Source organism: Lathyrus oleraceus, chromosome 1 (genome assembly GCF_024323335.1).
Source record: "Lathyrus oleraceus cultivar Zhongwan6 chromosome 1, CAAS_Psat_ZW6_1.0, whole genome shotgun sequence".
NCBI classification, from domain to species: Eukaryota; Viridiplantae; Streptophyta; class Magnoliopsida; order Fabales; family Fabaceae; genus Lathyrus; species Lathyrus oleraceus.
In genome coordinates this window covers 348,889,682-348,961,770 of record NC_066579.1, presented here as the reverse complement: position 1 = coordinate 348,961,770, position 72,089 = coordinate 348,889,682, and the positions used below count along the sequence as shown (strand labels likewise).

General features: G+C 39.6%; 1 pseudogene; it reads right to left on the bottom strand.

Moving 5' to 3' along the window:
* Positions 1 to 61,309: 61,309 nt before the first annotated feature.
* LOC127116273 (uncharacterized) lies at positions 61,310 to 61,408 on the bottom strand (annotated as a pseudogene).
* Positions 61,409 to 72,089: the final 10,681 nt, after the last annotated feature.

The window sequence follows — 72,089 nt, the reverse complement described above, 5'->3', positions numbered from 1 at the left end:
TTTCAAAATTAAAATAATACTTGAATTAAAATAAACAATTAATGGTCAAACTTCAAATCCATTTCAAATCAACTTTGAAAAGTCCAAATGGATCGTCCTAAGTTCAACAAGGTCAAACAAAGTTTGACAAAAAAATTCAGCATTTTTAGAAACCAGAAACTATTTTTAATCAATTAAAAATGCATAAAAAATAAAATAATTGAATTAAAATCTCAAATAAATCTCAAATCAATTAATAAATTGATGAGAATATTTTTCATAGATCCATCATCATTCAAAGAGGTTGAGAAAATATTTTTATATTTTTTGGATATCAAAAACTATTTAAAAAGAATTAAAAATAACCAGAAAAGAGAAAATTCATAAAAAATATCAAATGATAAAATAAAAAATATTAAAAATCATTTTTAGAAACTAGAAATTAAAAGATAAATAATGCAATTGGTCTCATATTTTTTGGAATAAAAATGAGTGAGATGTGATTTTTTGAAATGAAATGGAATAAAAGAAATAAAATGAAAATAAAAAACAGAAATAAAAAATAGGAAAAACGTGAGGCGTTGGATATAAGCTCATTAATTGAGATGGCGCATCAAACGGTTCCCAGGCGCGCATCCATCAAACACGCTAGTCAATGCAAAGCAGGTAGCCATTAAAAAAGTCATAACAAGAGATGGTCCATATTAGATCTGAAAACGAGATCTAAGGGTTGTGGTTGGATCTGGGGCTGGGACGGTGGTGTACACCACTGTCTTCTCCGGCGAACTCATCAGCGCCAGTGAGAGTTGCAGACATGGCAACCTCAACCAAATGCCACGATCTACACAACAATGGAAAGCTAGGGTGATGTACATCACCCTTGTGCCATCTATTTTCGCTCTAGACCTCCATAGAAAGAGAAGCCAGAGGTTGAAAATTATGGTGTTCATCTTGAACTTAATGGTTTTTTGAAATTCAAAGCATAAATCGATTGCCTCTGATGAGAGGACTTGAGCCAACCCAATAAATGCAAGAAAACAATAATCAAGGTGTTTCGAAGAAGAAAAGTTTGGATATCCACCTCTGAAATGTGGATCTAGAAGGCACGAATTCTCTTAGCTATTGCTTGTAGTGTGATCTAGGGATGAAGATGAAGCAAGGTCAAGGAATTATGAGTCTGAGAATCAACCAATGAAGTTGAAATTCAGATCTGAAAATTTGAAAAGAAAGTGAGAATTCCTTTAAGTGAGCCTATGGGGGGAGTTGTGCATCATAACAGGCGCCTTCAGGTTGCTCCATTGTGAAGCCTAGCACTCCTATTTATAGCAATTGGCAAGGCAATGCATGAGCAAAATGTGTGCATGAATGAAGAGGGCCTCCATGCATGGGCCTGTACAGGCGCATGGAGGGCCCAATTCTCATTGCAAATGAATGCTGGTATCACATTTAGGTGAAATGGACGTGCAGAAATGATGTCATGAGGTTGTGCAATGTGTTTTCAACTTGTTTCCAAAAATGCACTAAAATGTTATCCTCTTCAAAAATGCCACCTCCAAAAAAAGAACACGGCCTTATGGGTAATGGTTGGAAAGCTCTTGACATGAGGATCGATTTTTATGTTGAACAAAACTTCATTTGTAGTTGGGTTATTGATGAAAACTGATCATAAAGTGCAAGGTACAAAACATGTGTATGTGAAAATTTCCAAAATGGGCAAACTTCAAGCCCTTATGTTTCAATGACGAAAGCTCCAAATGATAAAACCTTCAACACCAAAGTTGTATATATTTTCAAGACAATCAATTTATACTCAAATTTTGAATCATTTGGATTTTTGATGAGAAAGTTATGGGCACTTGAAGTTGGACTTTTTCACATTTCAATGCCTTTGGTCCAAAGTGACCTATAATGTTTTGCATTATCACATGTATTTCTTTTAGGATTATGAAAATTTGTCCAAAATAAAAAATGAAGTAGACATCTTAAAATTTCCAATGAATTTGATCCCACCTCAAAATCATGAAAAATGAATGAGTTATGTTCTTGGGAAGTTGACCCAAAATTAGGGTTTCAGTCAAAATGACCTATAATGTTTTGAAATGGATGATGATCTTCCAAGCTTGAAATCAATTGTTTATGAACATTAAAGTTGTTCATATGGTTCTTAAGAACATTTTTTCTCTTGGGGTCATCTCCGTTTGACAAACATATCAAAAGTTAGGTCTGAGTGTACTTCAAAATAGTCAGATGAATTGACTGATCAACTTCTCAAGTCTATGTCTCAAATCTTGATGAATTGATGATTGAGGATACTCAAATAAGCTCAAATATGCATGAAATGATGAATGGAAGAACTTACCTTGATTTTATTTGATCATGGGTTGAGGTTGCTTCATGAGCAAGGCACAGTTGATGAATAGTTGAATTAGGGTTTCCTTGGGAAACAATCCTCAAGCCCTTTGGTTTGCTTTGATCAAATTGACAAAATGAGATACTTGGGAGGCATATATGATGATTGAGAGCTTTGGGAACCATTGTCATGCTTGCTTTCACCTTCACCTGGCCATATCAATGAGCATAGGGTCTCCTAGGAGCCTCAGATCTTATGATTGCTCAAGCTACAAAACAAACAAAGTTAGTGACATATTTTTGTGATTTTGGTTAGTAAACAAAGTAAGAAAAGCAATAATATACAATTCAAGCATGCTTGGTGATCTCAAACCAACTCACAAGTGTTCCCACCCAAAGGTTAGGATCCCAAATGCTATGATCCTTGAGGCAAGATGCAAATGCAATGATGTGATGCCATGAGGGATCTTAGGGTCAAAATTGGGGTCTTACAGATGCCCCTATTTAAGGTCATTCTAGCCAGAGAAGTGAAGGTTTAAATCTTCGTCTCGACGAGGTAGAATGGGCTTAAATAATAACAGAGAGACGAATTTTGGTCCCTAAGAGACCTCATGATGCAAATGTATGTATGCAAAAAGGTAATACTCTGTGGGGATATGTGTCCACAAAGGAAAAGAAATCAGGAGAAACTGAAAAATCCATATGGGTAGTACACTCATAAATGGGACAGAGACTCTGGGGAGTAAAGGGAATAAAATGCGTGAGCACGTCACAACTTAAAACTTCTTGAGAGACACGAGAGGGATCCCATGAAAATAAATCAATGGGAAGACTCGAGCTGACGCAAAGCTGCATGTATTGGGGAATATGCCAATACAGCAAAACTATCCACAAAGGATACTTCGGATAGAAATCCGGACTCAGGCTGGGAAAATCCACCAAGGGGCTCCGATGGGGAATGTCCAAAGAGGACTCGGCTGAGGAAACAAATGAGGTATTACCGGTTACTGGGTAATAAGCTCAAAGCGACATGTGATCAAAACACCGGTATAGGGGTGATAAAAGCAACATGCTCGGGGAGAATGAATATCTAAGACCGGTATAAGGGTGAGAGATATCAATCATCCAAAACATCTGAGGAAGACCTAAAAAGGTATATTTCAACTCAGAAAAATCTGACTCCACAGGGGACAAAAGTCATAATAGGGAGCAGAAAGGAAAGAACATCAGGGATACCGGTTACTGGGCATATAATAGGTGACCAACCAAGCGTGAATCGGGGAATATTCCAAAAACACTCATCATCCAAAAGGAGGGCTGAAAAAGCAAACTCGATTACAGGATGGACATTCGATTCCAAAAGGAAATTCGAGTCTTACTCGACTGGGGAAGAACAAAAGACTTCGACCAAAGAGTGCATGAGATATATTATCTATTACCGTCAGAACGTAGATAACATACTCGCATGGAAGATTATCCACAACCGGTTACTGGGTTAATAAAGGATGAATCGACTGAAAAGAAAGGACATCGGGATACCGAATACTGGGTATAAAATGATGACCAATCAGGAGAGAAACAATCACTACCACAAAAAGGGTAAATGGAAGATGACTCACCGGGGATACATTGCTTTATCAGAGCAAATATCCAAGAGATATATCACCGGTTACTGGGGATATATTCAAAAGGATGAAGGAATATCAATATCGAATATTGGATAAAGATAACCAACGAAGATGGGATTACATCTATCGGTTACTGGGTAGAAAACCACAGAAGAGTAACCGCCAAGGGTTAACTCTGCAAGGGGATAAAACGGGGTTTACAACTACCGGTATAAGGGTAGAAAACCACAAAGATAGGACTTATAACTACCGGTTACTGGGTAGAAGGCCATAGAAAATTCCGCTGAGGAAAAAATGGTCAATTACTGGTTACTGAGCAATCAGTCATCTAAACCGCGAGGAAGTGCAAAGGGAAATAACATGAGAAGTCAATCTAGGAACGAACTAGAGAGACACAATGAAACAAGACTCAACCCTATGAGGATATAACTCAAGGGAGAAAAACTCCATCCCAATACATGTTTTAGGAGGAAACTGAAATAACAATCATCCATGAGGACATAACTCAGTGGGGAATGTGGAAGAAAGGATAGATACTTTTTGCCTATGGGGCTGACTCTATATGGAGAGATCAGACACAAACATTTGCTTTGGGGAAATATATATCACCAAATAGCAGGAGATAACAAACAAAGATATAGGGAAAAGAAATGCAACATGAACATTTGAATGTTATAATTATGCATGTATATGCATGGTTTATGTATGATTAATGTTGACAAACAGACATATCTAACACAAACAGGTCCAAGAATCAATGGACAGACATCCGGTACTACTTCTCAAAAGGGAAAGCCAGGCCCACTGGAGAACATCCAATCTGATGGGGGCAACAAATACCAGGAAACAATGATCTCTGCAGGGGAAGGAGAACCAATCACTCCGCTGGGAAGGAATCAACACATCTTCCTCAGAGGTTCCAACGCTAATCTGAAATCAGGCAAAGTCTCGGCTGAGGAATCTAAACACGGATAAAATTTGTCGTAGAAGCAACTCTACAAGGGGGAAGTTATCCAGGGGAAGGATGAAACTCTGTGGGGAATAACCATCAAACAGCCGTTCCACATCCAACACATTTCCTCAAACTGCAGGAGAAACTATCTCTGCCGATGAGAAAAGAAACACCACTCCGTTGGGGATAGAAAATAAACATTTTCAACACCCGCTCTGCTCAAGAGGAAAATAACAAACAGGCTCTGACCGGAAAACTCCACTAGAGAAACACTGCTGACGACCGTGCTGAGGAGTAAAAGTGGGATCAACCCTGCTGAGGATGATCGAGGAGCAAACCTGCTAGAGATTAAAGTAGACAAGTCCACAGGGGAAAAGCTACAAACCAAACATGTTGAGAATTCCGCTCATGTCGGGGATTTCCTGCCTATTCTGCGGGAGAGATCCAATCTGAATGAGGGAAGACCAACTTCCTCGAAAAGATAGCATGCCAAGTATACCAACTCATAAGGGATTTTAAGTCTATCCGCTCAACGGATGACAACCATATAATTGATAACGTAGATGCTAAAAACAACCTCACTGGGGAGCTAGCAAACTGAGGCCAACTTCCAGATTCTCTGGGGATTTGGTGGGGCTTAACTTTCTTCTGCGCTTGCGGAGGAGACAACCTGAAAGATAACGAAGAGGACACAAGTATGCCAGGAATATAAACAAATGTCTTACCCTTTCGGAGATCGTACTATCCTTGGGAGAGCACTAAAGATGTCCCAATTATCCTTTTTGTCATTGTGAATGTTCACTTTGTTTAAAAACAATTTATGAAAATTTTATTTATTTAAAACAATGATATTTATCAATTAAAATGTGCAAATATTTGTTGAACAGAAACAAATAAGAGTGCAAAGAATTAGATAAAGGCTCAAATTTATTTGATAGAATGGTAGTCTGCAAATGGCATGACTCCATGGATCTTTACAAATTTCAAATTGGTGATATATATTGGAAAAGGGCTACATTGAACATAATGACCATTTCTCCACCAACTCTGAATCCGATGTATTTGAAGCTTCAGTTGACGATGACTAAGCGAAATTCTTTGACAAAAGACGGCTGTAGGACACAGTCTTGTCGGAATGCAATTACTTGCCAAATCCCTAAATTTTGCCTAGATTGCCCCGGGGTGAGGTACTCAATCTAGCAGGATACATATTCATTTTTTATGTCTCTAACTTTTGCCTGGATCGCCCTTTCGGGTTTTCAATCCACCGAGACGCTCATTTTTGCCTAAGCCGCCCTTTCGGGTTTTCAACTTAGCGAGCTATTCTGTTTTTATTTTAGGCGAAGTATTTCTTGACTGCATCTGAATTCACAGGACGAGTGAAATCCTCCCCATCCATAGTTGTAAGTATCAAAGCACCGCCTGAAAAGGCTCTCTTAACAACATATGGACCTTCATAGTTTGGAGTCCACTTGCCCCAGGAATCGGGCGCGAAAGACAAGACTTTCTTGAGCACAAGGTCACCTTCTCGGAACACACGAGGCTTGACCTTCTTATCAAAGGCTTTCTTCATCCTTTGCTGATATAACTGGCCATGACACATGGAAGTCAATCTCTTCTCTTCAATCAAATTCAGTTGGTCATAACGACTCTGAACCCATTCAGCCTCAGTCAACTTGGCTTCCATCAAGACTCTCATTGATGGGATCTCAACCTCTACTGGGAGCACGGCCTCCATGCCATATACAAGGGAGAAAGGGGTTGCTCCTGTTGAAGTGCGGACAGGTGTACGATATCCATGTAAAGCAAATGGCAGCATCTCATGCCAATCTTTGTACGTAACAACCACCTTCTGGATAATCTTCTTAATGTTCTTATTAGCAGCTTCAACACCCCCCATTCATCTTGGGTCGATAAGGAGAAGAATTATGATGCGTAATCTTGAACTCGCTATACAGCTCTTTGATCATCTTGTTGTTCAAGTTAGATCCATTATCAGTAATGATCTTGTCTGGCACACCATAACGGCATATGAGTTGACTCTTGATAAACTTCACAACCACCTATTTGGTCACGTTTTCAAATGACGCTGCTTCAACCCACTTGGTGAAGTAATCAATTGCTACGAGAATAAACCTATGACCGTTGGACGCTTTCGGCTCTATCATGCCAATCATGTCAATTCCCCACATGGAGAAAGGCCATGGTGATGAAATTACATTCAGAAGTGTCGGGGGAATATGAATCTTATCAGCATAAATCTGAAACTTATGGCATTTTTTCACATATTTGCAGCAGTCAGACTCCATTGTCAGCCAATAGTAGCCTGCTCTCAACATCTTCCTTGCCATGACATGTCCATTGGAATGAGTACCAAATGAAACTTCATGGACTTCAGTCATCAACAGGTCTGCTTCGTGTCTATCCACGCATCTGAGCAGAACCATGTCAAAATTCCTCTTATAAAGTACATCGCCATTGAGGTAGAAACTGCCAGATAATCTCTTAAAAGTCTTTCTATCCTTCACAGATGCCCCAGGCGGGTAAATCTGACTCTGAAGAAAACATTTGATGTCATAATACCATGGCTTATCATCCTTCACTTCTTCTACTACAAATACATGAGCTGGTCTATCCAAGCGCATCCCAATGATAGAGGGGACTTCATTCCAGAGTCTCACCATAATCATAGAAGCAAGCGTAGCAAGAGCATCTGCCATTCGATTCTCATCTCGAGGAATATGATGGAAGTCAACCTCAGTAAAGAACGTTAAATCCTCCTCGCATTGTCTCTATATGGGATGAGGCCAGGCTGATTCGTCTCCCATTCACCCTTAATCTGATTAACAACAAGGGCCGAATCACCATAAACATCAAGGTGCTTGATTCTAAGATCAATACACTCTTCCAATCCCATGATACATGCCTCATATTCCGCCATATTATTCGTGGATTTGAAAGTTAGCCTTGCTGTAAAAGGAAAATATGTGCCCTGAGGAGTAATAATCACTGCCTCAATACCATTTCCATATTGATTAACAGCGCCATCAAACACCATGCTCCATCAGGAACCAGGCTCTGGCCTTTCATCGAGCGTAGGCTCATCGCAATCTTTCATTTTCAAATACAGAATCTCCTCGTTTGGGAAGTCGTACTGAACTGACTGATAATCCTCAATTAGTTGATGTGCCAAGTGGTCAGCCAAGGTACTACCTTTAATAGCTTTCTAAGCTCGATACTCAATATCATACTCAAACAACAACATCTGCCAACGGGAAATCCTCCCAATTAAAGCAGGCTTCTCAAAGATATACTTGATTGGATCCATTTTGGATATCAACCAAGTTGTATGATTTAACATATACTGCCGTAAGCGCTTAGCAGCCCAAGCCAAAGCACAACATGTTTTCTCAAGCATCGAGTATCGAGACTCACAATCAGTGAACTTCTTACTCAGATAGTAGATGGCATATTCTTTCTTCCCTGATTCGTCTTCCTGATTAAGGACCCAACCCATTGAGTCTTCACGAACTGTCAGATACATAATTAAGGGTCTCCCTTCCACAGGCGGAGACAGAATCAGAGGCTCGGATAGATACTCTTTAATACTGTCAAAGGCCTTCTGGCAATCCTCGGTCCAATCATGATGCTGATCTTTCCGGAGGAGCTTAAATGTCGGTGCACATGTGGCAGTCATGTGGGATATAAATCAGGAAATATAATTCAAGCGACCAAGAAAACCTCGGACTTGCTTCTATGTTTTGGGGGCAGGCATCTCTTGTATTGCTTTGACCTTGGCAGGATCAACTTCAATACCTCTCTCACTGACAATAAATCCCAATAACTTGCCGGAACGAACTCCAAATGTAAACTTGTTAGGATTCAGACGAAGCTTGTACTTCCTCAATCGCTGAAAAAGCTTCAACAAGTGCTCAACATGTTCAACATCCATTCTTGACTTTGCAATTATATCATCAACATACACCTCAATCTCCTTGTGCATCATATCATGAAACAAGGTAGTCATAGCTCGTTGATACGTGGCTTCGGCGTTCTTCAAACCGAAGGGCATCACTCGATAACATAATGTTCCCCAAGGTGTGATGAATGTTGTCTTCTCCATATCCTCGGGTGCCATTTTAATCTGATTATATCTGGAAAATTCGTCCATAAACGAGAAGACATTGAATTTAGCTGTATTATCTACCAACATATCAATATGTGGTAGAGGAAAATCATCTTTTGGACTAGCTTTATTCAAGTCTCTATAGTCCACACACATTCGGACTTTTCCATCTTTTTTAGGCACAGGCACAATATTGCCCACCCATTGAGGATATGTAGAAGTCACCAGAAACCCTGCATCAATTTGCTTCTGAACTTCTTCTTTAATCTTCACTGCCATATCAGGATGAGTTCTTTTGAGCTTCTTCTTCACAGGCACACACTCAGGCTTCAATGGCAGGAAATGTTGCACGATATCAGTATCCAGACCAAGCATGTCTTCATATGACCAGGCAAAGACGTCGACGTATTCTCGTAGCAACTCAATCAACCCCTTCTTCACAGATTCTTCAAGGAGTGCCCCAATCTTCACTTCTCGCAAACAAACCTCAGACCCCAAGTTGATTGTTTCCAAATTCTTAAGATGTGGTTGAATGATCTTCTCTTCGTGCTCAAGTAGACGGGTGATCTCGTCAGGAATCTCTTCAACATCGTCTTCTTCGGCCTCAAATACAGGGAACTCAAAGTTGGGAGATGGTGTTGGATCATTATGTTCAATGGGTTTGATCAACCTGCATAATGATTTTGGATATAAAAGAGATTTTAGAATTCAAACAAGGCAAATCATTATGAAGATGAAAAGATTGATTTTATTCTATTTTTACGGTTTTATGTGATCACCAATTTCATGCAAAAAGCAAAAAGTGAAAATAATTGCAAAAACAAACATTTAACATGAATTTACTTAATGAAAATATCATTGTATTTATGAGCCAACAATGTCATCACTCCTCCTTTTGGCATGGGAGAAGGGTTTTTAAAGAAACAGTGAACATTACATTGACTTATGGACAACTGTTGGAACATCAACAACTACCCAGTTATTGCAGATCCCTCCAGGGATGACAAAGTTTCCAGAATCCTCCTCTGCATCCTCTTCCATAATAGCAGCAGCTTCCTCTTCTTGGATGGTGTGGATGAACCCACCACTCTGAAACAGCCCACGCTTGTTGAAAGTGCCCGAAGAATACCCTATGCCAGCCTGGGATTTATTGTCTTCTATCTTGATCATTTGGTCCCAAACCAGTAGTTGTGCCATGCTCAATGGCCAACTTCGCATCATTGTAGGACGCAAATGAAGAAGTTCTTTTCTTAGAAGGCTCGACAATAGATAAATCTTTGAACGGCGTCCCAACTTCATCATCAGCGTCTATATAAGAAAAGGAAGACAGATGGCTAACCAGGAGAGCCTTCTCTCCCCCTACCACCACCAGCTTTTTGTTCTTGACAAATTTCAATTTCTGGTGTAGGGTGGATGTCACGGCGCTTGCCTCGTGAATCCATGGTCGGCCCAACAGACAGCTATATGATGGGTGGATATCCATGACCTGAAAAGTGATCTGGAAATCACTTGGTCCAATCTTGACTAGGAGTTCAACCTCACCAATCACTATTTTGTGGGATCCATCAAAAGCTTTTACCACCACTCCACTATGCCTCATGGGAGGCCCCTGGTATGACAATCTAGCCATAGTGGATTTTGGTAACACATTTAGTGATGATCCAGTGTCTACCAGCATATTAGACATGGCATCATCCTTGTAGCTCATAAATATGTGAAGTGCCAAATTGTGGTCTCTTCCCTCCTCGGGGAGATCAGCATCACAAAAACTCAGACTGTTACAAGCAGTAATATTTGCAACAATATTAATAAATTGTTCTATTGTGACCTCATGGTCTACGTACGCCATATCCAACACCTTCAGCAGAGCTTCACGGTGTGGTTCTGAGTTCATTAACAAAGATAGCACAGAGATCTTTGATGGCGTTTGTAGAAGCTGATCTACAACGTTGTACTCACTCCTCTTGATGAGCCTCAGCATCTCATCACAGTCTCCTTTCATTGTGGCATTCTGGCCAGCCGAGACAGAAGTTCTTACAGCGGTGGCAGGTTTATTAGCAACAAATGCCGGATTTGGAGCAACAACAGAATTTCCAACCGGACGAACAGCATAATCAGCAACATTAGCCCTTCTGATGTCAGCTTGGGGTTTCGGCGAAGCCGAGAAAACATTACCACTATGGGTCAGGACGCTGACATCAGCGATATTAACAACAGAGGTAGAGGGCAGGGGCACTTCCTTCCCATCTTCCAATGCCACAACATTGTAACGATAGGGAACAGCCTTATCAGAAGAATATGTCACAAGGCCAGCTGGTTTAGTTATGAGAGAGGGAGAAGCCTTCTGTTTGCTGCCATCATATCGGATAACAACAAGCTCTTGGATCCTAAACACTGGTGATATCACATTAACTTCATCATCACCATCGCGATTCTGAAGTATCTCTATTACACCTTCATCCAGCATTTCTTGAATGTCTTTACGGACTTGACGACATCCCCTCTGATTGACAGTGCAGACACGGCATCTGTCATGGTCGTGCTTATAGTGACTGTATTCACACAACAGTCTATGCATCTCGACCAATGATTGTCGAATATGGCTAACATATTTGACCTTATATTTACCAGGGCAGCCCTGGACCATGTTGACAGCAAATTTCCCATGCTCGGGCAATGGGTTCTTCTTGACATTGGGACCTACGTCCTCGAAACACAATATACCGCTCCTCACAAGGTCTTGAACCTTGGTGTTCAGCGGGTAACAGTTTTCCCCGTCATGTCCGGGGGCACCGGAATGATAAACACAATGTAGCTCGGGCTTATACCACCACTGAGGGTTGGTAGGTATAGCTGATGGGTCGCGTGGAGTGATCAGTTTCCTCTCTATCAAAGAGGGATATAGATCTGCGTAGGTCATGGGAATATGATCGAAAGTGACCCTTTTCCTCTCATAGCTGGTACTGGTCTGATTATTGTTTCAAGGCTGGTAGGCCTGCTGTTGAGGACGGTGATATTGTTGTTGATATTGTTGGTGTTGCTGTTGCTGGTTATTATTATGTTGATAGTGTTGGTTTTCTCTGAAAACAGGTGATATGTGAGCCACCTGATGCTGATTACCGGCGGGACGCACGGTCTTCCTCCTCACAGAGGGTCTTCAGGGTTTGACATGGGAGGTCACAACATGCGCCTCACCATATTTCTTCTTTCCAAACTCCCTATATCGTTTGGTAGAAGAGCCTTCTTCTCTAGTCAGGCGCCCTTCCCTGACTCATTCCTCCAAACGCATCCCCATATTCACCATTTCGGTGAAGTCAGAAGGAGCGCTGGAAATCATCCGCTCATAATAAAATGAGCTCAAGGTCTTCAAGAAAATCTTGGTCATTTCTTTTTCTTCCAACGGAGGCACAATATGTGCAGCTAGTTCTCGCCACCTCTGGGCGTACTCCTTAAAAGTTTCCTTGTCCTTCTGGGACATGGCTCTCAATTGATCCCTATCGGGAGCCATATCCACATTATACTTGTATTTCTTGATGAAAGCTTCGCCAAGGTCATTGAAGGATCGGATGTTCGCACTGTCAAAACCCGTGTACCATCTCAGGGCGGCACTGGACAGGCTGTCCTGGAAATAATGAATGAGGAGCTGATCATTGTCGGTCTGAGTCGACATCTTCCTCGCATACATAACCAAGTGGCTGAGAGGGCAAGTATTTCCCTTGTACTTTTCAAAGTCAGGTACTTTGAACTTTACAGGGATTTTGACATTGGGAACTAGGAAGAGTTCAGTAGCAGACATGCCAAAGAGGTCCTTTCCTCTAAGAGTTTTGAGTTCCTTGCGGAGCTCAAGAAATTGATCATTCATTGCATCCATCTTTTCGTACACGTCTGGGCCCTCATACGGCTCATAGTGGTAGATGGTGTCGTCTACTCTTGGCATAGTATGCACGACCTAAGATGGAATGGCGAGGACCGGGATAGATGCCGGAAGAGAAGCAAACGTGGGGGCGAGACCCTCAGGAGCAAAATTCGCGGGCATCCCCCAGGGAAACCCGGCTGGTATAACAGTTGGCGCAAAGTGGGCGCTAGCAATAGGCACTGTTGAAGAGGAAATCTCAGAGATGACTGTCCTTTGGGGAGGAGTTGAAGGTGTTGGAGATGACTAGCTTTGAGCGGCCATGAAAGACTCCATCAGGGCAGTCAATCTGGCACTTATTCCTTCAGCTCTCTGTTCTCTTGCTCTAAGTGATCCATCAGTTTTGAAGTGTTGGCTCTGGTGTAGTACCGGTGAGTCAGCTTGTCTTCAAAATAAATGAAGAACACAGAGTTAGACCTTTGAACAAGAAGCCTGGAGCAAAACCTGCTTATGCACATGATACATGCAATGCTTGTGTATGATATATTTTATTTATCAGAGGAACTTTAGAGTCCTATTTACAAATATTGAAAATATTAATTATTTGGACATATATGGAAATATCACATCAATAATATCTGGAAAATATTTTTTTACACCAAAGAAGTACAGTCTTGCTAACCAAATACAATACAAGAGAGAAGGAAAATGAACATCCTATGGAACCCTAGAAACAATCGTCTAAAGCTCTGGAGACCGGAAGATAAGCTGCACGAAGCCTCTTCACCTCTCACTCATAGGCTGCCTCCATATCTGCCTTCTCTTTGGCGAGTCGATCGTACTTCCTCTTCCAGAACTTGGAAGATTGAGGAAGAAGAGAAGTCACCACATCATCAGGCTCATCGATAACCTGATGCTCAAGAAACTCTATCAAATAATCCTTATCTCTAAACTGTTGAAGTAGCTCCTCTCGTTCACGGATCCAAGCACGCGAACGACCTTCGTCTCTCAACTCCTCTACTCCTTGGTCAGGGAGGGTTGAAGGCCCATCCATAACCAAAGGTGTAGGTCTTGGATACTCATAAGGCATAAGGTACTCAAAAGCTCTCCTCCTCACCCACAAGGTATAGGGTTCCAAAGCAATACAGTTCTTCAAACCAAGCTCTTTCCTTCCCTTCCTATGGATCTTGCACCAAGCGCGAACCATCCTGCCCTTCAAGCCTTAGGGATCTTTACCCTCTTGAAAGAATACACCCTCTAACAGAATGTTATTAGGTTTATCCTTTAGGGGGAACCCAAGCTGACGACGTGCCAAAATAGGGTTGTAGTTAATCCCACCACATGTACCAAGAAGAGGTACATTGGAGAATTCACCACAAGAATCGATAATTTGCACACCATCATACACGCGGTTGTACCAAGAGATATCGTCATTAGTGAGAGACATAAGCCTCGTGGACCACCGTAGACATCCTTTGTTCTCCTTGAAGGCGACCGTATGCGGCAAGTGCGAAATAAATCACTTGTACAACAGAGGCAAACAACACACAATGGTACCACCACTCTTTGCATTCCTCATATGCAAAGAGAAATAAGTGTCACCCAACAGAGTCGGAACGAGATTAAGAGTAGAGAAAATCCTAATAGCGTTCACATCCACAAACTTGTCGATGTTGGCAAATAACACTAGCCCATAGATGAGAAGTACAAATATGGCCTCAAAGGCGTCCTCACTCATGGTCTTCCCATACATAGTAGCTTGAGTAATGAGGAAATCAGAAGGGAGACCTTGAATTCCACCTTTGGTAGTCATATGAGCACCAACCAGAGATTCATCTATATGCAACATATTAGCAATCTCTTAAGTAGGAACCCTCTCTAAGCCACTGAACGGAAACTGATCTAGGATAGGTATACCCACAAGATAGGCATACTCCTCAAGCGTGGGCAAAAGCTGGAAATCCTGGAATGTGAAGCAACGGTACAAGGGATCATAGAAATGCACCAATACACTCATCAAACCTTCATCCACATGAGTAGCCAGAATAGATAGAAGCTTCCCATGACGAGCCTTGAACTCCAAGGGATCTAATACATAGGATGTCAAACTCCTTAAATCTTTCAAGTCGGGTTGTCTGAAACTGTATTTCTTTGTATTCCTTCTTTGTCTATCCATGTCTGAAAATTTGCAAATAGGCCTCTTAAGTTCCTTGAAAATTTTCTCATTATTGATGATATGGATGCAAATGGGTGCATGAATGCATGGATGCAACAATCACACTCAAGGATCAAGCAAAGCACACCACACAAAGGTCATGGGATGGATCAAGTTATCCTTAATATCAATCATCCATTTTGGTGGATTATGGTTTACACCTTATCAACACCCAAGTTCCATTGATATTAAGGATACACAAGAACGGATCAACCATGAATCAAAGGTTGTTGCAAGTCACGAGCATGGTGTCTCGGTTAAAAACCACCCAAAGGGAGTGTACTAGGGTTTAAACATGCCAGACATGTTCTACAAGAGGTTCCCATAATCATCATCCCATCTTTCGGATATTATCGGATAAACGACTACTCGTATTCCAAAAATATTCTCAAGAGAGACTCTTATGAATGTAGTATCGCGTAACAATCGTATCAAATCTTACACTTGAACGACCTTTGCACTACGTCCTAAAAGTAGGCCAAGATGGGCTTGGTAAACTAAGGTCCTTGGCTTCTAAGGTCTATATTGGAAAGAGTAATGCCTAACCACGACTACTCGTGTGACATTATTGATCCCAACATAACCTCCACCAAGTGAATGGGCTTGCAAGTCAACTTGCTAACGAATAACTCCACCCAAGTCAACAAGACTATGCCATTCTCCTATCCTAAGTGCACTCGAGTTCGGGTATAGAACTCATCTCACTAAGATCACCAAGCATACAAGGAATTAATATATCTAGCAATTCAATCATTACATACAATACAGTAATCCCAAATTGCACAAAAATATGTCACAAAATAATATACAATACAATACAATAAATGTGAAAAGTAGGCAAAACCCACTAGGCAAATGTCCCCAGCAGAGTCGCCACTTTTTTGTAGCAAGGTATTCGTTACCTTTGGATTTATTGACTAAATCAAAAGTAAATCATACAAGTCGAGTTGCCACCGCACTTCTATTTATCCAAAGGAAAGGTTAGAAAGCGAACAAAAACCGAGAAGTTTTATCGAATCAAAAACTAATAAAAATGTCAGAGATCAGGGTAAGTGGGTTGGTTATGCACCCAAAACATTCTAGGTACTCCTAGGTGTCGCATTACGCGAAAAACCGGCGGGAAAACAAGAAACAACAGAGCCGCCACCGTGCGTTATTTATCTCAAAAGAGGGAAAGGAAACACTCAGAGTAAACCTGGGAAAGACATGGTCTCGCGACCAAAGATAATGGGTTCGGGAGTCGGTTATGCGAAGGGAAGGTATTAGCACCCCTACGCATCCGTCGTACTCGACGGGATCCACGCACAATAGGAAGGAGAATGGTTGCTAAAACACTGCTCACACACACACACACACTGGCTGAAAGAGACACAAGAAAACAGACAAGGAAATGACTCGGCAGGATATCGCATCCTGGGCCTACTTAGTCTATCAGGCATAGACATCAGAGTCGAAGTAGTTCGGACTGGGGAACGACACATGCTCGCTAGGATGTCGCATCCTATGCATACGTATCTCCTTGGACGAAGGAGAATCAGAGCATTCGTAGCTCGGCTGACACGCACACAAACAAAACAAGACACACACAGGCAAACGTGGAGCCCGAATGCCAATCACTGGACTTACATCAGCATCTGAACCAAAACACACACACAAAGGGTGGTTAAGACACAAAGGGTTAAAAAAGAAAAAAAAAGCGCCCGGAGAGATCAGCTCATCTCCTGCCTACGTACCTCATCTGGTATGAGGATCAGGGCGACGTAGTTCCCCTACGCAGGGAAAAAGGACTAGCCTAACCAGATAACAGAGGGAGACACAACACTAGGGAGACTACGACTCGAGCCTAGATGTTGTCATGCAAAGTCGTCCCTAAGTTAAGGTTTTTAGCTAACTTGCACAGGAAGCAAGCCTATCCTAAACATGACTTGCACAGGAAGCAAGCCACACCTAACCTAACTTGCACAGGAAGCAAGGGTCTCGATTGCAACTAGGGCAAGAGAAAGGGGAGGTCTCAATCGCAATGAGGGCGAGAGAAAAGAATTAGTGTTAGTTGTTAGTCAAACTCGACAAGACATCGCATCTCGTGCCTACGTATCTCATCTGGACATGAGAATCAGAGTTGCCGTAGTTCGGCTAAACTATTACTGTTGGTTTGTGTTTTTTAAGTGGACAACGTCACTACACAATCTACCTGATGCTCGACCTTTGGAGACTTACTCATCTGTAGTAGAAGGAGTTAACGTATCCTTAAGAGGGGATGATGTTTGTTTGTGTTTTAGGAAAGCTCAAGCAAGAAAGGAAGTCCTATACGAAGGAACCGTGCTACCTTAATTGACATGCAAACAAGACTACGCGGAGTCTAACAAACCCAGGGGATACAATCACACCACACAAGCACATACAGCGTAAAATAAACACACCAACAAGGGGGCTCAAACATCAAGGCTAGGTTTTAGTCGAGGGGTCATATCAACCTCAACAAACAAACCTCTGGAATTGGGTAGATGTTGCTCTTAACCTTGCCATTGAGGGGCTAAGGTGAAGCAGATGAAAGGTGAGTGAAGATGAGACTTCACAGCTCTTATCCCTGGCCTGGGAGAGCTTAAGACAAGAATGTGTGGGTTCAGAAAGTGGGAACCCTTCTACACATTTGATACTGACTCAACTGTACAATTGTACAAGATCTTGGGTTTGTATCTGCAATGCATCAACACAGTGGTGTGAGCAAAGCAGATGACACACAGAATAGCAGGGGATAGGTTGCATATCCCTTGGGTTCTGCCAATTGCCTCTTCACTTAGGAGGTCTTTGACTATGTACAGGGACAAATTGTAAACATACACAAACATTGCCTCTTAAGGAGGACTTCAGACAGTTGCCTGGCCAAGTAACAGGCCAGGTCTCCCAGACTACATGAAGATTAGAAGTATACCTCAATGCAAATTGCTTATACAAGCAAAGCAAAGCAAAAGTTCACAAGGAACTGAGCAACTAAAAGCACCTGAAATAGTCAAGCAGACATTAGTATGCAACTTCAAAACAAAGCAAAAGGAAACAGACATTAACAGTTAATCAGAAGCAAATGGATGTGCAAGGCACAAAGCTCAAGGCATGTGAGCCAAGCAACCTACAAAACAAACAAGTTAAACAATGATATTCAAGCAAGTTCAATCAAAAAGAATTGGTCTCATTGGTCATTTGTTGGTCAACCTGAAAAAATGAACTCAAAGGTAAGTAACAGGACCACTAGGGCAAGCCTAGGGTCAAAAATGAATGAGAAAGCCAAAACAGCAAGCAATGTCCAATCAAAATCAAATTCAAACATTTAGGAAGCAAACCCAATTGGTTTCATGTTCATATCATGCATCATCATCATTTCATAAGCAAAAGAAGTCAAAGCATGGCAAATGAGAGCTCATAGAAGTCAACAGAAAGACTTGCATCAAAAGTCAACTCAAACATTTCCAAAAATCACCAAATAAATCATGATCAATCCTAACACATAGCATGGTAAGCATGTCAAATTTCATCTCATTTGGACAAGTGGAAGGCAGTTAATGAAAATCAGAAAGTCAAAGCAATTTTGAACATGCTCAAAGAAGTCAACCAAACATACATTAACTTAGAAAAATCATAAGTCAGAGATGTTGTATGATAAATGAATGGGACTAAAACCATGGCAAAGCTTAGGATGTCTAGTTATCTCATGTGAAATTTCATGTCCATCTAATAAAGTATGAGGGTTTCACAAATGAAATGGCAACATGCATCACATAAGGTCAACATTTTGGTCAAACAGGGGAGAAAATCTCAAACAAATGGAAAATGGCACAAATAATTCCAAGAAAAATCATGTGTAAACTAGACATACAATAGTAGGTTCATGCACAAAATCAATCCATTTGGAGGTCAATAGGCATGGTATCAAAAATCAACAAGTTACACATCCATGGTGTGACACAAATTGTCACACCCTACTTCAAAAATTCACAACTCCCAATCCAGATAAGAGAAATTCACAAACTTTACATCAAAATGAACATGAATGTGTCTAGTTTGAGCACAAAAAATTTCAGGGCCATTGGATAATGCATCACAATTTCACAAAGGATTTGGCAAGATGTACAAAATATTGTCACATGAGCAAAACCCTAATACCAAATAAAATCCACTTATCCAAAAAATCAGGAAAAAAATATGATAATAAACTAGAGATCAAGATGGACATTTTGCAAAAATTCCCATGAATTTTGGATCAAAATTGGTTGACTTATGATTTTTGTAAGATTGGTGTACAAAGTGAAATGAATATTGCAAAACAAAAAGATTAAACTATTTAATTAAACATGCAATGGCAAAACGGTAAATAGCTTGAACTTTAAGTGAAACTCTGCGTTTCACTTAAAGCAACGCCGCGCCCTGATTGGCTCATGACCAATGTAACAGTGTTCCCATGCAGTAAAAACGAAAACACGATCCAACATGAAAATCTGGGCAATGGCTTAGGGTTCATACGCTACAGTGCGTGTTCATCACCATTGATGAACAAATTTCCCAGAAAATGGGATTGAGCATACCATTCAACTCGTTTTAACATGCACAAACACAATCCAACCTTAATTTCTATTGAATCGAGCTAACCAACATGAAATGAACAAGAACATATTTGAACATGAAACTTAAGAATCAGATTTCTCACTCAATACACGGCTATTTCACACGATTCAAACTTCATTGTTCTCAGCATAACAAAGTCTACAATAAGCATCTCATAATTTTGGAAATGCAGAGAGTCGAGTTCCTTACCAGATTTGAAGAACTGAGTTGATTTGGAATTGTTTGGTTGCAAATGGTTGAAATAGGTGAACCACGATGCTCTAGATGGTGAATGGTTAAGGGATTTTGGCTCAACACTCCTGCTACTATCCGCAAACAAGATCTGCCATGGCAATGCTCCAATAAAACAGCTGCAATTCCTTTGCTTGTAGTTAAGAGATGGTGCTTGAAAATGCTTCCTTAGTGAAGGCAAATGATGAGGCAACCAAAGATAGCTCAAGTTCTCTTGCAAATTTCAGCAAAGGTTCAAAAATGAAGAAATGCAATTTTTGAGAGAGAGAGTTTTTTCTGTCCTTGTATTGAGGCTGCTAGGGTTCTGTTGGCAGAAAAATCAACTTATGTACTTCTGTTTAAGGTTGGTTTAATGAGAACTAATCACAATTTTGTTTAATGAATCAAATTGCTAAATGACCATTTTGGTGCACATGGTGAGGTGTGGTGGTAGGAGCACGAATTTTGGGCCTTCCACAAGTCACAAATGACATTTCAAATCAATTCCAATTGGCCATTCTGATTGAAAATGCTTAATTCAACAATTCAATTTTGTACCACACTTGAAAATAATCATGTAAGTTCAAAAAAGGCCATTTTGATCCATAGAGTTTTGGTACATGAAAGTTACATTTTTGGAAAGAGGAGGTTAAATATGACTTGTTGGAAAAAACCTCACCAAAATTGGCCAAATGGTTTGAGAGATATGGCCTTTTGAAGTTCAAGAATTTGTGAAAATGAATTGATCATATCTTGCCAACCATACATGGGAATTGAGAGTTCTTGGACTTTTTGGAAATGGGAGAACAAGATCTTCAACTTTCATGTTGGGCAAAAATTCATTTGAAGCTTGTATCATGATGTAAGTTTAGGCTCAAGAAGTTTCCATTTTTGGCAGTTAAAATTACAGGTCCAGTTTCTATTTTTGGAAATTTCTGATTTGGCTTCAAATTCTTCAACGACGTTGTTTGCCATGTTATATGAAACCTATTTGGACATGAATAAACTCTCTCTCAAACCAAATCCATCCATCAAAACCAAAAAACCAGTCACAGTTGACCAAGTTTGACTTTTTAGGGTTTCTGACTGATTGTGCATTGAATGATGACCTCTGAGCCTCCAATCTTTGACCTAAACACTTCAAATGGATCCCCAAGTCATGTGAACATGTTGGACCAACCCTAGGGCCTTGGCTCCTTGAAAAACACACTTGCTTGCTTGGTTGACTGATCTCCTGATCAGTTTGACCTAATTCTCTGACTGGCTTGCACTTGAGGCAAATGGGACAATGCAATGCTATGCAGTGGACCATGTTATGCTATGACCTAATATGAGAATGTATGTACAATGATAGGTGCAAATTTGAGGTGCTACAGCTGCCCCTATTCAATCAGTTGGGAACCCGAATGGATGAGAGCAACGGCTGTCAGACTTTCAGGGTAAACAGGGATTGAATACTAAGAACCGTAGAAATTTGCACCGACTGGATATAATACAAAAGAACCACGTCATTTACCGATGACAACTGCATGACAACTGCAGAAAAGCAAAACCATTTACCGATGGTTAGAAATTGGAAACTTGATATTTACCGATATCAACTTCAGCCAGACCATTTACCGATGGCTGCTGGGAAAACAACTTCTGAAAAGCGAAAACCATTTACCGATGGTTAAAACTTGGAACTTGATATTTACCGATATCAACTTCAGCCAGACCATTTACCGATGGCTGCTGGGAAAACAACTTCTGAAAAGCGAAAACCATTTACCGATGGTTAAAACTTGATATTTACCGATATCAACTTCAGCCAGACCATTTATCGATGGTTGCTGGGAAAACAACTTGAGAAAAGCGAAACCATTTACCGATGGTTGGAAACTTGATATTTACCGATATCAACTTCAGCGAGACCATTTACCGATGGCTGCTGGGAAATAACTTCTGAAAAGCGAAAACCATTTACCGATGGTTAAAACTTGATATTTACCGATATCAACTTCAGCAAGACCATTTACCGATGGTTGCTGGGAAATAATTTGATGTAGAAAGGAAGCAAGACCATTTACCGATGGTGGCTTCAAAGCAACTTGATATTTACCGATATCAACTACAAAAAAGCCATTTACCGATGGCTGCTGCAACTGGGAATTCGATATTTACCGATATCGAAGAAAACTGGGCCATTTACCGATGGCATCTCTACTTGGGGAGGAACAAGATCTTTGTGATGGAACCAGACAAGACGTTTACCGACGACTTCTGGGGATCTTGATTTATTAACGAGAAAACAAAGAATGACCAGACATTTACCGATGACTGGGATGAGACTCGATGTTTACCGACATCGAGAGATGATGTTTACCGACATCAAAAGAATGACCAGACATTTACCGATGACTGGGTGAGAAATTTATTGGGGAGATACAAACAAATATTCGCAACTGAAAACCAGGTAGGACATTTACCGATGACTCTACTGGGGATTTCTAGCTAGGGAGTTATCAGACATTTACCGATGACTGAGGGAAAGACTCGATGTTTACCGACATCGAAAGATGATGTTTACCGACATCAAAAAAATGACCAGACATTTACCGATGACTGGGTGAGACTCGATGTTTACCGACACCGAAACAATGGTGTTTACCGACACCAAAAATGACCAGACATTTACCGATGACTGGGGTGAGACTCGATGTTTACCGACACCGAAACAATGGTGTTTACCGACACCAAAAAAGATGGAACACACGCGGGTGTTGACATGACACTTACCGGTATCACAGGAACGACATCTTAGATATGCCAAAGCAAAGCTAATCACTTGCTGGGTATCTTACTGAGGAGAAACAACCTTTCTGTCACCATCGGGTGAGGAAATAAACTTCTGTGGGGATATTAATTCTGAATGCTGTCGAAGCAGCTGTAGCAGACTTGCTGTGCTGATGTTGAACAAAAATGATCCGTCTCTGCCGGGGATACTGCCTGATGGGGGGTTTCGAACACATGAATGCATATGTTTGAATTTTTCTATGGCGTAATGCTCCATATGGAATGGAAATGCTACGCGGTTTTGAGGATGCAATGATCACTACATGCAATGCAAAATGATGAAAACTCCGCTGGGGAAATACACAGGACGACTGTGCTGAGAAACCTTCAATACAATTCCGCTGGGGGGAAAACGAGGAAACTGCCGAGGAAACATCCATACAACTCCACTAGGGGAAAACAAGGCAACTCGCTGGGGAGTAAGCACACCACTTGCTAAAGACAAGAGTAAATTGCTGAGGATATCCCAATCAATTCACAAGAACTCCGCTTGGGGAAATAAATGCTCCGCTGGGGAAGATAAACCAGGCAACTCTCTGGGGATAAGTCTCATACAGACCTCAGATATGATAAGCTCTGCTTTGGGATATAACTGTTACTCTGCTGAGGACGACCCGCATAATTCACAAGTAGAAACAACTCAGCTGGGGAAATAATTAACAACGCCTACCAGGATCGGCAAAGAAACAGTCTTGAAAAAAGAATCCGTCTGGAACGAAAAAAAGAAATCGGCCTGAATACAGAAACGTCGACCTGGATACCAAAATAAATGGTAACACAGGGACAACCATGGCCTGAGCGCCGCTTGTCAGTCTGGATACTGAGCATCGGTATATGAGAGATTTGACGTCGATCTGAAACATCGGAAATTGGCCTGGATGCCACTTCGGTCTGAACACCGGAAAATTGGCCTGAGTGCCATAAGTACATCGCCCTGATCGTCGGAAACTTCTTCGGCCTGAATACCGGAAAAAACATAAGTACATCGACCTGATCGTCGGAAACTTCTTCGGTCTGAATACCGGAAAAAACATAAGTACATCGACCTGATCGTCGGAAACTTCTTCGGTCTGAAAACCGGAAAAAACATAAGTACATCGACCTGATCGTCGGAAACTTCTTCGGTCTGAAAACCGGAAAAAACATAAGTACATCGACCTGATCGTCGGAAACTTCTTCGGTCTGAAAACCGGAAAAAACATAAGTACATCGACCTGATCGTCGGAAACTTCTTCGGTCTGAATACCGGAAAAACATAAGTACATCGACCTGATCGTCGGAAACTTCTTCGGTCTGAAAACCGGAAAAATTGGCCTGAGTGCCAAAGCGTGAACTGGTTTGTGTTCCAAAACACTCAACATCCTGAAGAGGGCTTAGAAAAGCAGTCTTGTTAAAGGACGGACATTCGATTCCACAAGAAATATGAATCTTACTCTGCTGGAGATAACAATCGAAAGATTGACCAAAAAGTGCATGAGACATATTATCTATAGCCGTCAAAACGTAGATAATACACTCGCATGGAAGATTATCCATAACCGGGTTGTAGGTTGTTAGATGGATAATCGACCGACAAGAAAGGCATCGGTACCAGGACTAGGTATGCAAAGATGACCAATCAAAAGAGGATAAGATTGCTAACTCGGAGCAAGTATCCAAAAAGAAAGGGCACACCCAATGGGGACAATACTGCTTGATCAAAGCAAGTATCCAAAGGGGAAAGAATATCAATATCATAAACCGGATACTGATAACTGCAAAGAGGGGATTACATCTACCGGTTAGTAGGCAGAAAACCACAGAAAAGTAACCAGTCATCGATATGATGAGCACACAGGGTTAACTCCACCAAGGGGATGAAAGTGGGATTTTACATCTACCAGCTAGTAGGTAGAAAACCACAAAGATAGGACTTACAACTACCGGTTTGTAGGTAGAGGCCCCAGAGAAGTAACCAGTCATCAATAGGATGAGCACAAAGGGTTAACTCTATCAAGGGGAGAACGTGGGATTTTACAACTACCGGTTAGTAGGTAGAAAACCACAAAGATAGGACTTATAACTACCGGTTCGTAGGTAGAGGCCACCAAACGATCTGCTGAGAGACAGAGTGAGAAAAAAGGATTTACAACTACCGAGTAGTGGGTAGAAGACCGTAAAGAAAGGACTTACAGCTACCGGTTCGTAGGTAGAGGCCACCAAACGATCTGCTGAGAGACAGAGTGAGAAAAAAGGATTTACAACTACCGAGTAGTGGGTAGAAGACCGTAAAGAAAGGACTTACAGCTACCGGTTCGTAGGTAGAGGCCACCAAACGATCTGCTGAGAGACAGAGTGAGAAAAAAGGATTTACAACTACCGAGTAGTGGGTAGAAGACCGTAAAGAAAGGACTTACAGCTACCGGTTCGTAGGTAGAGGCCACCAAATTCCGCTGAGGATAAGATGAATGAGTGCCGGTTAGTGAGCGACTATTCATTTATGCCCCAGGGAAGTACAGGAGACAGCCAACAGGAAGCCAATTTAGGATCGATCCAAAAAGGCAGACTGAAACAAGACTCATCCTAATGAGGAAAGAACTCAATATGGAAAACCCATCCCAATGTGTGTTGGGAGGGAACGGAAACAACCGTCATCCACGAGGATGTATCTCAGTGGGGAAATGGCAGGAAAGGATAGACATTTTCTGCTTAAGGGGTTGGCTCTACATGGAGAGATCAGACACACCCACATCTGCTTGAGGAAAATCTACTGGAGAGATCTGTATCAACAAATAGCAGGAAACAACCATCAACAGATACATGGCAACAGCTGCAACATGAGTATCTGAATGCTATGATTATGCATGTATGCAGTATCTAAAAATGTATGATGAATGCTGACAAACAGACATGCTCAACACGCAGGTCCGGGAATCAACCGTCCGGAGAGAAAACCAAAGTCACCATAGAGCCAAGAAAATCCACTGGAGGCTGGGACAATAGGGAACAATCATCATCCTGCAGGGGAGAAAGACCACCAGAGGTTTCCGGAGGGATCGTCGGTCACAACCGGAGAAAAGAGTTCAACATACAGGCGGATGCGCCACAACAACTTGTGCTGGAAATCAGGGATACCAAGAAGCAACCAGATCTCTGATGAGGATACATAGGCATTGATAAAGCTCATCATGCCAACAACTCCGCTGGGGATCCATCTGAGGACATGATGGAGTACTGGGATGTCAATTCACCGAATACTGAATCTTCCAAGAAAAGCACCCATGCTGGGGGAGAGAGGAAGACTACTCTGCTGGAGAGAGGAAAGTTAAAGTCTTCAGTAAACACTCTGCTTGGGGAACTGCCCCACAAAAGTATTTCAACAGCAACCTTGCTGGGAATGCCCCACGGTAGGGCTCAAACAACCCTATACTGGAGATGCCCCACAATAGGGCTAACAGGGACTTGGAGGAAGAATGTTGTACTGCCGGGAACATGAAGATAAACAACTTCAACCAACACTGCACTGAGCAACCTTACTGAGGAGAAACCAAAAGAAGTTCGACAGGAGAAAGATACGGTTATGCTCGAGATACGAACAAATGTCTTACCTGTTGGTAATCATACCACCCTCGGGAGAGCACTGCGGATCTCCTAAGTATCCTTCCATCATTGTGAACGTTCACTTTGTTTAAGAACAATTTTGAAATTTTTTTTTATTTTGAAAACAATGATACCTTATCAATGAAAACATGCAAAACATTTGTTGAGTTGAAACAAATAAGAGTGCAAACAATTTGGATAAAAGCTCAAATTAATGTGATGGAATGGTAGTCTGCAAAGGGCGAGACTCCATAGATCTGTACAAGTTTGAAATCGGTGATATATATTGGAGAGGGCTACATTGAACATAATGACCTTTCCTCTACCATTCCGAATTTTCGATGTATTCGGAGCTTCAGTTGACGATGACTCGAGAACCCCTGACGGATGACAGATATAGAGCACAGTCTTGTCAAGATGCAGTTACTTGCCAAATCCCTAATTTTGCCTAGATTGCCCCAGTGTGAGGTGCTCAATCTAGCGGGATGCAAATTCTTTTTTCAATGTCTCTAACTTTTGCCTGGATCGCCCTTTCAGGTTTTCAATCCACCGAGACGCTCCTTTTTGCCTAAGTCGCCCTTTGGGGTGTTCGACTTAGCGAGCTGTTTTGCTTTTTTTTTCTTTTAGGCGAAGTATTTCTTGACTGCATCAGAATTCACAGGACGAGTGAACTTCTCCACCCATTGTTGTAAGTGTCAAAACATTGCCTGAAAAGGCTCTCTTGACAACAAATGGACGTTCATAGCTTGGAGTCCACTTGCCCCTGGACTCGGGCACGAAAGACAAGACTTTCTTGAGCACAAGGTCCCTCGGAACACACGAGGCTTGACCCTCTTATCGCGTGCTTTCGTCACTCTCTGCTGATATAACTGACCATGACACATGGCAGTTGATCTCTTCTTTTCGATCGAATTCAGCATCAGCCAACTAGGGACTTTGAGGGTGCTATTTCTCTTTTGTTTTTTTCTTTCTTTTTCTTTCTTTTGATTTCTTTTGATTTCTTTTGATTTTGCACCCTCTTTTTCTTCTTTTCTTTTTTTATTTTACACTTTTTTTTTGATGCCCAAGTTGGCTGTTCTGCTGATTCTCGAGATGCAGCTGAGTGATCTTTTTTTCTTGCTCAAGTAGTCGGGAAATCTCGTCAGGAATCCCTTCAACATCATCTTCTTCCGCTTCGAATACAGGGAATTCAAAATTGGGAGATGACGTCCGATCATTATGTTCAATGGGTTTGAGAAACAACCTGCATAAAGATTTTGAGTATAAAAAACACTTTGAAAATCAAACAAGACAATCGTTATGCAGATGAAAAAATTGCTTTTATTCTTGTTTTTTAAGGTTTTTTGTGATCACCAATTTCATGCAAAAAGCGAAAAGGGAAAAAAAATGGAAGAACAAATGTTTAACATGAATTATTTGAATGGAAATATCATTGCACAAAATGTTGCCAACAATGTCATCACTTCTCCTTTTGGCATGGGAGAAGGGTTTTTAAACAAAGTGATTATTACTCTGACTTATGAACAACTGTAGGAAAGCCCACAGTGACCCAATTGTGATAGATCCCGCCGGGGATGACAACTGTCAGTATCCTTTGCATCAGCAGCTTCTGCTTTCTGAACAACCCTTCTGAAGAAAAGTCGGCGCCAGCCCAGGACTTGTTATCTTCAAACTTGATTAGCATTGGGACCCAAATCTTCAAAGTTCATAATACCTGACCTCACGAGGTCTTGAACCTTTATCTTCAACTGAAAGCAACTATCCACATCATGACCAGGAGCACCCGAATGATACACACAATGCTGTTCAGGCCTATACCACCACCGAGGGTTGACGGGTATGGGCGGCGGGTCTCTGGGAGTAATCAAGTTCCGCTCTAACAGAGAGGGATACAATTCGGCGTAGGACATGGGGATTGGATCAAAAATGATCTTCTTCCTCTCGTTACTGGTACCAGCTTGATTATCAATGTGAGGCTGGGAAGCCTGCTGCTGAGGACGATGTTGTGGATGCTGATATTGCTGAGCGGGCCTTCTCTGCTGTTGTTGAGGTTGAGTTGCCGGAATAGTCACAGTAGCAGCCTGACGATTCTGTCCTCTGTTTGCACTCCTCCGACGGTGCACAGCATTTGTTTCACTTTCTCCCCTTTTGGGTGCCCCAGAGGATGGCTTCTTAGAACCGAAAGAACTTGAAGAGCCAGGATGGCGAACCGGAGCACGGGTTGCTCTGATATTAACAGTCTCTGCAGCAAGAGGCTGTTCACTGATTCTGATCCCCTTCAATTCATCACTCACGACATAATCATCGACGAGAATAGTGACAGCAGCATTCTCATGAACGGGTACACCCACTGGTGAAGCACGGTGGACTGGTGGAATCATGGCTTCCAGTCTCTGGGCTAAGGCACGCAGCTCCTCTTGCCCCTGAACAACTCCTTGCATCATTGTCATGAACTGGGCCATGTTTGCCCTCATTTCGGCCAACTCAGTCTGAACCTGATCCATACTTCTTTGATGATTTAGTCTGATTGCGGTGCGGACGATGATCAACAATCCTGTCTCAGTCAAAACCCAAAGTGAGAAGTCACGTCCCCAAACATGTCTGTAATGCAAGGATCATATGTGCATGATGTGCGTATGATGCGGATGCTATTTTATCATGAATGATCCTGAAAAGGATATGCGTATGCGAGTTAACTTTTTTTCGGTTTTTTCATGCATTCTTATTTTTTTGAAAAATAAACATGCTATGATGCAAACATGACTGGTCAGGCTGTGCATCTCTGAACACAGGATCAAAGCTTCGGCTTGAACACGGAGTCACAATCATCTGTAACCCAAAGTCAACTGGTCAACTGGCATCTGAACCCATGTCTGGAGAACTGAGTCACCATCTGAGCGAGTACCCTCAAATTCAGCCCATGGATCCGAAATAAACGGAACCCTCTGATCAATACCAGGGTCAAACCTCCGGCGTCCAGAAATAAATGTCCATAATTCACAGTCACCATCTGTACCGAGAGTCACCAACTGTACCTGTAAAAATGATCAATCCCCCCACTCACGGGTGTCATCTAGGCCAGGGTAAGGTCGAGAGAAACGCAGCATAAATAACCTTTCGCAGAATATCATCCTGTGCACACCCGATGTATGCACCGATAATATCCCACCAGGGTCTGAACTGTTCGTGATATCAATGTTCCGCTAAGTGGCGTACACTACCCGCTTCCCATGAATCACTCTATTCCTAGGTTTCCTAGATTTCACTCATAGCCTGGGTATTGGGCCTTTTACCTCGAGTAACTCCCACCCAAACAGAGAAACACAGCCAGCCAGCAAATGAATATGAATGAATGCAAACATTAATGCAAACAATAAATGCAAACAGTAAATGCAAATATATACAAATGAATGCAATAAATAACAGCACAAAGCAACCAAAGCCCTAACCTAGAGAGCGCTAGGAGAGACTCGCTTAGGGAAGATGGACCAGCAAGAGGTCAACTTCTCTATCATCCCCAGCAGAGTCGCCAGCTGTCGCATTACGCGAAAAACCGGCGGGAAAACAAGAAACAACAGAGCCGCCACCGTGCGTTATTTATCCCAAAAGAGGGAAAGGAAACGCTCAGAGTAAACCTGGGAAAGACATGGTCTCGCGACCAAAGATAATGGGTTCGGGAGTCGGTTATGCGAAGGGAAGGTATTAGCACCCCTACGCATCCGTCGTACTCGACGGGATCCACGCACAATAGGAAGGAGAATGGTTGCTAAAACACTGCTCACACACACACACACTGGCTGAAAGAGACACAAGAAAACAGACAAGGAAATGACTCGGCAGGATATCGCATCCTGGGCCTACTTAGTCTATCAGGCATAGACATCAGAGTCGAAGTAGTTCGGACTGGGGAACGACACATGCTCGCTAGGATGTCGCATCCTATGCATACGTATCTCCTTGGACGAAGGAGAATCAGAGCATTCGTAGCTCGGCTGACACGCACACAAACAAAACAAGACACACACAGGCAAACGTGGAGCCCGAATGCCAATCACTGGACTTACATCAGCATCTGAACCAAAACACACACACAAAGGGTGGTTAAGACACAAAGGGTTAAAAAAGAAAAAAAAAGCGCCCGGAGAGATCAGCTCATCTCCTGCCTACGTACCTCATCTGGTATGAGGATCAGGGCGACGTAGTTCCCCTACGCAGGGAAAAAGGACTAGCCTAACCAGATAACAGAGGGAGACACAACACTAGGGAGACTACGACTCGAGCCTAGATGTTGTCATGCAAAGTCGTCCCTAAGTTAAGGTTTTTAGCTAACTTGCACAGGAAGCAAGCCTATCCTAAACATGACTTGCACAGGAAGCAAGCCACACCTAACCTAACTTGCACAGGAAGCAAGGGTCTCGATTGCAACTAGGGCAAGAGAAAGGGGAGGTCTCAATCGCAATGAGGGCGAGAGAAAAGAATTAGTGTTAGTTGTTAGTCAAACTCGACAAGACATCGCATCTCGTGCCTACGTATCTCATCTGGACATGAGAATCAGAGTTGCCGTAGTTCGGCTAAACTATTACTGTTGGTTTGTGTTTTTTAAGTGGACAACGTCACTACACAATCTACCTGATGCTCGACCTTTGGAGACTTACTCATCTGTAGTAGAAGGAGTTAACGTATCCTTAAGAGGGGATGATGTTTGTTTGTGTTTTAGGAAAGCTCAAGCAAGAAAGGAAGTCCTATACGAAGGAACCGTGCTACCTTAATTGACATGCAAACAAGACTACGCGGAGTCTAACAAACCCAGGGGATACAATCACACCACACAAGCACATACAGCGTAAAATAAACACACCAACAAGGGGGCTCAAACATCAAGGCTAGGTTTTAGTCGAGGGGTCATATCAACCTCAACAAACAAACCTCTGGAATTGGGTAGATGTTGCTCTTAACCTTGCCATTGAGGGGCTAAGGTGAAGCAGATGAAAGGTGAGTGAAGATGAGACTTCACAGCTCTTATCCCTGGCCTGGGAGAGCTTAAGACAAGAATGTGTGGGTTCAGAAAGTGGGAACCCTTCTACACATTTGATACTGACTCAACTGTACAATTGTACAAGATCTTGGGTTTGTATCTGCAATGCATCAACACAGTGGTGTGAGCAAAGCAGATGACACACAGAATAGCAGGGGATAGGTTGCATATCCCTTGGGTTCTGCCAATTGCCTCTTCACTTAGGAGGTCTTTGACTATGTACAGGGACAAATTGTAAACATACACAAACATTGCCTCTTAAGGAGGACTTCAGACAGTTGCCTGGCCAAGTAACAGGCCAGGTCTCCCAGACTACATGAAGATTAGAAGTATACCTCAATGCAAATTGCTTATACAAGCAAAGCAAAGCAAAAGTTCACAAGGAACTGAGCAACTAAAAGCACATGAAATAGTCAAGCAGACATTAGTATGCAACTTCAAAACAAAGCAAAAGGAAACAGACATTAACAGTTAATCAGAAGCAAATGGATGTGCAAGGCACAAAGCTCAAGGCATGTGAGCCAAGCAACCTACAAAACAAACAAGTTAAACAATGATATTCAAGCAAGTTCAATCAAAAAGAATTGGTCTCATTGGTCATTTGTTGGTCAACCTGAAAAAATGAACTCAAAGGTAAGTAACAGGACCACTAGGGCAAGCCTAGGGTCAAAAATGAATGAGAAAGCCAAAACAGCAAGCAATGTCCAATCAAAATCAAATTCAAACATTTAGGAAGCAAACCCAATTGGTTTCATGTTCATATCATGCATCATCATCATTTCATAAGCAAAAGAAGTCAAAGCATGGCAAATGAGAGCTCATAGAAGTCAACAGAAAGACTTGCATCAAAAGTCAACTCAAACATTTCCAAAAATCACCAAATAAATCATGATCAATCCTAACACATAGCATGGTAAGCATGTCAAATTTCATCTCATTTGGACAAGTGGAAGGCAGTTAATGAAAATCAGAAAGTCAAAGCAATTTTGAACATGCTCAAAGAAGTCAACCAAACATACATCAACTTAGAAAAATCATAAGTCAGAGATGTTGTATGATAAATGAATGGGACTAAAACCATGGCAAAGTTTAGGATGTCTAGTTATCTCATGTGAAATTTCATGTCCATCTAATAAAGTATGAGGATTTCACAAATGAAATGGCAACATGCATCACATAAGGTCAACATTTTGGTCAAATAGGGGAGAAAATCTCAAACAAATGGAAAATGGCACAAATAATTCCAAGAAAAATCATGTGCAAACTAGACATACAATAGTAGGTTCATGCAAAAAATCAATCCATTTGGAGGTCAATAGGCATGGTATCAAAAATCAACAAGTTACACATCCATGGTGTGACACAAATTGTCACACCCTACTTCAAAAATTCACAACTCCCAATCCAGATAAGAGAAATTCACAAACTTTACATCAAAATGAACATGAATGTGTCTAGTTTGAGCACAAAAAATTTCAGGGCCATTGGATAATGCATCACAATTTCACAAAGGATTTGGCAAGATGTACAAAATATTGTCACATGAGCAAAACCCTAATACCAAATAAAATCCACTTATGCAAAAAATCAGGAAAAAAATATGATAATAAACTAGAGATCAAGATGGACATTTTGCAAAAAGTCCCATGAATTTTGGATCAAAATTGGTTGACTTATGATTTTTGTAAGATTGGTGTACAAAGTGAAATGAATATTGCAAAACAAAAAGATTAAACTATTTAATTAAACATGCAATGGCAAAACGGTAAATAGCTTGAACTTTAAGTGAAACTCTGCGTTTCACTTAAAGCAACGCCGCGCCCTGATTGGCTCATGGCCAATGTAACAGTGTTCCCATGCAGTAAAAACGAAAACACGATCCAACATGAAAATCTGGGCAATGGCTTAGGGTTCATAAGCTACAGTGCGTGTTCATCACCATTGATGAACAAATTTCCCAGAAAATGGGATTGAGCATACCATTCAACTCGTTTTAACATGCACAAACACAATCCAACCTTAATTTCTATTGAATCGAGCTAACCAACATGAAATGAACAAGAACATATTTGAACATGAAACTTAAGAATCGGATTTCTCACTCAATACACGGCTATTTCACACGATTCAAACTTCATTGTTCTCAGCATAACAAAGTCTACAATAAGCATCTCATAATTTTGGAAATGGAGAGAGTCGAGTTCCTTACCAGATTTGAAGAACTGAGTTGATTTGGAATTGTTTGGTTGCAAATGGTTGAAATAGGTGAACCACGATGCTCTAGATGGTGAATGGTTAAGGGATTTTGGCTCAACACTCCTGCTACTATCCGCAAACAAGATCTGCCATGGCAATGCTCCAATAAAACAGCTGCAATTCCTTTGCTTGTAGTTAAGAGATGGTGCTCGAAAATGCTTCCTTAGTGAAGGCAAATGATGAGGCAACCAAAGATAGCTCAAGTTCTCTTGCAAATTTCAGCAAAGGTTCAAAAATGAAGAAATGCAATTTTTGAGAGAGAGAGTTTTTTCTGTCCTTGTATTGAGGCTGCTAGGGTTCTGTTGGCAGAAAAATCAACTTATGTACTTCTGTTTAAGGTTGGTTTAATGAGAACTAATCACAATTTTGTTTAATGAATCAAATTGCTAAATGACCATTTTGGTGCACATGGTGAGGTGTGGTGGTAGGAGCACGAATTTTGGGCCTTCCACAAGTCACAAATGACATTTCAAATCAATTCCAATTGGCCATTCTGATTGAAAATGCTTAATTCAACAATTCAATTTTGTACCACACTTGAAAATAATCATGTAAGTTCAAAAAAGGCCATTTTGATCCATAGAGTTTTGGTACATGAAAGTTACATTTTTGGAAAGAGGAGGTTAAATATGACTTGTTGGAAAAAACCTCACCAAAATTGGCCAAATGGTTTGAGAGATATGGCCTTTTGAAGTTCAAGAATTTGTGAAAATGAATTGATCATATCTTGCCAACCATACATGGGAATTGAGAGTTCTTGGACTTTTTGGAAATGGGAGAACAAGATCTTCAACTTTCATGTTGGGCAAAAATTCATTTGAAGCTTGTATCATGATGTAAGTTTAGGCTCAAGAAGTTTCCATTTTTGGCAGTTAAAATTACAGGTCCAGTTTCTATTTTTGGAAATTTCTGATTTGGCTTCAAATTCTTCAACGACGTTGTTTGCCATGTTATATGAAACCTATTTGGACATGAATAAACTCTCTCTCAAACCAAATCCATCCATCAAAACCAAAAAATCAGTCACAGTTGACCAAGTTTGACTTTTTAGGGTTTCTGACTGATTGTGCATTGAATGATGACCTCTGAGCCTCCAATCTTTGACCTAAACACTTCAAATGGATCCCCAAGTCATGTGAACATGTTGGACCAACCCTAGGGCCTTGGCTCCTTGAAAAACACACTTGCTTGCTTGGTTGACTGATCTCCTGATCAGTTTGACCTAATTCTCTGACTGGCTTGCACTTGAGGCAAATGGGACAATGCAATGCTATGCAGTGGACCATGTTATGCTATGACCTAATATGAGAATGTATGTACAATGATAGGTGCAAATTTGAGGTGCTACACTAGGGAGCCCTTTTCACAATTGTTGTAAGGTAGGTTGGTATTTGTGAAAATTATTTGTGCAAACATGATTGGGGAGATGAGAGAAGAATGTACAAATTATTTATAATTTTGTGTTTGAATGGATAAACCCACTGCCTACGTACCATCTTAAAAAAGATTAGGACCAAAACCTCGTAGTTCGGGGTAAAAATATCAAAAGAAGTTGGTGAATTGATTGGTCTAAAAGCCTTAAGGTCTTTTGTTATCTAAGGGAGAAAACTCAACCTAAAACCACAAATCCACCATGTGAGGATAGCTTCAAGATGCTAGTGAGGGGTTAACCCTATAATAAGCATGGAAGACTCATTGTCCATCACTAAGGATATAGGTGAGTATTATATCTATCCTAAGGATAACTCAAACCTAATAGCTAAAGGTTATGAAAAGTTTTGATAAGAAAGTGGTCATTGAAACCACAAAAACATTTGAATAAGTTATATTTACCAATAAAAAGTATTTACAAAATATGGTCAAAGTTGACTTAAGGATTCAATTCAAAATAAGTGTTATGAAAAGAAAATTTTAAAATCAAAAGCATAATGCTTAGGTTTCTAATGTTTAAAAACAAATGTTAATGTTTACACAAAAGTTTTGGCTTGGGTTAGAGTGGAGGTAAGAAGAAGAATGGCTGAGTCCTAAACATACAAGAGATGAAGGAGAAGAAATAAGACCACAAATGGAGTTCCCTTCTTGAGATCATATGGATGATCCAAGTAGCTTCCATCCTTTGGAATAAGCAAGCAAATAAGCCAATACCCAAGCAATCAATCAATCAAATAATCTCTTAGGGATCTTCCAATGGCTCTTGTATCTCTCACTTTGGATGCTCATGACAATGGTTCTTCAACTTTGGCTCAAATAGGAATCTCTAGCACAAGAACAAACACATCAAAAAGTTCTATAATGTCAACAAGGAATGGACAAGAATGAGTTTAGAGATTTGGTCCTTCAAATTCATATTTAATATTAAGGCCTTTTTACTCCATTTGCATAGGGAATGTCCTAGAATCTAAGTCCTTTTTGTCCATTTGCATTTGGTCCACAACAATCAAAACAAAAACACAAGCACAATAGTATATACACAATTATGTGCTCAAGTGAGCAAAAGGCAAATCGCATTAACATAAACATGTGCTCAAATGAGCAAAGGGCAAAAGCAAATGAATAATATGTACAAGAATATTAAATTGCATAAATATAAAGTGCAAGAATTAAATGACTTGAATTAAAAGTTAATGGTCAATTGTTAGTGTTAGTGTGCCATAAGGCTAATTTAGCGCTATGTTAAGCAATCGTAAGTGGACTAATGTAGTAGTCACACCTATATGAGGTCGGTCAATAAAATATAGGCAACAAACACAAGTTAGAAATCTTGATTAGTGAATCAAGCTCCTACAACTTGCCATGCCAAAATAAGATGAGAAATGATCTTGTATTAATTTAGGTTCTTTGCTTGATTAGGAAGCAACCTATCCTTAATGCAAAGCCATTCACTTGATCTATGATCAAGATGAATTAGATTTGAATCAAGGAAGGTTAAACCTCACATACATCAAGGCTAACCACCAATCTTTAACTCATTTATCAAAAAAGAAAAAGAGATGAATAAGGAGATGAATAAGAATGAACATAAATGGAAATTCAAATGAAGTAATCAACATACATTGACCAAAGATAGATAAAATCAAGGTCAAACATTAGTAAACAGAAGCAAAATGAAGCTTAGAAGTCAAGAAACAAATAAAATATTTTTGGTATTTTTCAAAATTAAAATAATACTTGAATTAAAATAAACAATTAAAGGTCAAACTTCAAATCCATTTCAAATCAACTTTGAAAAGTCCAAATGGATCATCCTAAGTTCACCAAGGTCAAACAAAGTTTGACAAAAAATTTCAGCATTTTTAGAAACCAGAAACTATTTTTAATCAATTAAAAATGCATAAAAAATAACCTAATTGAATTAAAATCTCAAATAAGTCTCAAATTAATGAGAATATTTTTCATAGATCCATCATCATTCAAAGAGGTTGAGAAAATATTTTTGTATTTTTTGGATATCAAAAACTATTTAAAATGAATTAAAAATAACCAGAAAAGAGAAAATTCATAAAAAATATCAAATGATAAAATAAAAAATATTAAAAATCATTTTTAGAAACTAGAAATTAAAAGAGAAATAATGCAATTGGTCTCACATTTTTTGGAATAAAAATGAGTGAGATGTGATTTTTTGAAATGAAATGGAATAAAAGAAATAAAATGAAAATAAAAAACAGAAATAAAAAATAGGAAAAACATGAGGCGTTGGATATAAGCTCATTAATTGAGCCGGCGCATCAAACAGTTCCCAGGCGCGCATCCACCAAACACGCTAGTCAATGCAAAGCAGGTAGCCATTAAAAAAGTCATAACAAGAGATGGTCCATATTAGATTTGGAAACGAGATCTAAGGGTTGTGGTTGGATTTGGGGCTGGGACGGTGGTGTACACCACCATCTTCTCCGGCGAACTCATCAGCCCCGGTGAGAGTTGCAGACATGGCAACCTCAACCAAATGCCACGATCTACACAGCAATGGAAAGCTGGGGTGATGTACATCACCTCTGTGCCATCTATTTTCGCCCTAGACCTCCATAGAAAGAGAAGTCAGAGGTTGAAAATTATGTTGTTCATCTTGAACTTAATGGTTTTTTAAAATTCAAAGCATAAATCAATTGCCTCTGATGAGAGGACTTCAGCCAACCCAATAAATGCAAGAAAATAACAATAATCAAGGTGTTTCGAAGAAGAAAAGTTTGGATATCCACCTCTGAAATGTGGATCTAGAAGGCACGAATTCTCTTAGCTATTGCTTGTAGTGTGATCTAGGGATGAAGATGAAGCAAGGTCAAGGAATTATGAGTCTGAAAATCAACCAATGAAGTTGAAATTCAGATCTGAAAATTTGAAAAGAAAGTGAGAATTCCTTTAAGTGAGGCTATGGAGGGAGCTGTGCAGCATAACAGGCGCCTTCATGTTGCTCCATTGTGAAGCATAGCACTCATATTTATAGCAATTGGCAAGGCAATGCATGAGCAAAGTGTGTGCATGAATGAAGAGGGCCTTCATGCATGGGCCTGTACAGGCGCATGGAGGGCCCAATTCTCATTGCAAATGAATGCTGGTATCACATTTAGGTGAAATGGACATGCAGAAATGATGTCATGAGCTTGTGTAATGTGTTTTCAACTTGTTTCCAAAAATGCACTAAAATGTTATCCTCTTCGAAAATGCCACCTCCAAAAATAGAACATGGCCTTATGGGTAATGGTTGGAAATCTCTTGACATGAGGATCAATTGATATGTTGAACAAAACTTCATTTGGAGTTGGGAAATTGATGAAAACTGATGATAAAGTGCAAGGTACAAAACATGTGTATGTGAAAATTTCCAAAATGGGCCAACTTCAAGCCCTTTTGTTTCAATGATGCAAGCTCCAAATCATAAAACATTCAACATAAAAGTTGTAGATATTTTCAATACAATAAATTTGGACTCAAATTGTGCATCATTTGGATTTTTGATGAGAAAGTTATGGGCACTTGAAGTTGGACTTTTTCACATTTCAATGCCTTTGGTCCAAAGTGACCTATAATGTTTTGCATTATCACATGTATTTATTTTAGGATTTTTCCAACATAAAACATGAAGTATACATCTTAAAATATCCAATGCATTTGATACAACCTCAAAATCATGAAAAATGAATGAGTTGTGTTCTTGGGAAGCTGACCCAAAATTAGGGTTTCAGTCAAAATGACCTATAATGTTTTGAAATGGATGATGATCTTCAAAGCTTCAAATAAATTTTTTAAGAACATGAAAGTTGTTCATATGGTTCTTAAGAACATGTTTTATCTTGGGGTCATCTCCATTTGAGAAACATATAAAAATGTAGGTCGCAGTGTACTTCAAAATAGTCAAATGAATTGACTGATCAACTTCTCAAGTCTATGTCTCAAATCTTGATGAATTAATGATTGAGGATACTCAAATAAGCTCAAATATGCATGAAATGATTAATGGAATAACTTCCCTTTATTGTATTTGATCATGGGTTGAGGTTGCTTCATGAGCAAGGCACAGTTGATGAATAGTTGAATTAGGGTTTCCTTGGGAAACAATCCTCAAGCCCTTTGGTTTGCTTTGATAAAATTGACAAAATGAGATACTTGGGAGGCATATATGATGATTTAGAGCTTTGGGAACTATTTTCATGCTTGCTTTCACCTTCACCTAGCCATATCAATGAGAATAGGGTCTCCTAGGAGCCTCAGATCTTATGATTGCTCAAGCTATAAAAAAAACAAAGTTAGTGACATATTTTTGTGTTTTTGGTTAGTAAAAAAAGTAAGAAAAGCAATAATATACAATTCAAGCATGCTTGGTGATCTCAAACCAACTCACAAGTGTTCCCACCCAAAGGTTAGGATCCAAGATGCTATGATCCTTGAGGCAAGATGCAAATGCAATGATGTGATGCCATGAGGGATCTTAGGGTCAAAATTGGGGTCTTACAGAAGGAAGACCATTGATCATGTATTTGACTGTGCTTGAAGATAGTATGGGTTGTGTTCTAGGTCAGCAAGATGAGACTGGAAAGAAAGAATTTGCAATTTACTACCTCAGTAAGAAGTTCACCGACTGTGAGACTCGGTATTCTTTGACCTGAGAATTTCCTTCATGAGTCATCTTTAGAGAATCAAGTATATCTTTAGCTGTTTCCCTGTTGGTGATTTTTTCATACTCATTATAGGATATGTCATTGAGAAGTATCGTTCTGGCTTTGTGATGATTCTTGAATACGCGCTTCTGATCCTCTGTCATCTTACTTCTGGGAACTTCAACTCCAACATTAGTCACAGGAGGTGTGTATCCATCTGTGACAATGTCCCAGAGATCAGCGTCATAGCCTAGAAAGAAACTTTCAATTCTATCTTTCCAGTAATCGAATTTCTCTCCATCAAAGACAGGAGGCTTAACATTGTAACTGTCTCTTTCGTTTGTCTGGGCCATAGTTTTTCTCGTTCTGGATCTCTCTACACGGTTAAGTGTTTGATTGGAAAATCAATAACAGAGCTGAAGCTCTGATACCAATTGAAGGTGAGAAAAACAAGAAAGGGGGGTTTGAATTGTTTTGGAAAATAAGCGTTTTTGCAAAATAAAATCACACAGGATTTTATACTGGTTCACTTATAACACAAAGCTACTCCAGTCCACCCGGCCAAGGTGATTTCGCCTTCAACAAGGACTTAATCCACTAATCTTGAAAGATTATTATAACCAACGTCTAAGAGAAAGATCTCTTAGTCCTCTCAAGTATACAGACTGCGCAGAGTCACTTGAGGAATTAAACAATTAAGGTAAAAACAGAATTTGTAATCTAGAGTGCTTCTAGGATAAAGTAAGTATTACAACAATTAGAGCAGATAAGAAATTTCACGTTATGAGCAAAAGCTCGTGAAAGATTAGAGAGAGAGTAGAGTAATTCTGTACGTTCAGGTGTGTCTTCTCAAAGAGGTTCGCCGTTCTTTATATAGAGGTGAAAAATGACCGTTTATAGTGATGGCAGAGATTTAGTCTTGATGAGAGTTAAATGCCATTACTTCGTTGTTTCTTGCCAAAACAAGTTTGTCTCCCTGAATAATTTATTTCCAAATATAGTTCTTTCCATTTGAAGTTGAAGTTGTCGTTATTCTTTCTGGATAAGGAAATCCATTATCAGCGTCTGCGTTACTCTCTTAATCTGAGATCTTGAGATATGGCCTCAGAGCTTCTGATAGTTCTGATCCCTTTAGAATTCTGATGTTGTCTTCAGATGACATTGAGAACTTTCTGGAATTCTGATATACCGTTGCTCAGAGTCAGAGCTTCTAGAGCGCGCTTCTTCTTCAGATGCTTCTGATATTCTGATATGCTGTTGCTCAGAGTCAGAGCTTCTAGAGCACGTTTCTACTTCAGATGCTTCTGATCTTCTAGTAATTTGTATCTGATTTGATTCTGTATCTGATGACGTGATCAGATTCCTTTCTTCTTGTTTAGAGTCCTGCACATTTTAGAACTTTTCGTTAGAGTGCCATTTTTGGTTTCATCCTTTGTTATCATCAAAATCTTGGAATCTGTTGTAGAACTATTTTTGTTCTTACAATCTCCCCCTTTTTGATGATGACAAAACAAACTCAAATGACAGATGAAACATTCAAAAATTAAGAGTTTATCAGATCAGATAGAAGTGAGCTCCCCCTGAGATAGGCTAGGGAGTTCAGAAGTTCTTACCAGAGCTTCCAAGCAATGAAGTTTCTCGATACCTTTCTGCAATTTCTTAAGTCAAGTATTAGATAGATTTATTTTATAGAATAATATGTTTGCAGAGTGCTTAAGGCATTAGGCAATTTTTCATCAGAGCTATTTGATTTCTCCCCCTTTTGTCAGAATCAAAAAGACATAGAAAATAAAGCAGGAAGAAAAAAAAATATATATATATATATATATATATCCAGATAAGAGAAAAGAAACATCAGAGACAAAGACAAGCAAAAAAATAACAAGCAAAAAATCCTAAGTGCCTAAGGGTTGGGAGAAGGAGGCATTCTCTGAAGCAGTTGAGTCAGCAGGTTCTGAATGTTGGCGTTGACTGAGTCCTGTAGATCCAATCTGGCTCAGACTTCCTTCTTCTCTTTCTGAAGCTCCTCAAGGGTCTTGAGAACCAGAGGGGCAAAGGTAGAGGACTCCCCCTGAGTCAGAGCATTCTGTTCTTCAGCGGCTTTAGCTTCAACTTCAGCAGCAACCTTTGCTTCAGTTTCAGCAGCAGCCTTTGCTTCAGCTTCAGCAGCAACAGCAACAGCAGCGTCAGCTAGAGCTTTGGCTTCAGCTTCCCGTACTCTTTGAAGTTCTTCTTGTCTTGCTCTTTCTTCTTTTATCCTTCGGGCTTCTTCTTCAGCTTCTCTGGCCAAGCGCTCCTGTAGTCTTGCCTCAGCGTCTCTGATGAAGTCGTTTCTGACTTGCTCAGAGATGTGCTTCAGTTTAAAGGCCTCAGATGTCATCCAGCCAATGACTCTGTTCCAGTGTGTCCTAACAGAGTCAGGATCATCACTGATACCAGAGTTGATGGTCAGAGACTTGACCTTTTCAACTGATGCTCCTGCAAACAGCATAATTGCTTCCTCTAGGGTTGGCAGGGAATGTTCTAGTTCAGATGGTTGAGGTGGAGAGTTTGGAGGGCTTAGGTTGAGAGTTGAGGTTCAGCGGAAGTGTTTGGAGGGGAAATGTCAGAGGGATTGAGGTCAGAGGGTTGAACTTCAGATGTAGTGACGGTTGGTTGTTCTGTGGGTGGTGAAGTTACTTCAGGTTCAGGTGGAGATTGTTGTGGTTGTTGTGAATTACGGTTCAGAGTTTGGAGTTGGGCTAGAGTGGGAGAAGCGGGGTCAGAGGGTTCTGTGTCAGACGAAATGACAAAATAGGGAGGTGATTCTGGGGCTGAGGATGAGGAAGTGGTTTGATTCATTTCTTCAGCTTCGGATAGTGGTAAGGAGGTATTGGCAAGGTTGAATTTTGGTAGTGGTTGAGAGGTTCTGGTTGTTGAAGGAGGGGTTTCAGATGTGGTGTAGATGGGTGTTGGTAGAGGAGTAGAAGAAGCAAGTTGTTGTACAGAGGGAACAGTAGAGGCAGACTTACCAGAAGACTCTTGCAGAGATGCTGGAGGTCTTGATTCAGAAGTTTCCCCTAGCTTCACTTTCTTCGCCTTGAATGCCTTCTCAGATGGACCTCTTTTAAACCTCACGAAGTCTAGAGCTAAATCTGGCAGATCGCTCAATCTGAAATCTGAGATGTCCACTCCTTCATCCTTCAGATGTTGGAGATAGTGGAGAATTGATTCTTTGGGTTCATCCCTGTAGAACTTACATAGACCATTTGGCATATCCCTCTGATCTTTTAAGGCTTCCCAAGAAGTGTCCAGAGTAGGTTTAACGTGAATCTTCTCAAGAATCCCCATGCTCTTCAGATTCCTGGAGTTCAGAGGCCTTCCAGTTTCTATTGCCAAGTCTTCCATGAGTTTGTGTTTGATCAGATGGTCCACGAGACCATTTTCTATCAGCACATCTGAGAGGAGTCTTCCCAGAGGAATGTAAGTTCTGGGTTTCATGTTATTCCTGGTTTCCCGTACAGAATCTCTAAGGTATTTGAAGAGGAGTGCAGGGAGGCAAAGCTTCAGACCTTTATGAATACAATACAGAATACATTTCTGATCTGTATTGATGTAATCTGATGAGTTTGATGCTGGGCGATGATGAATAGTTCCCAGAATGATTTTGAGCCACACCCGGAGGTTCTGATGTAGTTCCTTGTTCTTTGAGGGATTTCCTTCTGTGTTGAGTTTGAAGATTGTGGGGTTGATTTCATGAGCAATATATTTTGCCCTGGGATTTATGTTGTAAATTCTTCTACCTCCAGCTTTCTCCATGTTCAGCAAGGCAGCGATTGACTTTTCAGTTATCATTATTTTTACACCCAAGACGTAGGAGACGATGAAATGATCGTCAGCATCAGCAAACCTCCAGAATTCCTTAATAAGATTTGGGTAAACTGGACCGTAGAGGCGTTGAAAATAGTTTCCCCAACCTTGTTGATGAAGTTCTTCAGTGAGGTCTACTCCATTTCTCTTCATGCTGTTAAAATCCACTAGGGATTCACACAGCACGTCCAGTTTCTCGAAAGGAGTTGCAAGATTTATATGAGGCTCACGGTCAAGAATGTGAGGCTCCTTGTATACTGGTGTTGTAGTTACGGCTGTAACGGTGGGAGTAGGATTGCTTGTGCTTTGAGCTGCGTTGCTGGAGCTCATTTGTTGAGAGTAGTTGAACACAGATTGTTGTTGAGAATCCATTGTTGATGAAGAACTGAGATGAAGATGAACTGTTTGCAGAAATGCCTGAGAGAACTAGGTTTGAACAAGTGCGTGAGAGTGAAGTGTGTGTGAAGTGTGAGAGGAGTGTTTAAATACCCAAAAGAAACGCATGCAAAATGACACGCAAATCAGAGTTAGCATAAAAACCAAGTTAGCACGTTTAGAGGGAGAAATGATTATGGCTCATTAATGAATGTCTAATCCCAACAGTATCCACACTGCTCGAGGAGATCTCAAACGTCTGTCCTTTGATTTACTTCTGGACAACTGTCTAGAAGTTCCAAGGTTAGACGCAATTCACTCCACGTGTTTGCTTTATCTGATCTTCAGGAATACCAAACGAATGGTTCCTGGAGATTTCTAACTCAGATATCTTCTTAACTTGGTAGAAGTATCAGAGTCAGAGGCAGAAACTCATTTGTTTATGTCAGAGTCTCATTTGACATCTTCAGAGGCACAATTTATTCAGGGCAATTTTGAATGTTCAGATTTTCTAAGATAAAAAGAAATCTATCTTCAGCTAAAGGCTTAGTAAAGATATCTGCCCATTGATGATCTGTATCAATGAACTTCAATGTTACTATCCCTTTCTGAACATAGTCTTTGATAAAATGATGTTTTATTTCAATGTGCTTGGCTCTGGAGTGTAGAATGGGATTCTTACTTAAACAAATGGCAGCAGTATTATCACAAAAGATAGGAATGTTACTCTCGAAGATTTGCAGATCTTTTAACTGATTCTTCATCCAGAGCATCTGAGTTGTGCACAGTGATGCTGAGATGTATTCAGCTTCTGCAGTTGATAGAGCGATAGTTGACTATCTTTTTCTGGCCCAGGATATCAGATTGTTTCCTAGGAGCTGACAATTTCCAGATGTGCTTTTTCGTTCCAATCTATCTCCTACGTAATCTGCATCACAGTAACCCGAAAGTCTATACTCTGATGTTTTCTCATACATCAGGCCCATGTTAGGAGTTCCTTTCAGATATTTGAAAATTCTCTTAACTACTGTTAAGTGAGTTTCTCTAGGATCTGATTGGAATCTGGCACACAGACAGACACTAAAGAGAATATCAGGCCGAGTAGCAGTCAGATAGAGAAGGGAGCCTATCATACCACGATAGATCTTCTGACAAACCTTTTTACTGACTTCTTCCTTTTCAAGAATGCATGTTGGATGCATGGGAGTCTTTGCAGAGTTGCATTCAGCCATGTCAAATTTCTTCAGAACATCTTTTATGTATTTGCTTTGATGAACGTACGTGACTTCTGAAGTTTGGTTAATTTGAATTCCCAGAAAGAACTTTAGTTCTTGCATTAAGCTCATTTCAAATTTTGCCTGTATTAACTCAGAGAATTCTTGACAAACAGAGGCGTTAGCTGAACCAAAGATAATATCATCAACGTATATCTGGCATATCATGAGATCATTGTTAAGGTTCTTACAAAAGAGTGTGGAATCAACTTTCCCTCTGATAAAATTGTGTTCCAGAAGAAAGTTACTTAAACGTTCATACCAAGCCCTAGGAGCTTGCTTAAGTCCATATAAAGATTTTTTAAGTTTAAAAACATGTTCTGGAAAATTTGGATTTTCAAAACCTGGAGGTTGGTTGAAATACACTTCTTCTGATATGTAACCATTAAGGAATGCGCTCTTGACATCCATTTGATATAATTTAATAGAATGGTTTATAGCGAAAGATACAAGAAGACGAATAGATTCTAACCTTGCGACTGGAGCAAAGGTTTCATTGTAGTCAATACCTTCTTGTTGACTGTAACCTTGAGCTACCAGTCGAGCTTTGTTTCTGACGACTTCTCCTTTCTCGTTCAGCTTGTTTCTGAATACCCATCTGGTTCCGATAACGTGAGTGCCTCTGGGCTTGGGAACAAGATCCCAGACATCATTCTTTGTGAATTGATCTAACTCTTCTTGCATGGCTGAAACCCAGTCGTTATCTTGAAGTGCTTCATCACAGGATGTAGGCTCGATCAGAGACACTAGTCCTAGAGGAGTCTCTTCAGAGGTCTTGAAGGTAGATCTGGTTCTGACAGGTTCGTCTTTGTTCCCCAGAATCAATTCTTCAGATATGTTGAGGCGACTTTTAGCTTTCTTTGGGATTAATGGAGGATTAATTTCCTTAGAATTCTGAGTGGTAGTTGCTTCTGGAGCTTTGTCAGATCCTGCAAGAGTGATTTCTAAATCTGCAAAATTTTCAACTAGCTTTGACTTTTCAGGGTCAAGCTTATCGTCAAATCTGACATGAATTGATTCTTCCACAATTTTGGTTTCTGTATTGTATACTCTGCAGCCTTTAGAGTGTTCTGAGTATCCTAACATAATACTTTTCTGTGCTTTGAAATCAAACTTGTTCAGATGTTCTTTAGTGTTTAAAATAAAGCAAGAACATCCAAATGGATGAAAATATGAAATGTTTGGTTTTCTTCCTTTACACAGTTCATAGGGAGTCTTTTCCAGAATAGGTCTTATGGAGATTCTATTCTGAATGTAACACGCTGTATTTACAGCTTCGGCCCAAAAGTGCTTAGCCACATTAGTTTCGTTGATCATAGTTCTGGCCATCTCTTGGAGTGTCCTATTCTTCCTCTCTACAACTCCATTTTGTTGTGGAGTTCTAGGGCAGGACAAATCATGGGATATTCCATTAGAGTCAAATAATTCCTCAAAGGATTTATTTTTGAATTCCCCACCATGATCACTTCTTACTCTGATAATTTTAGAGTCAAATTCTTTTTACACTTTGGAGCAGAAACTAGTGAATACAGAGTGAGACTCACTCTTGTGTTTAAGGAATTTCACCCATGTCCAGCGACTGAAATCATCAACAATGACTAGTCCGTACTTCTTTCCATTGACTGATGCTGTTTTCACAGGACCAAATAAATCAATGTGAAGAAGTTCCAGAGGCTTAGAGGTAGTAACAATAGTTTTCTTTTTGAAAGAAGTTTTTGAAAATTTCCCTTTCTGACATGCTTCACATAGAGCATCTAAAGAGAACTTCAGTTTAGGTAGGCCTCTGACTAACTCGAGTTTATTTAGGTGAGATAGTTTCCTCATGCTAATGTGGCCCAAGCGTCTATGCCATACCCATTCACTACGCCAAATAAGGGAAAAGAGGGCGCTTTTTTTGGCCTATAACAGCGCTTTAAAGCGCCCTCTAATCTGGCGCTGGCATAGGTAAAGACAGCGCTTTTTTTCCTGGTGAAAGCGCTTTCTAAAGTGGCTCTTTAAGCCCTTTAAGGGCCACTTTAGAGGGCGCTTTTTAAAGAAAGCGCCCTCTAAAGTGGAAACTTTTAAGGGTTTAGAGGGCGCTTTTACTGGAAAGCGCCCTCTAAAGTGGAAACTTTTAAGGGTTTAGAGGGCGCTTTTACTGGAAAGCGCCCTCTAAAGTGGAAATTTAAAGGGTTTAGAGGGCGCTTATTTTGGAAAGCGCCCTCTAAAGTGGGTGGTTATTTAAATTTTTTTTTTAAAAAGCGCTATATTTTTTTATTTATTTTAGACAACCTGTATATTGAAGCAGTACACCTAAAACTGTATAATTTGAAGCCCTTTTTCACACAATGCATTCAACAAGCCTTATATACAACAATCCATACATATACAACAATCCACTGATATATAATCGTTTAACTTCTAAAGATTCTAAATATACAACCAATTCATAACTTAAAAAGAAATAAAACTAAGTAGCAAAAGCATCTCTGAGATGTATGTTTTTTTTGATAGCCGCAGTCTTCTTAGCAACAACCTCTTTTTGTTCAATATCAATAGCATGAACCTAAAATATCATAAAATTAGTTAGGTGAAGTATAAGATCAAGAATTAACATTTTCTATGCATAAATATCATATAATTGTGTTTATACCTTTTTTTTTTATGCATCTGACTCGATTTGCTGTAATAAAAGCCATTCTACCTGTAATAAAGAAAACAATTAAAATCATTTGACCTGTACCTTTTTCACTAAGTTCTCTTTCTTTTCTTGGTTGGAATATGTTCTACATGTCTCTTAACAACACGGACGGTTGGATTGATCAAAATACCCTCATTATGATCATTTCTAATATATGAATCATTTGATATAATATTCTCATCTTGATCATTTCTGGTAAACGATTCAATCTCAACATCAATATCACCTTGATCTCCAGTGTTTTCATCAATTACTTTGTTGGAAAAAAGAACTATAGACCATTTCGTACTTTTCGGATCATTGACATAGAACACGTGTCTAGCTTGAGAGGCTAGATTAAAAGACTCATCTTTGTATCCCACTCACTTGCAAAAATCCTGACTTATCCATTCGAATGTCGTTATTATTTTCAACCCACTTGCAACCATTTAGGACACTCATTTAACGATGCATACTCATTTCGAAACAAAACGCAATCGTTTGGACATGCATGTATCTTATCATAGCTCATGCCAATAGAGCACAACATCTTTTTGGTCTCATATGTTCGATTGGGAAGAACATTATCCTCAGGAAGCATATCTTTCAAAAGGGCTAATAACTCTGTGAAACTTTTATCCGACCATCCATTGCCCGCCTTTAAGTTGTACAACTTTAATACCGCAGACAATCTTGTGAATTTAGTGCAACCATCATACAAAGGTTTCTCTGCATCACTTACCAACCTCTCAAACATTTCGGGACAATCCTTAAGATCTCCTTCAAGTGCTTTTGTAATCTCTTCAACTCGATCACAATCGTATGTATCTGCGCCACTATAGTTTGAGGCATAGGTCGTACTATCCCCCGATTCAACATTCTCGTTACTTTTCTCACCATGCAAATTCCAACATGTATAACTTCGATCAATTCCATGCCTCATTAGATGCGATGTCAACTGAACTGCGTCAACCCGTTTCCCATAACAACAACCCAAGCAAGGACATATCATTCTACTGGGGTCTTCAGCGTGCGCAACGGCAAACTTAACGAATTCTGATACCCCATTCTCGTACTCTCTCGACAATCGATTGGAAGACATCCATGTATTATCCATTACTAATTAGAATAAACAAAAAACAATTTCAGAAGAGAAACCAAAAATGGGATGAGACAAAACAATTTCGCTTTATTGAGTTAGTCTCTGTGCAGGGCATTCATGTCTCCAACAACAACCCAAAACCAAAACAATTTTGGTTTATTGAGTTAGTTTCTCAACATTTTCAGATATCTCTGACTTCAATAGCATGAGAATGTATGAACCATGCATTAAGCATTAATGGTATGCACTAATTTGTAGCATAGTTATATATCATCATATAGTTTTTACAAAAGATAAACATTGACTAGAAAATATATATGTAGAATTGTATAATGGTCTAACTGAAAGCTAACAGAAGAATAGTCGACTCTAATTTACTCTATCAAATAACATCCATACCTAAACTTCTTAAGTTACTAGCTACGCTATGTATGCTAGAATAAATACACTCATAAGCTGCATAGTGTACCTTTGATTGGTAGAAGGTGTTTTAGATATTGCTGCCTCCTTTTTCTACATCGAGAAACAAATGGAACAATTGGTGAAATTTAACGCATAATGCCTAGTCTCCATTGCTAGCATTGCAACACAATAATTATTGTTGAGAATACTCAATAAATGTATGAACCAAGAAAAATGAAACCAAAAATGAACAATAGCGAACGTCAGAAGAGAAACCAAGTAATATGAAGATTAGAAAAATACCTATGGTGTCAAAATCGAACAGCTAACAACGAATTAACAGAAGGAGGAAACGTCGTAGATCTAACAGAGGTGGAAGGAAAACGCCTTAGAAGTAGCGAAAATCGTAGCAGTGAGAACCCTAACGTGAAAAAGAACGAAAATAACAGAGAGTGAGATAACAAAACGCGCAGTATGTTATAATTTTAATGTTTACTAAAGGGGACCTTAGAGGGCGCTTGTGGAAAAAAAGCGCCCTCTAAAGGGGGTCTAAGAGGGCGCTTATGAAAGCGCTCTCTAAGGCTTTCCAAAAGCGCTTTATAAACTGGAAATGCACATGGACTTATAGAGCGCTTTTTTAAAAGCTCCCTCTAAGGGTAGCCTTAGAGGGCGCTTTCTAAAAAGCGCCCTGTATTGTTGTCCCTCTATCTCCTCCTTATTTTTTCGCTTCACCTTAGAGGGCGCTTTATTACAAAAGCGCCCTCTAAAGTGCGCTGTCTATTCCAGTTGTTCGCTACTTATTTTTTCGCTTCACTTTAGAGTGCGCTTTTGTAATAAAGCGCCCTCTAAGGTGCGCTGTCTATTTCAGTTTTTGGCGTAGTGATTGCTCTTCGTGAACAGACATCAGACATTTCACATTTTGTTCTTTTAAATCAGAAAGATTAATTTTATAAATATTGTTTTTCCTCTTGCCTGTGAATAGGACAGAACCATTATTTTGATTTATGGCTTTACATGTTTTTTGATTAAAGATCACATCATAACCGTTATCACTTAATTGACTTATGGATAACAAATTATGCATTAATCCTTCTACGTAAAGGACATCAGATATAGAGGGAAGAGTACCATTACCAATAGTTCCGGAGCCTCTGATCCTTCCTTTCTGATCTCCTCCGAAGCCTACGAATCCAGCGTCTTTAAGTTCCAGGCTTTGGAACATAAACTTTCTTCCCGTCATGTGTCGCGGGCATACAGAGTCCAGGTACCATGACTGGTGTTTGAACTTTGCTGCATAAGATATCTGCAACATAAACAATCTTATCTTTTGGTACCCAGAGTCTCTTGGGTCCTTTTTGATTAGTTTTCCCAGAGTTTCTTATCACTTTGGGTTTTCTAGCATTTTCAAATTTTTGCTCTTGTGTGTGTGTATAGTGATATGAAAATGGAGATTTAAGTTGGTCACTAGGAGAAGTTTTATCTTCCTTAGGATCATACCCAATTCCTTTTCTATTGTTCTGACTGACTCCATAAATCATGGATGCCATTACACTCTTTCCTATCCCATTTTTCAGAAACTTTTGAAAGGCTTTTTCGTATTTATAAATTATCGTATTTGAAGTTTGTGGAGCTTGAGATAACGCTTCTTCTAGTTTTAAGCAATTTTTCTTTGCTGCATCTTTTAGTGATGTTAAAACTTTGTTTTCATCTTTGAGTTCTAGAATTGTCATCTCATGTTTGCCACATTCTTCAAATTTTTCTTCAAGACAGCCTTTTATTGCTTTAAATTTTTGTTTTAGTTTCTGATATGAGTTAAGAGTTTCAGACAAGCATGATTCTAAATTAGATCGAGAGAGTTCAGTGAATACCTCTTCTGATTCATATTCTTCATCTGAACTGTTCCTGGATGTGGTGGCCATGAACGCCACATTGGCCTGTTCATCAGCGTCAGATTCTAATGAGTCAGATTCACTATCATCCCAGGTAGCCATTAATCCCTTCTTGGTTCTGAGGGAATTTTTCTTGAAGCTTTCTTTTCTGGAGCTGTCTTTCTTTAGCTTGGGGCATTCATTCCTGTAGTGACCTGTTTCTTTACATTCATAACAAGTAACATCTTTGTTAGTTTTACCTTTTGAGGTTGATTCTGATCGATCCCCTCTGGGTCTTGGTCTTCTGAAGTTGTTGTTTCTCTTTTTCCAGAGTTGTTTAACTCTTCTGGTCAGGAGGGACAATTCTTCTTCATCATCAGAATCTTCCTGTTCAGAGTCATCCGCATCTTCTATTTCGGCCTGGAATGCTTTGTTTCTGTCAGATTTGCGTCTTTCAGATCTGGACTTTAATGCTACAGACTTGTTCTTCTTCTGAGGCTCATCTTCCTCTAGTTCTATCTCATGGCTTCTAAGGGAACTGACAAGCTCTTCAAGACTGATGTTGTTCAGATCCTTTGACAGCTTCAGAGCAGTGACCATGGGTCTCCACTTCTTTGGCAAGCTTCTGACTATCTTTTTGACGTGGTCTGCAGTTGTGTTTCCTTTGTCTAGAACTTTGAGACCTGCAATAAGAGTTTGGAATCTAGAGAACATTACCTCTATGGCTTCGTCATCCTCCATTTTGAAGGCTTCATACTTCTGGATTAGAGCCAGAGCCTTTGTTTCTTTGACCTAAGAGTTTCCTTCATGAGTCATCTTTAGAGAATCAAGTATATCTTTAGTTGTTTCCCTATTGGTGATTTTTTCATACTCATTATAGGATATGGCATTGAGAAGTATCGTTCTGGCATTGTGATGATTCTTGAATACGCGCTTCTGATCCTCTGTCATCTTACTTCTGGGAACTTCAACTCCAGCATTAGTTACAGGAGGTGTGTATCCATCTGTGACAATGTCCCAGAGATCAGGAGCCTAGAAAGAAACTTTCAATTCTATCTTTCCAGTAATCGAATTTCTCTCCATCAAAGACAGGAGGCTTAGCATTGTAACTGTCTCTTTCGTTTGTCTAGGCCATAGTTTTTCTCGTTCTGGATCTCTCTACACGGTTAAGTGTTTGATTGGAAAATAAATAACAGAGCCGAAGCTCTGATACCAATTGAAGGTGAGAAAAACAAGAAAGGGGGGTTTGAATTGTTTTGGAAAATAAGCGTTTTTGCAAAATAAAATCACACAGGATTTTATACTGGTTCGTTTATAACACAAAGCTACTCCAGTCCACCCGGCCAAGGTGATTTCGCCTTCAACAAGGACTTAATCCACTAATCTTGAAAGATTATTACAACCAACGTCTAAGAGAAAGATCTCTTAGTCCTCTCAAGTATACAGACTGCGCAGAGTCACTTGAGGAATTAAACAATTGAGGTAAAAACAGAATTTGTAATCTAGAGTGCTTCTAGGATAAAGCAAGTATTACAACAATTAGAGCAGATAAGAAATTTCACGTTATGAGCAAAAGCTCGTGAAAGATTAGAGAGAGAGTAGAGTAATTCTGTGCGTTCAGGTGTGTCTTCTCAAAGAGGTTCGCCGTTCTTTATATAGAGGTGAAAAACGACCGTTTGTAGTGATGGCAGAGATTTAGTCTTGATGAGAGTTAAATGCCATTACTTCGTTGTTTCTTGCCAAAACAAGTTTGTCTCCCTGAATAATTTCTTTCCAAATATAGTTGTTTCCATTTGAAGTTGAAGTTGCCATTATTCTTTCTGGATAAGGAAATCCATTATCAGCGTCTGCGTTACTCTCTTAATCTGAGATCTTGAGATATGGCCTCAAGGCTTCTGATAGTTCTGATCCCTTTAGAATTATGATGTTGTCTTCAGATGACATTGAGAACTTTCTGGAATTCTGATATACCGTTGCTCAGAGTTAGAGCTTCTAGAGCGCGTTTCTTCTTCAGATGCTTCTGATATTCTGATATGTTATTGCTCAGAGTCAGAGCTTTTAGAGCGCGTTTCTACTTCAGATGCTTCTGATCTTCTGGTAATTTGTATCTGATTTGATTCTGTATCTGATGACGTGATCAGATTCCTTTCTTCTTGTTTAGAGTCCTGCACATTTTAGAACTTTTCGTTAGAGTGCCATTTTTGGTTTCATCCTTTATTATCATCAAAATCTTGGAATATGTTGTAGAACTATTTTTGTTCTTACATCTACGTCAGTAGATGTTAAATCATACCACTTGGTTGATATCCAAAATGGATCCAATCAAGTATATATTTGAGAAGCCTTCTTTAACTGGGAGGATTGCCCATTGGCAGATGTTGTTATCAGAATCTGATGTTGAATACCGATCTCAAAAAAGGATCAAAGGTAGTATCTTGCCTGACCATTTGGCTCACCAACCAATTGAAGATTACCAATCAGTACAGTATGATTTTCCTGATGAAGAGATCTTGTACTTGAAAATGAAAGATTGTGATGAACCATGGCTTGAAGAAGGGCCAGAACCTGGTTCCCGTTGGGGCATGGTATTTGATAGAGCTGTTAATCAATATGGAAACGGCATTGGGGAAGTGATTATTACTCCTCAAGGAATGCACTTTCCCTTTACAACTAGATTGACTTTCAAGTGCACAAACAATATGGAAGAATACGAAGCTTGCATTATGGGGCTTGAAGAGGCCATTGATCTCATAATCAAGCATTTAGATGTCTTCGGAGATTCAGCTCTGGTTGTAAATCAGATCAAAGGTGAATGGGAGACGAATCAACCCGGTTTAATACCATATAGAGATTATGCGAGGAGGATTTCGAATTTCTTTACAAAGGTTGAGTTTCATCATATCCCTTGAGATGAAAACCGGATGGCAGATGCTCTTGAAACGTTGGCATCAATGATTGTAGTGAAGTATTGGAACAAGGTTCCCAATTTGATTGTGATGCATCTCGATTGGCCAGCTCATGTGTTTGCTATTGAAGAAGTCAAAGACGAGAAGTCGTGGTATTACGACATCAAATATTTCCTCCAAAGTCATATTTACCCGCCTGGGGCATCTTTGAAAGATAAAAATACTTTGAGAAGATTAGCCGGCAATTTCTACTTGAATGGTGATGTTCTATACAAGAGAAACTCCGACATGGTTTTTCTCAGATGCATGGATAGACACGAAGCAGACTTATTGATGACTAAAGTGCATGAAGGTTCCTTTGGTACTCATTCCAATGGACATGCTATGGCGAAAAAGATGTTGCGAGCAGGTTACTATTGGCTGACAATGGAATCCGACTGTTGCAAGTTTGTGAAAAAATGCCACAAGTGTCAAATATATGCTGATAAGATTCATGTTCCTCCGACACTGTTGAATGTTACTTCTTCCCCAAGGCCTTTCTCCATGTGGGGAATTGATATGATTGGGATGATTGAGCCCAAAGCTTCGAATGGACATCGTTTCATTCTGGTGGCAATTGACTACTTCACAAAATGGGTTGAAGCGGCATCATATGCGAATGTAACCAAGCAAGTTGTTGTGAGGTTTATCAAGAATCAGATCATATGCCGTTATGGTGTACCAAGTAAGATCATTACTGATAATGGTTCAAACTTTAATAACAATATGGTGGAAGCTCTTTGCAAAGACTTCAAGATTGTACATCATAATTCTTCTCCCTACAGACCCAAGATGAATGGGGTTGTTGAAGCTGCGAATAAGAACATCAAGAAGATTATCTAAAAGATGGTTGTGACATATAAGGATTGGCATGAGATGCTCCCATTGGCTTTGCATGGGTATCGAACATCCATCCGCACTTCAATAGGGACAACCCCTTTCTCTCTTGTATATGGTATGGAAGCAGTGCTCCCTGTAGAGGTTGAGATTCCTTCATTGTGTGTGCTCATGGAAGCCAAGTTGACTGAAGCTGAATGGTGTCAGACCAGGTTTGACCAGTTGAATTTAATCAAAGAAAAGAGATTGACTGCCATGTGTCATGGTCAGTTATATCAGCAAAGGATGAAGAAAGCTTTTGATAAGAAGGTCAGACTTCGGGTGTTCAGAGAAGGTGACCTTGTTCTCTAGAAGATTGTATCGTTCAAACCAGATTCTAGGGGCAAAATGGACTCCTAATTATGAAGGCCCATATGTTGTTAAGAGAGCCTTTTCAGACGGTGCTTTGATCCTTACAACTATGGATGTTGAAGAGTTCACTTGTCCTGTGAACGCAGATGCAGTGAAGAAATACTTCGCATAAAAAAGAAAAGAACAACTCGCTAAGTTGAAAACCCGAAAGGGAGGCTTAGGCAAAAATGAGTGTCTCGGTGGATTGAAAACCCGAAAGGGAGATCCAGGAAAAAGTTAGAGACATAAAACAGAAAGAACTTTCCCGATAAGTTGAGTACCCCACCTTGGGGCAACTTATGCAAAAATTAGGAATTATGGCAAGTAACTGCACTCTGATGATCTTCAATTTGGAGAAACTTTGAGCACAAGGGTTGATATCAATTCATCATCCCCGGTAGCGGTCGAAAGCACAACGGACATCAAGAGTTGGTAGAAGGATTAGTGGTCATTTGTATTCAATGTAACCCTTTTCCATGTAAATTACCATTTTCAACCTTGTAAAAATCTATGGAGTCTTGTCATTTACAGACTACCATTACATTAAATAAAGTTGAGCTTTTATCCAATTATTTTCACTCTTATTTACCTCAGCCAATAGTTTTAAATATTATTATGATCATTTTGAAATTTAAAATTTTAATCAAAATCATTTTTCTTAAATATATAAAAGCAAGAATTTTTCAAAGCAAATTTAAAAGAAATATTAACAACATTTCGAAAGTAGCAAGTCTTCAGTGTGAAGCATTGAGGGTTCCCCAAAGCAGTTAACCCCTCGGGTATCCCTAGCTGAGTTTGTTGATCCAGTTCCCCTACGGCGTGTTTGATCCCCGACAGAGTTTTGATATCCCCTTGCGGAGTTTGTGTATTCTTCAACAGATTTGATTTTTGATCTTCAGCAGACTAAGTTGATTTCCCCAGTAGATCGTGTTGGCTTCTCCACCTGTCGCCACCCGACTCACTCCCAGTCAGAGTTTCCTCCTGATTTCTGAGTAGCTATCCTGCGTTTATCCTTTGTATGGTTGTCTCCCATTTAACATGGTGTTGACCTAAAATTCCCCGCAGACTCGAAAACGTTTCCTTTCCTCAGCAGATCTCCTCCTTCCCTAGCTAGGGTTGAGCCTTTTGGGATGTTGATCTCTCTGTTCTCCGGCAGTGTTTCCCTTTTTGTGGATTGACCGAGGATTGTACCGATGATTCAAATTTTGCGACACCCTTGTATCCTATGTGATCGCTTTGTTAGCATAATCATCATCATCATCATATATATATATATATATATATATATATATACATATATATATATATATATATATATATATATATATATATATATATATATATATATATATATATATATATATACACTCATGTAAGTTCATATTTGCATATTTGCATCATTCATATTTGTTGAATCATTGTCTGAGATTCTTATGCTCTGTTATGGCAGTACTTTATCCCCATACAAGTTCAATGTCTGTCCTCTCTCAATTGTAGAAGGTCGGCCCTTTAAGGAAAAATACTTTAACCTTTCTCCTTTCCCCACTGAGTTATTTCCTCGTGGATGATTATTGTTTCAGTTTTTCCTCCCCAGTTGATTATCTGGATGGAACCACTCCCCTTGAGTTATATCCTCATTGGGCTGAGTCTTGATTGACCGTTTCTTTATAGCTCTTACCTAGATAGATGCTTTGAGTATCCTAAGAGTTTATTTCCCCGTAACTGGTAATATTCTTCTTAGTTTGCAGTTTATTACTTCTTGCCCAATACCCGACAAGAGTATCCCTGTTTTTTTTCTCCTCAATGGAGTCCGCAGTGGATCTATTCCCTAGGAAGTATATCCTTGATATATTCATCCTAACCGGTGATGGATATCTTTCTCTCTCCTTCTGTGTTGAAGTTTATTTCTCCCCAGTTGAGTTGAGTGCGCATTTCCTTAGTGAAATCACTTTGTCTGCATGATTCGAGTACGTCAGTTTTATACTGATCTACTCGCTTTCCTTGCGGATGTTTTGTTTCCCCAGTTGAGTCTTTCCATTTTGTGTGGAATTCCTCTAGTCCCCTTGCAGTTTTAAGTTGTAGCCTAGCCTACGCATAACCTCATTTATTCCCCCCCCCCCAGAGTCTCTGTCTCTCCAATGAGTTTTCCTCATGGAATGCATTATACTCCTGCGGACTTTCGGTCTCTCTGATTTCTTTTCCTCTATGGCAATATTTCCCATAGAGCATTAACTTTTACATTCATATCATATGCATCATGAGGTCTCTTAGGGACCAAAATTTGTTTCTATATGCTGTTATTTAGGCCCATTCTACTAAGTCGAGTCGAAGATTTTAACTTTCACCTCCTCGGTTAGAATTTCCTTAAATAGGGGCAGCTGTAAGACCCCAATTTTGACCCTAAGATCCCTCATACAATTTCATCATAAGCATTAGCATTGGGATCATACATTGGCATCCTCCTTACCCCTCTCTCATTGGGTTTATTTTGGGAGAGATCACGAAGCACAATGTGATTGTGTCATACTTGTATATTATCATTTTACTAACCAAAATACCAAAAATATGTCTTTGCATTTGCCTAACTCTTTTGTAGGTAGGGCATGATCACATTGATTTATCAAGTTCATATCTAGGGTTTAAGGCCCTCATGACAAAGAGCATAACCATGAATTTGATCCAAGAATGGTTATAAGCATAATATATGAGTTCCATTGATTCCTACATGTTATATTGATCAAGTTTTCTTCAAGAGTTTGGAGGTGATTTGCCTTGGAAACCCTAGTTTGACTAGGTATCTTGAGTAACTTCTCCAACAAGCTATCTCACCAATTGATCAAATTTCTCAAGGGACACTTCAAAATTCATCATCTTATGCATATATGATATAACATGAGCCAATAAAGTCAAGAGAATTGAAGGTGAGCAAGTTGGTTGATGGTGGTTGGCCAGATGAATTCATCTAATCAAAACTGGGCCTCCCAAGACCCTATCTCCTACAATTTTCACCATATGAAAATTATTCCAAGAGAAAAGTTACTCTAAATGATATTACAAACAACTTTCATGTTGAAACCTAGATATAGTTTTGCTTGGAAAATCATTTCCTATGTTGAAACATTATAGGTCATTTTGTTAAACCCTAATTTGAAAGTCAAATTCCCAAGGCCATAACTTGCTCAATCTTTATGAGATGAATGATTTCCAAGTCGCACAATCCAATTAAAGATGTCTACTTAAACTTTTATGTTTGGATTGAGATCTAATTCAACTTTTATGAGCATGTGATATGAGGATACATTATAGGTCATTTTTGACCTATACCATTGAACAAGTGATTATTCCAAACTTCAAAAATGCATAACTCTATCATTATAAATCCAAATGACATGAAATTGGTGACCATTTTGAATTTTTTTGAAAGAGCTACAACTTTGATGAAGACATGTTTCTCATTTGAAGCTCACATAAAAAGTTAAGCAAGGTGGAATATTGAGATATATGGCTTGACACAGAAAAAATTTCAACATGTTGAAAATTTCCAAACTTCCACCTCAAAATTCACCATGATCCAAGCTCCAAATGAAAAAGGGTTCAACATAAAACTTGTTCCTCTTGATACAAGATTTCCAAAGAACCCAAGTTCATGCATTTTGGATGAAGTTTGCTAGGGTTGCCCATGGCTTTAATAGAGCTGCACCATTGGAGAAAATTGATCACACTGAATCACATCGCGTATTTGACTCGAATTACACGTGTTTATTAGGTCTTTATTATCATTTTTCTTGTGTTATGCTTTCTTTTGTGTTTTTTTAGGTATTTAGCTCTTTCAGGACCTTTTTAGAAGAAACGAAGCAAAAAGACCAAAAAATTAGGGTTTTCGGCAAATATTGTACTCGTGGCATTCTGCATAGCGGCCGCTATAGGAGAAGCCATGACACATCAGCCCTCAACCAGGAGGAAACTTCCACGATCCCATGAACTTACCCATTTACTCACATGGCTTGCGCCATGGAGGGGTGGCGGGCGCCACCTTTGAATTCCACATTCCCGCTTAAGAGAAGTTTAAGGGCATCCCGGTCTTTGCATGTTGTTGAGTTCCTCTATAAATAGGTCATTCTAGTTCACTTCCAAATCATCCAACTTAGTTTACAACACTAAGACTATAATATCATCTGTAAAAGCGATAATCCGTCACATCGAGGGGTTATCACACCTTAGTGTAATTGAGTTGAAGCACTTTGATTTTGTTGTCATCTTTATTTTCAAAGTCAAAGGTTCATTCATTTCCTTGTGCCAGATTTAAAGCCTCCGTTTGGAGCAGGTTCTAATTTAATCGCCTTTTATTTTACTTGTCATGCCTTACTTTATTTAATTCCTTGTCATGCTTTACTTTATTTAATTTCCTGCCATTGTCTTTACTTTATTTAATTTCCTGCCATTGTCTTTACTTTATTTAATTTTCTCGTCATTATCTTTATTGCTCGTTTTAATTGTTTTACACGCTTTACTTGTTCTTCACGCCTTACATTCTATACTTCTTTTCATCATGTTCAACATCATTGTATTTGTTTGTATTACCATGTTTGGCTAAATCTTTCAAAGGTTAGAATGTAAGGATCACGGTTAAAGAGATGTTTCATATATTGCATATGTAGAAATGCTTTAGGGGTTATTTTGATTTTTAATTCGAGTTTTCTGAAACAAACTTGGTTAATCTTAACTATTCGAGGAATGCGAAAGCACCCTGGCTTAGTTAACTAGGAATTTTTATCACTTTAAGGAAAAACGATTTTTGAAACTGTTTTCGGACGCATTGATAGATTTAAAATCAGGAAATCCTTGGGTAAACTTTCCGAATCAAAATCACTTTTCAACTAAGCTTACGAGTCTTATTTCTTAAAAATAGGTTTACCACTTTAGCGTTCTGCGCGCCTTTTATAAGTGACAATAAAAGGCCTTAATTTAAGGGTAAACTCGGTTCTGAATATGCAAAAGCGACAGTTCCCGTTAAATGGATTGTTTTTAAGAGTAGAAAATATTGCCCCATAAGTAGTTATATTTAGACAATCGAAACATCGTTTAACTGACGTGAAATACATTCAAGTCTATCTTTATCTGCACTGTATTTATCATTTTCTTTATTTACTGTTATTTTGCGACATCAATATCTCATTTGTACCGCCTTAGATAAACATCGTAACAATAGTAATTGATAGATTGATGATTTGGTCTCTGTGGGATTGATAATCTTTTATATTACTCTGACGCGATTCATGCACTTGCGAATAGAGCGATCAAGTTTTTGGCGCTGTTGTCTTGGATCAACATTGTTAAATTTTGTACCCTGTTGTTACACCGTCTAGACTAAGCCATTATTAGCCGGTAAATGCGAAGAACCCATAGTACCGGGAATTTAGTAGATCCTTTAGCGGAACCCGAACGTTACACTCGTACATGCCTCTTACTTGTACGAATTAAGAAAGCTATGGCCGAGAATCGCGATCGGAGACCTCTTAAGGAATTTTCCCAATCCTCTGACGAGGAACCTAGTTCTAGTATAGTAAACCCCCTCATTCCTGCTAACAATTTCGAACTAAAACCATCTTTACTGCACTTAGTGCAACAGAACCAATTCGCGGGTCTCGCTACTGAAAACCCAAATTAACACTTAAAAGTCTTTATCCAACTGGCCGACACCTTTAAATCCAATGGTGCCTCACCTGATGCGATTCGTTTAAGATTATTTCCTTTCTCCCTCAGAGATAGAGCACGTTCGTGGTTAGATTCACTTCCAACTAACTCAATAACTACCTGGGAAGACCTTAGGAGAGTATTCCTTGCTAGATATTTCCCCCTAGTAAGACTGCTGTTTTTTGAAACCAAATAACTAGATTTACTCAAAACCAAGGAGAATCACTTTTTGAAGCTTGGGAGAGATACAAGGAGCTGTTAAGAGTCTGTCCACACCATGGCCTAGAACATGGCTGATCGTTCATACCTTCTACAATGGACTCCATTATAACACAAAGATGAGCATCGATGTTGCCGCTGGTGGCGCGCAGATGAACAAACCTTACCCTGAAGCTTGTGACCTAATTGAGGATATGGCCCAAAACCATTGCCAATGGGGAACTGAACGAGCATCAGTAGAGAAAAAGGAGACCCAAAGTGGAATACATGAGATAAGTTATATGGACATGATGCAAGCAAAAATGGACGCTTTAGCCCTTAAGGTTGAACATATTTCTACAAACTCTAACACCCCAGTGATAGTCCACACAGAGTGTGAACTTTGTGGATCTAAAGGACACGAATCGATGGAACGTAACCTTTTGAACGACCTGAACACCGACCAAGTGAATTACGCCCAAGGCAACCCATATTCAAACACTTACAACCATGGATGGAAGAATCACCCGAATTTTTCTTATAAAAACCAGAACCCTATCCAAAACTATGCACCTCAAAGACCATAAGGTTTTAAAGCCCAAAAACCAAATCAACCTATGCAAGTTATGCCCTAGAAGCCTAACCTTGAGAAGATCATGGAGAACTTTATATCAGGCCAGACTCAGCAAAATAAAGAATTCCTAAACCAGAACATTCACGTTAATGAATTGATAACGCACCGACCAAGAAGGAACCAATGGAACCCGAAAAACAAACCGACCAAGAAGGAGAAGCCAAGGATAAAACTTACAAACCACCACCCCCGTACAAACCACCAATCCCATATCCACAAAGAGTTAAACAGACCAAAATCGATAACCAATACCAAAAGTTTATAAAATTAATAGAGAAGCTTCATGTAGAGATTCCTTTCACCGAAGCCATCACCCAAATTCCATCTTACGCCAAATTTCTCAAAGACATCTTAACCAACAAGCGCAGGCTTGATGGTCCCAAACCCTTGGAATGCAATTTTATTTTCGAGAATAAACTTGCTAAGAAGGAGAAAGACCCTGGGAGTTTTTCTATACCTCGCATTCTAGGGAGCCATGTGATCGACAAAGCTTTCCTAGACTTAGGTGCTAGTGTGAGTTTAATGGCCTTAGTTGTGCGTAAAAGGTTAAACTTAGGAGAATTACAACCAACTAAGATATCCCTCCAATTAGCCGATAGATCTGTTAAGTATCCTGTGGGCATATTAGAAGACATCCCCGTTAGGATCGGTCAACTTTATATCCCGACAGACTTTGTGGTCATGGATATCAAGGAAGACGACGATATCCCTATCCTTTTAGGTAGACCATTTTTATCAACAACCGGAGCTATAATAGATGTTAGAAGAGTAAAATTAACTTTCGAAGTAGGAGATTAAAAGGTAGAGTTTATTCTTTTAAAGTTCCTAATGGCGCCAATCATAGGAGACGCATGTTACGCGATTGATATCATAGATGAATGCATAAGGGAATTTGATCAAGAAGGACCTATGATCGAACCATTTTTAAACCCGAATGAAAAGGATGACGAGCTAAAGGAAACAGAACCTCACACTAATGAATGTTTGGCCCTTACTCCAGACCTTTCACCAAACTTTCAAAAACCAGCTCAAGAACTTAAGGAATTGCCCAAGAACCTAAGATACGAGTTTTTGGATAAAGAAATGAACCGCCCAGTAATAGTTAGTGCCACCTTAAAACAAGACGAGACAAACCAACTCTTGAATGTTTTACGAAGATACCCCTCTGCCTTAGGATACAACATCTCTGATTTAAAAGGTATAAGCCCATCTATGTGTATGCACAAGATCTCGCTAGAGGAGGATTCAAAACCTTCTAGAGAACATTAGAGAAGAATCAACCTGTAATGAGTGAGGTGGTAAAGAAGGAAGTCCTTAAACTGCTAGAAGCTGGTATAATCTATCAGATCTCCGATAGTAAATGGGTAAGTCTTGTACATGTGGTACCCAAAAAAGGAGGCATCACGGTCGTGCAGAACGATAAGGGCGAGCATGTGGCTAAACGTATAGAAGGCGGATGGCGTATGTGCATAGACTATAGGAAACTCAATAAGGCAACTAGGAAAGACCATTTCCCCCTTCCATTCATAGATCAAATGCTTGAGCGTCTTGTCAGACACTCTTACTTTTGTTATCTGGATGGATATTCTGGATTTTTCCAAATACCCATACACCCCGAGGATCAAGAGAAAGCAACCTTCACATGTCCTTACGAAACATTTGCTTACAGACGAATGTCGTTTGGACTCTGCAATGCGTCAGCTACTTTCCAACACTTTATGATATCAATCTTCGCAGATTATCTTGACGGAATTATGGAAGTGTTCATGGATGATTTCTCGGTATGTGGGTTTGACTTTGAGAATTGCCTCATTAATCTTGAGAAAATCCTAGAAAGATGCGTAGAAGTTAACCTTGTATTAAACGGGGAGAAATGACACTTTATGGTTAAAGAAGACATAGTGTTAGAACATATAATATCTGAAAGAGGCATTGAGGTCGACAAAGCAAAGATAGAAGTGATAGAAAACCTTAACCCTCTTAAGACTGTTAGAGAAGTACGCAGTTTTCTTGGACACGCCAGTTTTTACCGACGCTTTATCAAAGATTTATCTAAAATAACAAAACCCCTGATCGGCCTTCTGATGAAAGACGTTGAATTCGTTTTCAATGAAAAATGTATCGAAGCCTTTAATCATTTGAAACAAGCGCTAATTTTAGCACCCATTTTACAAACTCCGGATTGGACTCAACCTTTTGAAATAATGTGTGATGCTAGAGATTTCGCTGTAGGAGCTGTTTTAGGACAAAGAAAAAATAAGAAATTACATGTGATATATTACGCTAGTAGAACCTTAGATGCCGCTCAACTCAATTAAATGACAACAGAGAAGGAACTTCTAGCTGTAGTTTTTGCAATTGATAAATTTAGGTCTTATCTTGTCGGATCTAAGATTATAGTCTATACAGACCATGCAGCTATCCCTTACCTCCTAAGCAAAAAGGATGCGAAACCTAGGTTACTCAGATGGATCCTTTTGCTACAAGAGTTCGACTTAGATATCCGAGACAAAAAAGGAACAGAAAACGTAGTTGCTGACCATCTTTCCAGATTAGAGCATTTGAAGCCAGACCATTTACCTATAAATGATGATTTCACCTATGACAGATTGATAGCTAAGTTAGATATCGTTCCCCTTGAACCTGATAGAGACAACTTTGGAACAGTTTCAGAGATTAGAAAAGTACCACGGTACGCTGATTTTGTGACTTATCTAGTCGTTGATATCATACCACCTGACCTCAATTATCAACAAAAGAAGAAGTTCTTTAAAGATGTAAGACATTTCTATTGGGACGAACCACTCCTTTTTAAAAGAGGAACAAATAACATCTTTCGACATTTCATCCCGGAAGAAGAAGTTAGAAATATCATAAAGCATTGTCACTCTTCACCCTATGGTGGACATTCAAGCACATCTAAGACATACGCTAAGATCCTTCAAGCTGGTCTTTATTGGCCAACACTATGGCGTGATGTCCATACTTATATTGTCTAATGTGGACGGTGCCAGCGCACTGGGAACATCTCAAGACGCGACGAAATGCCTTTGAAGAACATCCAAGAAGTGGAATTATTTGATGTTTGGGGTATTGATTTCATGGGACCTTTTCCATCTTCGATGAGAAACAAGTATATTTTGGTAGCCATCGACTATCACTATGCCAAAAACTGGAATAGACAGCGCACCTTAGAGGGCGCTTTCTTAAAGAAGCGCACTCTAAAGTGAAGAGAAAAAATAAGGAGCGAACAATTGGAATAGACAGCGCACTTTAGAGGGCGCTTTTGTAACAAAGCGCCCTCTAAAGTGAAGCGAAAAAATAATGAGGAAATGGAGGGACACCAATAGAGTGCGCGTTTATGAAAGCGCCCTCTAAGGGTACCCTTAGAGGGCGCTTTTAAAAAAGCGCTCTCTAAGTCCATGTACAATTTCCAGTTTATAAGGCGCTTTTGGAAAGCCTTAGAGAGCGCTTTTAGAAGCGCCCTCTTAGGCCCCCTTTAGAGGGCGCTTTTTTGACACAAGCGCCCTCTAAGGTCAAACATTAAAATTATAACATATATTGCATGTCTCTTTATTTTCCCTCTCTATATGCTATTTCGTTTACGTAACTGGGTTTTCTCTCTACTGCGATTACTCTCTACTGCGATTACTCTCGTCCTCCGTTCGTTCTCCCTCCCTCACCGTCGTTGTCGCCGTCGCCTTTTTCTGCTGCTGCGTTCACGTTCACTGAGTTATCTGCGTCCACCGTCGCTGTTCACTTTCTTCTCCATCGTTACCGTCACCTTGAAGGTATTTCTCTTCAACATCGTTACCGTTCACTTTCTTCAGGTGTTTGATTAGGGCATTTTCTAAACTGAGTTTTACATTTTGTGCATTATGTTGATTAATGTTGTTTAGGGCAAACGAGCACTATATGGTGTTCATGAGCACCTTGTTGTAAGGTTTTTTATTTCTGATTGAAAACTGATGTCATTTGGAGTGTGTTTGAGCTTGTGCTTGGACGTTTGATGATTATGGATGCAAGTTTGTTCATGTTCCAAACACCATAAGTTTGCATTGGTCTTTTGTATGCAGTAGGTGTGTGTGTGAGTTTGTATTCAATAATGATAAAAAAAAGAGATTTTAGATTGTTGTAACATGAGAGAAATGGAAGGTATATGAATGTGTTTTTTGTGTAGCTTCACGAATATGGTCATTGTCTTACTTGGGTCTTATTGAATCATTTCTATATTACAGATAAAATGGCTAACCAAGACGATAACCATGACGCGAGTGGATCACGTAACAATGTTGAAAAAGAAATCAAACGAGGATTGACTGTTATGAAGTCAATCATTCGTACAAGAGACAAGGGTGAAAAATTCGAAGTACATTGGAGTGCTGAAGACCAACTAATTGAGCCTAACGGTTCAATGTTGGCAAGTTACATTGGTTTCCTTGTTCGACAACATATTCCGATTACATGTGATAATTGGAGAAGTCCGGAATTGAAGGTTGGCAAAGAAAAAATATGGTCCGAGATACAGGTACTTACCATATATTGTTATATGTTTTTTTTGTTGACTATTTGTTGACCATATATTGTTATAATATTACTTATAATAACACACTCCATGTGTATGTTTTTTAGAGATCCTTTCACATCGATGAAAGCCGGCAAAAATATTGTATTCAATTGGCCGGAAAAAGACTCTGAGGATTTCGATCCTTTTTGTCCAACAAATTTCTCAAGGATGAGGAAGGAAAATTTGTTGAAGCAGAACGGCCAATGAAGTATGCGGAGATTATTTCAGCCGAAGAATGGGATAACTTTGTCGCCAAACGAAGAAACGAAAAATTCCATGTAATGTCTATTAATTATGGTATTATACAATTGTTAAGTTACTTGGTTCTAATATGCCTTAAACTTTTTTATCCAGGAAGTAAGCGACAAAAATCAGAAAAGGGCATCAAAACCCGCGTATCCGTACAAAAAAGGGCGTACGGGATATGCACGGTTACAACAAAGAATTGTGAGTATATTCAAATGCTATGAGCTTATACATTGTCACAATATGTTATAATTGATGATCTTATAATCTGATTCAATGTGTAGCTAGCCGAGGAGAAAAGTGACGCAACATCTCTTCCGGAGCACGTATTGTGGAAGGCTGCTCGGGTTGGGAAGGATGGGGCTGTCGTTGAAGCGGTTCAAAATGTTTATGACGAATGTGTAAGTATATGTAACATTATTTCTTTAATTATATCGAAAATTTTGTTAGACATATAATTCATTTTTAATCTCCTCTAATAATATTTCAGGAGACTTTATCCCAAACCTTACCTTCAACCGAGGTCCAGGATTGCAGGAGCGTACTTAGTCGAGTACTAAATGTTCCTGAGTATTTCGGTCGTGTGAGGGGTAAGGGTTTTGGTGTGACTCCGTCGTCATTTTATAAAAAACCAAAAACAAAAAATCCTACCAACAAAGAGGTGATGGAGACCTTGGCGGAGTTAAGGGCACAAGTACTTGAACTGCAAAAGGAGAATGCAAGGTATAGAGAGGAAATGTGCGGTTCCGAGGCAAAAGATACTAGTGACCGAGCTAGTATCAATTGTCAACCGAAATTTCCCGAGGTAATTATATATGTTATTATGAAATTAAAATAGCACTTTTTTACTTGACACATATACACGTTAACAATAACATTTATTATTGGTTTAGGGCATTACACCTTGTCAGCTGTATCTATCGTCACCAACTTATCGCATAGTTGGCAAGGGAAAAGTGCACAACACTTCGGGTGAATTACTTCACCATAATCCCCTCCCGGTGGGATATATGAAAGTTTCGATTGACCTTGTATTAGATACGGACGCGCTTCTACCATTACCTGACGTTGTTTCAGAGACAACGTTGATGCGAGAAGCAGTCGAATCCTTTGTTGGATGGCCGTCAGATCTAATTTTCCCAGATGCCGAGGTATATATGTTCTAAATGATTATGAATATTTAGTATTCACATTTCAATTCAGCTACAATTATGATATTTAATCAATCCTTATTACATGGTAATGTTAGACTCCTACAAGACCCACACATAAAGCTGGTAAAGGGATTTCAAGACGCATCGAGTCGGTTGCATCTCAAAAAAAGGTACAAATATATATACCCATTGAATTATATACGCAACGATTATGTTGCATCACAAAAAGTCATGATTTAATTTATATGAATTTTTAGGTTCCCGGTCGAAAGTTGAAAAGCGCTGGTAAGGATATTCCAACGACGTCCGGGACAAAATCTCAAATTATGATGCGTCTTGAGAAAATGGTGGAAGAGTCAGATATTATGCACGGCGCCATCCGTAGTGTAGATTTTGATGAAGGTGTTTTCGGAATTGCTCATTCCGAAATAATTGCAAAGGAGGACATGCAACAACTTTTTGAACACGAAGAATTGGGCATCGCTGTCATTCATACATACATATGGTACTCCGATCAATCTATTACTTACTTAGTTGAACAATTTATTTACACATTTCAATGAGTAGTCTAATGTTTATTATGTTTCTATTTAAGGTATATGTATGACACATTAATGCGGGGAACTGAATTGTGTAACCGTTTCAATTTTATTGCTGCTTCCCGTATCAACACAACGTTAATAACGAAAAATCCAACATCCGTAAAGAATGAACTAGTCGATAGATTCATGGCGGCCGGCGATAATACTACACCCAGTTTGTATTTTTTACCGTTTAATTCTGGCAACGGGTTAGATTTTCTTTCTAATAATTTCATTCTAATCTATGTATATCTTTTACGTAGAAAATTTTCATGCATCTAAATTTTTGTTTTATTTTACAGTGGTCACTGGGTGTTGGTTGCTATGGATCTTTCGAGACTAATGGTGTATTATCTCGATTCGTTATCGGGTGATTGCAGTAAATATCCGAGTATGAAGAAGACGGTTGACGCGTAAGTGAAATTCCCCTAAATATTCGTGTGTATTTGTATATTTAATTATGTCTGTCAGATTGATCTCAATATACGTTTTTATTTTGTTAGGGCAATACTAAAATTTAGATCGAAAAAGAATTATCGTAATAGGAAGGACATTACCTGGGTCAGAGTTCAGGTATATATTAAGTATCTTATTTTTGCTTATAATAGTGTTTGTTTTTTGCTTATAATAGTGTTTGTAAGAAATTAACTATATGTATATTGTTTGTTTTTCTGTGTAGTGTCCTCAGCAAAACAATTCGGTCGATTGCGGATTTTTTGTATTGAGATTTATGAGAGATATCATTGCGTTGAATCGTATAGACATCCCAAAAATGGTATGGAATAATAACTTAGGGTTTATTTTAATATTATCGGATATTTCATCTAATTTGTTACTAAATCATGAATATGTTTTATTCTCTTAATTGTAGTACTTTGACGAATACAAATCTTACTCAAGAGCTCATTTGGATGAAATGAAGGATGAATTGTGTTAATTCATTATTGATCAAAGAATCATATAGCTAGGTTGTATATTGTTGTACATATATGTATGGAATGTTGTTGTTGTATATATGTTGTATATTGTTGTTGTACTTTTACTAAATCATGAATATGTTGTTGTATATTGTTGATCAAAGAATCATATATTAATGTTGTATATATGGAGGATTAATGTTGTATATAAATGGATTCATGTTGTATATATCAATGGATTAATGGTGTATAACATTGGATTAAAGGATGAAATCAATATGAATTTTACACTTTTGCAGCATGCGAACAGGTTCCCAATTAAATACCCACTGTTTTTCAAACAAATTTTTTTAAAATAACTAACACTTTAGAGGGCGCTTTCTGTAGGAAGCGTCCTCTAAACACTTTACATTGACAACTTTAGAGGGCGCTTTCTGTAGGAAGCGCCCTCTAAACACTTTACATTGACAACTTTAGAGGGCGCTTTGTCCAGAAAGCGCCCTCTAAGGTGGCCCTTTATGGACCACTCCAGAGGGCGCTTTTTTTTGAAAGCGCACTATAATGTGGCCCTTAAAGGGCCACTTTAGACAGCGCTTTCTCCAGGAAAACAAAGCGCTGTCTTTACCTATGCCAGCGCCACTTTAGAGGGCGCTTAAAAACGCTGTTATAGGCCAAAATAAGCGCCCTCTTTTCCCTTATTTGGCGTAGTGTATGTGTCCAAATGGATAGAAGCTATAGCCTCACCCACTAACGACACAAGAGTAGTCATCAAGTTGTTTAAAAACAATTTTTCCCCAGATTTGGAGTACCATGACTTGTCATAAGTGATGGTGGATCACATTTTATATCCAGGATATTCAATAAACTCTTAAGAAAGTATGGAGTAAAACACAAAGTAGCAACACCATATCATCCCCAGACTAATGGTCAAGTGGAAGTATCAAACAGAGAGATTAAGCAAATCTTGGAAAAAACTGTTTCAATATCCAGAAAAGATTGGTCTGAAAAGCTAAGAGAAGCATTGTAGGCTTACAAAACTGCTTACAAAACCCCTATTGGAACTACACCGTACCAGTTAGTCTATGGAAAGTCATGCCACTTACCTTTTGAACTTAAGCACAAAGCATATTGGGCCATCAAGACCCTGAATTTGGATTACCTAGCATCTGACGAGAAGCGAATCCTCGATATCCACAAATTGGAGGAACTCCGCCAGAACGCATACGAGAATGCCATTATATACAAAGAAAGAACCAAAGCATGGCATGACAAAAGGATTGTGAAAAAGGACTTTAATATAGGCGACTCTGTTCTCCTTTTCAATTCCAGATTACGACTTTTTCCAGGTAAGTTGCGTTCGAGATGGACATGCCCCTTTAAGGTTTCCAAAATCCTCAAATCTGGAGCAGTTGAAATCCAGAACAATTCTTGTAATTCGTTTGTGGTAAATGGACAAAGACTGAAGCAATATCAAGGAGGTGACATCCCCACAGAATGCCCTGGCCATACTCTTATCGACCCTCCGATTCCTACCTCTGATATATAAAGTTCAAATCGTCAAGCTAACGACGTTAAACAAGCGCTGCATGGGAGGCAACCCATGATTCCTTTTCCCTTTACTACACTTTTACTATTTCGATTTATATTTTCATATGTTTTATATATACATGTTTAGACTAATAGTTGCAATATTTGCGATTTCAGGTGTCCTCTGTTTTTTAACCTTTCAGGATGGAGAATTTCGACATTATGCCAGTGCTCTTTCGTGACCCAGTACAGGAGCAATGCTACGCCATGCTTTCCCAGTGCCCAATGCTACCCACCAAATATCCTGATTTAAGCTGCATGGAAGCATTAGGCATTAAGCCTAGTGTCAGGCATTTGTGCAGTCAGTTACAATGGGATGAGTATACTGAAGCGATGCATGTGACTTACAGGAACCTCACTTTGGAGTTCTTGAGCTTGCTGAACTACGAGCCCTGTGTTGGTCACACTAGTGATGGTGGCTACATAAATTTCAGGATGTTTGGGACAGAGTACACCTTCAACCACAAGCGTTTCGGTGACTTACTTGGATTTCATACTACTTATGATGCCTCATCTGAGCTCCCCATGAGCTATTTCCTGAGTAGAGACGTTAAGAAGTTCTGGAGTGACATTACATGTGGAGGTAGCCCTGACCCTTCCACCCAAATCTCTAACAAGATCCATAATCCTACTTTCAGATATTTTCAGATGATTATTACCCACACCTTCCTGGGGAAGAGTGACACTGATACACACGTAAGTGTGAAGAGATTTTCTTCATGTACTGTACCACTCAGTCACGCCCAGTAGCTTGCGGGGATTTTCTGATCGAGAGTCTTTATCTTAATGCTCGCTCGGTTGTGATTCCTATACATGTTGGAAGCACGGTAACCCATATAGACTCTTCCCTAGGACTTGATAGAAGGCTATTACACCTGACATCTTACTGCAATTATACTTTGATGGATATTGACTTCTGTCTGGACCGTGGCCTTATGAGGAGATCTTCTTTCCACCCAAATCAATACAGGCTCTTGATTAAGGGTGAGACTATCCACTACTTTACTTTACCAGACCCTCGGGTAACTTGTGTTTATAATCAGGCCAAATAGGCCTATTCAATAGAAGGCCAAGACGAGAC